Here is a 69,467-nt window from a genome sequence, read left to right as displayed (position 1 = left end):
GGTTGCTTCTCACCCAATAATACTTTTTATGAAAGGGACCCCTGAAGAACCCCAGTGTGGTTTTAGTCAGAAAGTTGTCGACATCTTGAAGAAAGAGAAGGTCAAATTTGGAAGTTTTGATATTCTAACGGACAATGAGGTCCGTGAGGGGTTGAAGAAATTTTCCAATTGGCCAACATATCCTCAACTGTACTGCAAAGGTGAACTTCTTGGTGGTTGTGATATTGTTATAACTATGCATGACAGCGGTGAGCTTACGGAAGTTTTCAAGGATCACGGGGTTGGAATCTCTGATACTCTTGAAGCTAAACCAAATAAAACTGCGGGTCCATCTGGCTTGAGTGCTGCCCTGACTACTCGTCTGGCAGGTCTAATCAATTCTAGCCCAGTTATGCTGTTTATGAAAGGAACAGCTGATGAACCCCGATGTGGATTCAGCAGAAAGGTGGTTGATATTCTTAAACAGGAGAAAGTAGAGTTAGAGACTTTTGACATTCTTACTGATGATGAAGTCCGTCAAGGACTGAAAGTTTACTCCAATTGGTCTAGTTATCCGCAGCTGTACATAAAAGGTGAACTTATCGGTGGATCAGACATAGTACTGGAGATGCAAAAAAGTGGTGAGCTTAAGAAGGTTCTAGCTGAAAAGGGGATACACAGCCTTGAAGACCGTTTAAAGAATCTCCTAAACTCTTCACCTGTAATGCTGTTTATGAAGGGTACACCAGATTCTCCAAGGTGTGGTTTCAGCTCCAAGGTGGTAAATGCCTTGAAGGAGGAAGGGGTTGATTTTGGATCCTTTGACATTCTATCCGACGAAGAAGTTAGGCAGGGATTAAAGACTTTCTCCAACTGGCCGACTTATCCACAGCTGTATTACAAAGGCGAACTCGTAGGAGGATGTGATATCGTGCTGGAATTACATAGTGGGGGTGAACTGAAGTCAACATTGTCTGAATAGAACACGCGGACCAGGTTGCGCGTATTATCAGGCATAACATGTTAGCTGAGGGTCTTACACAGTGTCAACAGGATTTCGTGGTGTCTGAACTGTCAGAACTATGTATGGTCGTTGAACAAGAATTTTGTGTTACAATAACACCTTTAGATGCAGTTATTCTATGTTTGTGAGTCTTGGATTTGATCTTCATTCAGAATGTGTTAGCAAGGCATGAATTATGTGTGATTCTGTGGAGGCCTTACTCTCTTTTCTTTTCTTAATTTGTCTGTGGAGATTGTATCCTAGATCCTTCACTTCAGCCATTTATTGTTGGTAAAATACTACATATGCAGGCCCTTAAACTTGCCAAAATTTTCCCCTCAGGCACCTGAATTAATCAGTGTGCCCACTGAGCACGTAAACTACTAAGGAAGTGTACCAATTTAACACATTTTTTGCAGCAAGTTAAAATGACAGATGCGTGAGATTCAATTGCCATTTACATTGCAATATGACCAGTGATAAAATGACACATTGCAAAGGAAAACTTTTCTCCCCTAACCCCACCTCACTCCTGAAATTTCCACCACCAGGAGCAGAATTAAGAGAAGCGCCCCAGTCAGCACCCTTATTCCCAAAGATGCCATAATTACCACCTACAAAGCCAAAAATGAACCTGGGCTATCAGAACCGGCTGAAGTATTAAGGCTTACCCATAAAATCCTGGTTGGGGAGCTTAGATAAGAATCCCCTCTGTTGCTACTTGTGCTATAGCCAATAGGAGTAGTGTATCTGCTTTAATTTCCACTGAGACATGGGTTTAACATTCCCCCATAACCAAGGTTATTGCTAACTTTGGAAGCTCCTACAAAGGTGGGGCTCAAAGTTGGGAGAGTGTATTACACACATTATGCCATGTCAGCAAAAGTGTTAAATTGGTACAGTTCTTTGGTAATTTAGGTGCTTAATAGGAACAATGATTAATGTAGGTGCCTGAGAGGAAAATTGTGACAAGTTTAAGGCCTCTATATGTATTTAGCCTTTGATTGTTTTTGGTCCAAAAAAATGATCACTTCAGAAGGCGTTATTATTATGTTCTTTTTCTATTCCTCCATTAGACATATATCCATTAAGTGTTTAATGTTGCATTCTAAATTTATTGATGAGTGCAATTACAAATTTTTAGTGAAATACTACCTTGGTTCGCTTTTACTTGTCCATTATTGATCTTACACGTCCTTTAAGAATTACTCTCCGATTTACTTTTACTTATACACTTTTGACTTTGCACACCCTTAAGAATTAATAAATGATGTATTTATTTTACAGTAATATCCATATAATTGGTGTATAGTCTCAATAGAATTGAAAATGAGTAATTAATGTTAAGGTAAAACAAGATTTTTTTTTCTCTTGATATGCTAAAGTGGATAAGTAAAAGTGAACATCAACGAAGGGAGTAACTTATAATCTATTATGGTAAAAATATTCAGCCTAAAATGATTTTTTCAGAACAGGAAAATTCATTAATTGATTGTGCGATTTCTGTTGTATCCGAGTTAAACAGGACTCTGAGTCTGTCGATTAATGAATTTAATGCAAAAGAAACCTGATCGTCCTAGTTAAGTTATATAAAGGGGTTTTCCCCAACAAAGAAAACTACTTCTTTCTCATTAGCTAATTACTCGGGCAGACGAGAAGACATACTTCAGAATAGTGTTTTTTCAAGAGGTAAGCACTATATTTTTATGTTTGTTTAATCATTTATGCCTATCTATATTATCTGCAACTGCAATCCTGATTGCTTTCCATTGTACGTATTTTCGATCAATATGGTATATTTAACACCAAAATAACTGCAGAAATAGTTATTTTCATGATGCTATAAAGTCGAGCCCTTTTTTTTGTTTCTGGGAAACTACAGAAAATCTGTAAATAACTCGCTGATGTCGTGATGATCCTTAATTTGCTAACCTCAAAGATTTTGCTTAGACCTGTATTTATATTAGAAAAATTCATTAAATATACACAAATATTTAATTACCAACCCAATACAGGCCGCGGGTTTATATCAAATCATAATATTTTACTATAGTTAAGTGATAAATTAAGTGAGGGTGTATATAAATTGATTGTAGTTTAATGATAATTTACAGTTAAACCTCTATAACGACATCGTTGGGTCCGAAATTTTTTGGGTGTTATAGCGAATTGTTGTTATACACCTATAACAGTATTGATATTTAAATAATATTTCACTGTTATAGGTAAAAAAAATGCATAAAATTTAATTTTTCATTTTTAATTGCCAAATCCTAACCTTACTCGCTCTTTGTAAATCTTTTAACGATGGAAATATATATTCATATAATATTTTGTCATAAATAGTGTATTAAAATATCAAAATATTTGATCAAAATCTCTACACTTATTATTGTTAATAGTAGATATTCTATTTTTATAAAGATGGTTAATTGTTATATTACCAAAAAAAGAAGATAGTTGTTATAAGATTGGTTATTGCATTTATAGGTAAAATATTGTCATAGAGAAGTAAAATATAACATAAAAAATCGGTTCCGAAAAAATTAACTGTTATAGAGAGATGTTATACAAGGATATTGTTATAAAGAGGTCTGAGTGATGTGAAGACACATGTCATATATTTATTGGATTGATATAAATACTTTTGGTAAAATCTAAATAATGTTCTCCAAGGTCAAAAGAAAAAAAAGGAAGATTCTTACAGGGGTACGCAGGCAATCTAGGATTAAAGATCTGAAAATTTGGTAACTCCATAAAATCAGGAAATAAGCAGTTTAATTTGGAGAAAATCGATACAGTAAGGAGGTATTTTAGGAATATTAAAAGAAGCAAATCAACCACAATGGTCAAATCCCAATATTAGAGGACACTGCAAGCAACGATCAAGTACTATAAAAGGGAGTGGAACCGTGAAGAAGAATACAAACCTTTACCTTGGCAAACTCTCTCTCATTCTTTGCAGACATTGTAATATACACAATACAATGTACTAAAAGAGAAGTGAGGGGAAACAGGGAGGGTTGTGTGGTTGTTCCTTCTGAATGTTTGTGGGTGCTCTGAGTGAAGACCAACCTTAACGTTGGCGTTGAATCAGTATAAAAGCTTATGTCTCATTTACTATAATTTATCTTTAATCTCTTGTTATCTGCTACTGAATATGTAGCTCTCTGTAACCACCATAATCGACCAAGTATTTTAGAAAGCCATACTTCACCCTTCTTGTATTTTTCAATTGGTATCGAAGTCTGTCTCACAAGTTTGTTTTTGCTTAGCAGGAAGTGAGAAAAGACCAATGGCTAGTCATCAAATTGCAGGAGGAATCACTCGGGACGAAGACTCGAGGCCACTATACTTCAACGGAGAACATTATCGCCATTGGAAGGCTAGAATGAGAACCTATGTTCAATCAATTGACTATCAATTATGGTTAGTCATTCAGGACGGACCACTACCGATTCCTGGCGATGACAAGGGAAAGAAACATGAAGGCGAGGCATCCGCTACTACATCAAAAATCAATAAATACACAAAAGAACAAATGGATGTCATGCAAACGAATGCTAGAGCTAAGCACCTACTTTACCATGCTTTGAGCATGGAAGAGTTCGAAAACGTCTCAAGTTGTGAAACTGCAAAGGAAATATGGGACAAGTTGGAGATGCTCCATGAAGGTATAATTACACAGAAAGTAAAGGAAGCCAAGATAAGTCTTCTGTTTCATGAGTACGACCATTTCTTGATGAAAGAAGATGAAACAATTAAAGACATGTTCCGGAGATTTAATAAAATTCTTGGAGACCTCAAGGCTTTAGGAAAATCCTACTCTAATGGTGAACAAGTCAGAAAAATTCTGAGGATTTTGCCTAGAGTGTGGCAAACTTATGTTGATGCAATTCCATATGAAAGTTTTGTTCAAATGTCATATGATGAACTTCGAAACAAGCTGATTGTTTATGAGAAATCTTTTCTTCAGAGGCATGGACAGATGTTGCATTCAAAACCTTTCTTGATGAAATAGAAAATGAAGAAGAGGACAAAGAAAATCAGGAAGACTGGGCAATGATTTTGAAGGGAATGGACAACATCACGAGAAGAAGACAACAAAGCAAGAGATCCCAGTTCGATCAAAACTCCAGAAGGAACAATGGAAGGAGGAACCCCAAAGGACCAGCATAAATTGTTCCGAACGTGGCAAAGACCGAGCACGGAAATATGTTTTTCACACACGTGCCAAAAACTGAACTAAAACAGTTATTTGGAATTAACGTTTAAGTAAATTCATACAGAACATTTAACTGTTTGAATCTCGTTGGGTTGTAATCCAAGTATCAACTTTGTTTCTTCATTTTCATCAATGTTATCAGCTCTCATACTGTTTAGAAGTCTTTCAACTTCTTTACCACCTGCTATATATAATTTTAGTAAGACATGATACATCTCTCTATTTACGGCGACAACAGGCCTCAGTGAATTAAAAAATGATTCAGCGTCATTCACACTGCCATTCTCCTCAAACCAACTGAATATTCTCATGATGCCCTTAGGATCAGGCTTCCAACCTTTCCTATCCTTCTTCAAGGACAAAGCAACTTTCATGCATTTCACAGCCCTCTCAAACTCACCTTTATCTAGGTAACCTGCTGCCAGTCTTCCCCAAATATTTGGTGTTAGTATCTTCCCTTTTGTAGATAAATCTTCAAGCATGGTCTCTGCCTTTTCATATAGCTTTTTATCAATATACCCTATAATGACTATGTATGGCACTCGGATATCATAACAGTTATCGGATGTCTCCCACTCCTTCAGCAACTGTTCCGCTGCTTCAAGTGTATCAAGTCTCACTAGAGCTTCTAACATATTTATGTAATCCCTATTTATGCACCTCTTTAGAGCACTCTTCTCAAGAAACCATAATCTGATTACTTCATCTTTGTTTCCCAGTCTAGAATACACAGAAATGAGGTAATTATACCCGAGCCCTTCTTTATTATCTATTTTCTCCTCCGCTTTATTGAGGAAACTGTTAGCTTTATCATTTAAGCCTGCTTTAACATATATATTTGCCACAGCAGCATAGGTGTTCCAGTCCATGACGATGTAGGATTGGTTCTCCATTTCATTTAAGACCCTCTCCATCCCCTCAATATCTGATTTTGCTCCATACGAATTAATACATATTCTGTAACTTAAATTGTCAGGACGTACCCCAATTTCCTTCATATGCCGCAGCATTTCAGGGATCCGTTCATACTCATCGGTTCTTGTGTACAGTGACATTATATCATTGAAGGCCACAGAAGATAGAGAAACACCTTCCTCCTCCATCCTCCGCAGATGTGTCAGTGCCTTTTCAGTTTGGCACTGCCGAACATAACAGTGTAGAAGAGCACCAAATGTCTTATCATTCTTATCTTCTTTGCTCAAGTTATTGAAGTAGCTTTCTGCAGCAGGAAACCCGTGAACCTTACCTAACAGATCCAGTTGTACTGCATGCTCGGTTGATGAAAAAGTGAAAATACCAGAATTCTTCAACCAGTCGGACGCCTGCTCAACAATTAGCATCAATAAATGAGGCATTCCATTTAATCACTACAAGGAACGTATATAAAAGCGGAAACAGTAGCTGAATGTCGCGGATTGTATCTGATAAATGAGTAGCATTTCCATAAGAAAGAAACATATCTTACCTTCTATGGGCAACAACCTTAATAATCACTTCTTATTTTAAGAAAATAATAAAAAATGTTTTTATAATGCAAATCAAACTGCGCAAAGTCTAAACACCAACATCCTAAATTAACAATGATGTGGGAGGAGAATCAAATCCCAGCGGAGGCTACAAACATCTCATCTGCTTAAGCCTTGGTGGACAAAGTTACCCGGTACCTATACTCGTGGAAGGTAGCAGGTACCCATGGAATAGTCCATATACGTGCAAGTTGATCCAGACGTAAACCATCATAAAAATAAAAAATAAAAGTCCTAAATTATCAACTGAGCAGCTTCACCAACAATGCCACGACACTAATAACAGAAATGATAACTAACCAGAATTTCTAGATTTAAAATTAGCTGCAAATATTTGACAAAAATTACAGAAAAGGAAATCAACACATGAAGGCTATTCATTTTACTTTCAAAAATCACAACTGCAAGAAACCAAATTTACTAATAGGTAAATAACCTGAGATAAATTCCGATAGATTGAGATGTACCTGGAGGGCCTGAGTGAAGCGTTTACGTTTGCGAAGATCAAGAATGATGCGTTGAAGCTCAGCAAATCTGACTTTTTTGCCCTTGCAAACCCATTCATCCAGCTCATTCGTTACGCTACAGTTGGGGTTTCCAAGTGGACTTATTTTAGAATAGAGTGTCGCTTTCTTCCCCTTGTCTGAATGGTAAAATCGACATGCTATTCCGGTTAGGCCTTGGAATATCCGGCGATTCAATTGCATTTTCTGCATGACAATTTGGGCACAAAATCACTGCACTGTGTTTTAGGGTTTTAGGAGTTTCGAGCGATTTCGAGAAAGAAGAAAGGAAGTTCCATAAATAGCATAAAAATATACAGGTGAAGGGTTCGCCAATCCAATACATTGCATTTACACCAACAAATTTTTATCTCAATTTTACAACTAATTTAAAATTCGATCTAATATAAGTATATTACTCCCTCGGTCCCAATTTAACATAACACTTTTTTTCTTTTTAATCGGTCTCAAAAGAATGACATTTTATCTATATTTAGCCGTAAAACTTTAATTTTAAACTTCTCATTTGACTCTTAAAGAGATGATGTATACATCAAATATCTATGTTCTTAAATTTTTTGTCTAGTCAAACTCAAAGTAGTAAATTTAGTCTGCGGTCAAGAAAAAAAAATGAACTAAACAATAAAAGTAATTACATAAGAAATTATCAGGTTGGGAGAAAGAAAACGAGCTTGACAGGAAATTTGTCAAACCTCTGAATCTGGTCAACAGAAATGCAAGAACTTCACAAGGAATAAATTGCCATAGATTAACATATATCAGATGTTAAGCTCATCTATTGAAAATTCTAGAATCAAAGTGTTGAAAAGAATCATCGGTTATGACCAGAACAACTAATTATATTTCCTATGACAAGCTCCCAAAATTTTGGGCAAGACTTGAAAGAGACAACTTCCAATTTTGTTACTAACAATATATTAGGAGATTGAGAGGGGGAGCGGGGTTAATTATATTCTCCCTTTTCCCCTTCTCTTCTTTTTTCTTTTCTCAGAGGGCTGGAGTCAGAGTGGTTATATACGCGCAACTAAAAAATTAAAATACAAAGCTCCTATTGGTGGGGTGGGGGTCAATTAATTATTTTCTCCCTTTCCAGACTTTTCTTTTCTTTATTTTTTTGGATTGTTGGGGTAGGAGATAATTAATAATACATGTCTGACTTAAAAAAAAAAAAAAAAAACAGCTCGACGTACAAAGTTCCCGAGCCTCTAAAACAACTTTCTAGTTTTAGTATGTGGATTTTCCACACATTGAGAAAGGCATTGCAGCAACTTCATTTCCAATGTTTTGAAATGAGCAATTTGCATTTGCAATTCCATCCTTTCCTTTTTCAAGTTTTGGTTCTCTTCCATAAGCATCTGCCTTGTTGTATTCTCTTCATTTCTAGCTAATAATGTTCTCTTTTCACAAGGATTTAAGTATGTAGGGAAGGCACTTGGTTCACATTTCTTCCTTGTTATTTCTGCTATTAAATGCCTGCACCCTTTTTGGAACTTTTCATGCTGAAATTCCCACCGTTTTGATGCTACTTTCTTGAATCCCTATTCATTTAAACAAAAATTCAACATTAATTTAAGGAAATCAAAAAAACTGCAAATATTCAGAGCATGACTTCAACAAGATGGTATTGATAGAATTCGTAGATGAAAAAGATTGCACGACATTGAACGTTGATCAGATTTCATAGTCTATATATATATCGTAGAGCTCTCTATTAATCTTCTCAAACTTGAAGTCAAATAGTGTACTCCAGTTATTGTCAAATAAGTTCGTCAAAACCGTAAGGCGACGATGCGATCAAAATTTGACTATGGACTAGCTAGGTTGTTTTTGTAGATCGGTTTTGACTTTCAACCAATTTGACTACCATTTTAGTCACTAGGAGACGTCAGTACAATAAATATATACCAGAATTTCAACAAAAATGAAATGAAAAAATCTAGAACCATTTTACCACTTTCTGATAGCAATTAGCAAGGTCATCTTTCGGAAACAAACGTTTGCCAATTCGACGGTGGTTAATTATGTGATTTTTCAATAAATCAGTGAAAACAACCAGAAGTTAAAGTAAATGGACTACAATTGCTAATTCATGAATCGACTTTGGGACACTAACGGGGACTATCTTCACAGACTTACTAATCCATATTATATATTGGACGCTAAAAATTTGGCAAGCATCAAATATTTATACCAAACTAATATACACATACTGTATGACAATTTTTCTTTTATTGGTATTTTAGCTAAGGGGAAAAAGGGTGTTGCGAAAAGACAACTTGAGTCGATTTGTGAATAACATCTCTCGGGCCTTGATTGTTCCAATAGCGGCGTAATTATTTTAGTATTTTACCGTATGGCACATTGTATATCTTTCATCCAATTATCTGCCCAAAATTATTATAGTAAAAAAGGGTATAACATTAACACGAAACGGCTTATTTGTTAAATTAAATATCTCCACATATTACTTGAAAGTTGAAACAACCATGCATTTCCCTCTACCGAACCAAGTAGATCAAAGCATACAATACTCTTTTTGTCCACTTATAAATTTCAATACAGAAGTGCAAATGTAATCCACTTCCCTCCAGAAAAAAGTTCCAAATAACAGACCAAACATATGGAAACAATACGTGTATATTCTACCTCCGTTCCACATTACCCGTCTTTTATTAAGATTTTGTCAACACTTTAAGAAAGAAAAAATAATAATCTTATTAATAGAGTTGTTTAAAACATTATATTGTACAATATTGATAACTTTTTCTTATCGCCTTCCAAATTTTCCAAAAGAAATGTAGTGTTGGCCACCGAAAAATCACCAACTCGTGATACTGAAACATCCACCAACTGGTAGTCTGAAAATATCTCAATTAACACGATCGGCTAGTTATAGTGGTAGCTAGGGTAAGGTCTGCGTACATTCGACCTTCTCCACACCTCACTCGTGGAATTACACTGGATTTATTGTTGTGATTGTTATTGTTGTTGTGCATCAAATTTTTTTGAACGAATCCAATTTATCAAATCAACTAATATTTGAGATACAAGAAGCATTTTGCTCATCAAAAAGGATAAATAAATGGCCTATGATGTAAATATGAACATACACATTTGTAAAGAAAGACTTACATAGGTATTAAGTTGTCTGATGAAACTGGAGAAATTGTTGTGCTTGAAATATTTAGGTAACATAAGCTCAGAAAACTCAGCTGGACACCACACAACAAATCCACTTCCCTCAGCATTCCATGAAACAACCTTACTTTGCTCCTTATAATAAGTATTATCTTCTTCTTGCTCCTCTAAAAGATCATAAGTTTTCGACAAGAAGGGGGCCGGGCACTTCGTCCTCGATGACCGTCCGATTTTCCGGCTAATATTCCGGTCATCTGCCGGTGCCGGAATAGCATTTGTGGCCATAGCTACAAATATAAGTTAATGGGATTTTTTTGGCTTTTGTTGAGTAACCAAAAGGTGTTCTAGTGCTTCTTGTTGTACTTATAATGTGTAAATTGTAAGTAATGACCTTCTTGGAAATTACTAGTGTTTTTAGAAGGGGCACGTTTCTTTCTATTTTATCTCTTTTTGTGGGCTTTCTTTGTCAAGTGCATGCAACTTTTAAAGTTCTCTAGACACAAAAGGCGACATATATATATTCAATCAGTGGATATTTTTATTGATTTTTTTGGTGATGGGGATATATGATTATCTTGACTAGAAGATGTGTAGAAGTTTCATGATTCTTGAATATAATAAGCCAAAGATACATGGAGTTTGGACACATTTGCCTCTTAATTGGAATTTCTTTTTAACTAACGTAGACGACCAATACTCATTCTTCAAACATGACCTTTATCATATTGCTGTCCTGCGTTATGTAATGTTTTGAATTAATTTTTGATGGATACTATTTCTGGTTATCTCTTTTGCAAGTGATTTGATAGGGAAGTTTCTTTTTCTTTACATTATTAAAAGGTAAAAGTTAAATTCGTAACAATGAAGGAGTAAGGTTGGTGAAAAAAAGAAGAAGAAAATAGGGTGCAGGTGCCACCGAGAGCTATGGTGAGATTGGTAAGATGAATAAGATCGGATAGCCAAAGATCTTGAATTTGAATTTTAAAAATAAAAAGTTAGCAATAATATTTAAAGCTATTATTTTCATGAGTCTTACTGCACGACAAAAATTTAAATTAGTCGGGGCTCAAAATGACTAAACATAAATGAACGTGGGTGTATTGAAAATGTGTGCACTCACTAGATGAAGTTGCTCCTCCCTTAATTAATAATTTCGGGTTCAAGCCTTGAGTATGAAATTTTTTTTAATAAGGAGTGCTATCCTCATAAATGAACCTTATTCAGTGCGAATCTAAATATAGTCGGAATCCAATGGTACGGGTAAAAAACAATGATAATGTGTGCACTCACAAGTGATTGGAATAAAATAGAAAACGGAAAAGGGCCAAAATTATCCCTGAACTTTGAAAAATAGTTCATCCATACCATTTGTTATACTTTAGGGTCAATTATACCCTTACAGTTATACTATAGGGTCAATTATACCCTTCTGTCTAACTGTTGCCACGTGGCATCATCCCAGCCCTTCAAAATTATTTTACCCTCAAATAATTTTTTACTCACTAAAATAACTCAATCCGACCCGAAATTTTTTTTTTCAGCAAAAATAATACGGATAATTTTTATATTTTTTTCTGGAAAAATTATCCGTATTATTTTTGCTGAAAAAAAAAATTCGGGTCGGATTGAGTTATTTTAGTGAGTAAAAAATTATTTGAGGGTAAAATAATTTTGAAGGGCTGGGATGATGCCACGTGGCAATAGTTAGACAGAAGGGAATAATTGACCCCATAGTATAACTGTAAGGGTATAATTGGCCCTAAAGTATAACGAAGGGTATGAATGAATTATTTTTCAAAGTTCAGGGGTAATTTTGGCCCTTTTCCGAATATAAAATGAAGGGAGATCTAAGCAGAAGAGCCGCGAGTGCTGACTCGGCTTCAGAAGAGTCTGGAAAGGTAATGTCACTTTTCCACTAAGTATTTTTTAGCATCTCAATGAATGGAAATCAAAACTAATTAAACTTCTTCCCACACTAGCATTCCCACGACCGCACGCAATTCATGTATTTCGTCCGTTTTATTTGACATCATGATAAAATACAATACTGTTGAAATATGTTATGCTGTGAGGGTTTTGTAGCTATACTTTCATATTATTAAAGGTAGAATAAATTATTTTTAAGATAGAATATATATTGTTTTTCTAAACGTAGACTTAAAAAAATTCTCACGTAAGATGAAACAAATAAAGCATATGTTACGTAGAACGAACTTCTCCCAGCACTTCCCATATCTTTTCTATAGTTTTCTTTTTTCCTTCCGTTAATATTATGTATTCTCATATGATATTATTAGTCGCAAATTTTCTTGAATTGTTTTGTAATTCCTGTTATATAAAGATGTATGTTTGTTATACTTTTCGAATTTATAGTTATGAAAAACACTCTATAGTCCTAGCTATAACACAAGGTAGTATATGATATCACGTATGTTCAGACAGTAGCGGAATCAGGATTTTCACTAAGGAAGTTCAAGATATAAAAACATAAACATACGAAGAAGTCAAAGGAGGTTCAACATCTACTATGTATACATAAAAAAATAATTTTAACCATATATAAATAGTGTTTATTTTTCCTCTGAAGGGGGTTGAGATGAACCCCGCGGCGCTACGTGGCTCGCCTCTGTGTTCAGACATGCTCAAGTCTTGTTTGATATGTTTATTTTGGATTTTTTTTTTTTTTCTTCTTCTCTATTTTTTGGTAATGAAATAACACGTGATGAACAATTAAGTATTTGGTTATGTTTGACCTTCAACTAATTCAAACTCCTTGTTGCGCTAGACTGCTCATTAATGCCTTCGGATCAGTTCATCGGGACAATTGAAAACCTAATTGGTCAATGAAACTTGATGGGAATTTAATGTTTTCAAATGCCTTATTTATATTTATTTTGTTTCATTTTATCTTTTAAATAGTTTGTTAGCTGACTTCATTTGACTCTGTAATTTAAATCTGTTACTTAGACTTTAGAGTCCAGATTTGCATGTGCAATTTGTTGGAGTTTTTTTTTTTTTTTCACCTCAACGTCTTCATCTAATATTCTTTAAAGTTCTTAAATTTCCGTGATGCCGTGCGATACATAAATTTCTTCAAGTTGTGTCAATAAAATGACAAATGTTCCTATTTAGTAATGCACATGTTTTTGTTCTATTATTTCTTTGGCATAATTTGGCTTGTTCCTCCATTAGTCATCGAAAAATACTTAAAATTAAAATGACCTCCAATTACCATTTTCTTTTATAAGGGGATCAATCAAATTAAACACTCATGTTACACATTTTTTGTTAAAATTCTAAAGATCAGTACTCCTGATACTTTGTTTGAACTCAAGGACAAGGTTAGAACTTCAACTTTATGATTGTCCACTGCAGTTTGAACAAGCATTGCTGTGAAATAGAAGTAGAGATTTTTTCAAAAAGGTCGATTGAAATAATATATTAATTTCACCTATAAAAGTTTCGGACTCCAACATAGTATGTTTGAATTTTGAGCTCCAGCATAGTATGGTAGAGTTTTACTGATAAAAGTTTGGCCTCCAGCACACTATACTGAAGTGTTTTCATGTTTTAGCTAAGCGTGCTTTTGTCGAGAAACTAAATATGAAATAATTTTGAGATTGTGGCTAAAACTTAATTAGTGGTCCCAAAAGTGGCTATTAGCCAATTTCTCCCAAAATAAACTACTCCAGGAAATTGCACGAATTATCCTTCAAATGGGACTGTCTTTAATTTTTGGCCATTAGCAATTGAACTTATGCCTAGTTTTGATATTATGATGAGAAAATATAAATTTATGTCCCGCGAAAAAGTTGTTTGTTATGAGGGCTAAAAATTAAAGACCAGCACAATACATGTCATATGTGCCAATGAACAATTCTTTGGTCCGGTATAATTTGGGGCAATTCGCAGGAATGTCCTTATTTTGGGGTGGTCTTTAATTTTTGTCCATTAAATTGATGGTCTTTAATTTCTTTTCCTTTGTTAGAACCCCTTTGTTTCGGGTTCGAATCCCCGCTTAGTCAATTTTTTTTTAAAAAAACCGCAAGGTAGAGTTTGGATTCGCAACTCTACCTCAGACAGAATTTTGCTACCTTCAGGCAGAGTTTGAAACTCCACCTTAAGGCAGAGTTTGCAATCAAACTCAAACTCTCCCTTAAGGCAAAGTTTTGCATTTAAAATTCTGCCTGAGGTAGAGTATTGCATGCAAAACTCTGTCTTGCGAATCTAAACATCTGCTTTACGAATCCAAACCTCTGCCTTGCGAAATTTTTTCTTTTTTCTACTGAGCTGAAATCGAACCCAGAACCTTGAGATATTAGGCGAAGGTCAAAAATTAAAGACCACCAATTTGAGGAACAAAAATTAAAGACTAGTGCTTTTGAAGGCCAATCCGCACAAAAAAATGTATAATTTGAGGTCAGAATAAGCTGGAATTCACTTTTCTTCTGACGTGGGCTAAATTAAAATGGACCGGGTCAGACATACCTTCTTAAGCCCACCTAAAACCCCCAAATTATTATTTCTTTCTTCCCTTCTCTCAATGAAGCTTTCTCTAATGAAGTTTTCCCTCTCTTCCTTAAGGAACCAAAACCCAGTACATTTTCACAGAACCATAATTATCCGTTTTTATGAAACAACAACATCGACTAAACAACATAAAGATCATAAGCGTGACTGGGTCTTTGCAAGAATAGCACCCTTAGGTAGCCCAGACTTGTCTATGGTTCCAGTACTCGAACAATGGGTTAAAGAAGGAAAACAAGTGGCCAAAACCGAACTTCAGTGGATTATCAAACGATTAAACAGTTACAAAAGATACAAACATGCCCTTGAGGTACATTTTCTTCTTCTTCTTTTGTTTTTTGTTGTTTTAGTGAGTTTTGAGACAGTACATCGTGAAAGAAACTGTTTGTTTTCTTTTATTAAGCAAATGACACACACACACACACACAAAAACTCAAATGAACCTAACACTCTGTTTGGATGGTTGTTACATATTGTATCCTATTATATTGAATTGAGTTGTACTGTATTATTTTGATGTATAACAACATTTGGATAGATTGTATCATTTTCACACATCAACAATTTGAAAGATAAACCCACAAGAAAAGTAGGATACGGGGTAGAGCTACTATAAAAAGGTAGGGTGAAGAATAGAATTATTAGTTAGATAACAAGTAAAGACAAAATAAGGTAACGACGCGATCACACCAAATTGGTCGTTACACAAAATGGGACTTTTCGTCTTTACATGACGATGAATTTAACGATACGATACAATAAAATTTAAGTAACAATCAAAACAAACATTGTATTGAAACTAACAACATAATACGATACAATAGGTGACAACCATCCAAACAGAGTGTAAGCCTTAATCCCAATTAGTCGCTACCGCAAATATGGCTCTAATATAAACTAGCTATTGCTGGAGAAACTTTGATCCCTATGTTGTTGCAATGTTTGTATTTAGGCTTTGTTGCGTTCGTATACAAGAGGTGAATCCGGGATTTAAACATAATGGGTTCAATATTTTAGATTTTTAGCACTAAACTCATTATACCTTTAAAAAAATAAAAAAAAATTGGTGAAGTCACTATACCTTTAAAATTATGGGTTCAGTTCTAATATTTATTGAAATTTTTGTAAGTTTTTATGTACATATCTATGCTCCGTTGTGGAAAACTATGGGCTCAGATGAACCTTTAGCCAAAAGACTACATCTGCCTCTGTACAAGTGCATGTTAGAAGTCACTAATGGGCTAAGGCGTACCACTCAAAAAGGCCTTGACGCTTTAAAGAACAGTGTTTTTGATTACTCGGTTTATGCAAGCTGATCGAACATTGGAAATATTAGTCTACAAATGTTGTGTACATTTATTGCTATGTAGTTGTGGTTAAGTCCGTGGGAAAAAATAATATGCCGATGTGTTATCCTTTGGTTCCTCCCTCAACCCCCCCTCCCCACAAAACAAAGGAAAAAGAAAATGAGCGCTTGATCTTTTGCGCTAATCTAGTAATCCTTAGTTCCATACTTCCATATGGCCGTTGTTCACTCTGTTAATTTAAGCAAAGGTAACAGCTAAAGAGCATAGGAATGAAGAAAATAGCTCCTCACCCTTTGCAAGATACGGCGTAGAGCCGAGATTTGTTGGTGTGAAAAGATCTGAGCTACATACTTATATTACTTCATTGTTGGTCTTCTAAATTTTCACCTTATCTTTTGTAATTTTGTGAACAGGTATCTCATTGGATGACAGACAGAAAATATTTCCCCCTCCAACCTGCTGATGTAAGAACACGAATTAATCTGATGTATAAAGTTAAAGGCCTAGAAGAGGCTGAAAAATACTTCAATAGCATTCCGCAGATATTGAGACGCCCGGAGGTGTATACCGCTCTTCTCAATTGCTATACCAATGAGAAATCTGTAGAGAAAGCTGAGGCCATAATGCAACAACTAAGAGATATGGGGTTTGCTAAGGGTACATTGTGCTACAATTATATGATGAACCTCTATTATAAAACCGGAACATGGGAGAAAATGGATAATCTGATGAATGAAATGGAGCAGAAAGGCATAAATTTTGATGAGTTCACACTCACGATACGGTTAACTGCATATGCTGCTGTTGGAGATTCTGAGGGAATGGATAGAATAGTAGCAATGATGGAATCTGATAAGCATCTCATTTTGCACTGGGATACTTACAGTATTGCAGCAGAGAAGTATTTGAAAGTTGGGCAGGTGGAAAAAGCTTTAGAGTTGCTGAGTAAACTGGACAGCATGATTTTGACTCGTCAGAAAAGTTATGGTGCATATAATTCATTGTTAAAACTATATGCGGAAGCTGGAAAGAAAGAAGAGGTGCACCGAGTGTGGGATTTGTATAAGCAGAACATGAGAATTCTTAATAAAGGTTACATTAGTGTGATGAGCTCATTACTGAAATTTGGTGATACTGAAGGAATTGAGAAGATCTTTGAGGAATGGGAATCGGAAGCTTTGTCCTACGACTTCCGTGTCCCAGATGTTTTGATTCACTGTTATTGTAGAAATGGTCTTCTGGGGAAGGCTAAGGCCCTAATGGACAAAGGAATGTCAAAAGGAGGTGTTCCATGGGTCACCACATGGTGTCACTTAGCAAATGGATACATATATGAAGATCTAGTCCCAGAGGCTGTAGAAGCATTGAAGAAGGCCATCTCAATATGCCCCCCTGATTATAAACCTAGCAGGGAGACCTTAGTTACATGTGTAAAATACTGGGAAAAGCAGGGAAATGTGGATAATGCAGAGGAATTTGTAAGGTCTTTAGAAACGGAGCATATCTTCTCAGCAGTTTTTCGTGACAAGTTGTTGCGCTTTATTAAGGAAGAAAAACTACAAACCTAAGTGACACAGCTTGTGTGGAAACAACAGATTTGAGCGACTCTCGCATGGTTAGGCCTGACCTACCATAGCTGTAAGTATGAACTGAAGCTATTAGGCTGCCTGGATACGGAGCACTTAAAGAGAAGTTTATTGGACGAAGATTCGTGTTCTTTGGGTTTCATAACTGAAAATAGCTGATATTTCTCATTGAGACTCACCTATTTTTTGTCTCAAGTGATATTAGGCTGCATATTCATTGGCGATAAGTAATCTACTGCAAGGTCACTCCTCTAGAGAGACAATATGCTTTGTTCTTAACATACATTGTGTCAATGAGCTTTAATTAAAGGCCAAAATTTAACAGAATGTGGTTGGAGCACCAAAGTTCCTTTCCTGAGCTTGTTTAAATTTGGTTATGAAGACAGTGCAAGAAGGTACATTACTTCGTTTTTCGCCATATGTTGCTATTGTAGTTTATGTATCGTGACAATCTTGTTCTTTAGAGAAGCTGAATTATTTGTCCAAGCCCACGGTGTGCCCCCTCCTAAAATAAAGTAGGGTCCATTACTTAAAACTTCTCTCTAGTTTAGCATATGTAATGGACGTTTCCTCTTGTTTGTGAAATATGTAGGACCTCCTTTCTTCGATGGTGAAAGTGATAGTGTTTACTTTTTGCATATTTTGAACGAAATACCCACCCTTTTGCACTGATTCTCTATGCTAGTTGGCCTAGGAGTTTAACTGCAGCAGCAATCTTGGACCAAGGACTGGGTGAATTCTTTCCTAGGCTCAAGTCTTGGCATGCAGAGTTTTCCGATACTTGTGCTAGCAAGAAATAGTAGGTACTCAATAGAATATTTGTGTTCACGAAAGCTAACACGAACAACACGGTTATTATAAACAAAAAATTGATTTCTATGCTATTTTTTCTAATTCCTTTTCAAGAAAAAGTAAATGAAAATCGGGAACAAAATGCACAGTATAAGCAGTGAGTGGTCTCATTAACTCTTGATTTCTATTACCTTTAGCAAACCACTTTAGAGAATGATAGTAGGGCACTGAGAGAAAACTTATCAATGACAAAAAAGAAGAGGTTTCTGTTGAAGGGTATCTGACGCCCTGAGTCAAATGGAATTGAAAGTCTTTTTTGATATTTCAAGATAGCATCTCACGAAGGTGCCGCTAGTCGGTTTAATCATGGAACGTCCAAAAAGTCTGGTCAAATACGAACATTATTATTAGAAATAGATGCCCTAGAACATGTTATTGAATTGAGTGAGAGGTCCATTTCTTTCCTACTACTGAACACGGAAATTGCGTAGATTGCTATGCTTGGGATTCCTTCCCCCTATTTCTCTCTTGTTTCAATGTTTCTCTATAAGCTGGGTATGTAAGGATCACAAGCTTTTAATATTTAATTTTAGTTAAACCAATAACAAAGTACATATCTTGAAAAATAAGAACAATTGCTTCTTGTTAATGAAAACTAGGTGAGGCAAAAAGCAAAGCTGTTCTTCTTTGAGACCTTACTCTTATCATGTGGCTTTTAAGATCAGAAGAAAGATTGTATTTGAATCAAAGATGGCAAATTCATTACAAGAAGTTAGGATACTCCTTCTGGTTGGCAAAACAGTGACATATCAACCAACCATTTGAGTGCTTTGAAAAATATGGCGTAAGAATTAGTAATCACATGATTAAGTGCAAAGCTTATTAAAATATAATATATCCTATTTTGGGTGGGCGAACTTAAATTATGTTGGATGTGACAAGTCTAATTAAGATGTTAAAAAGATGTTGATCACGCCATGATTTTCTCTATATTTGCCTAGCAGGCCACCGGCCCGTCTTATTTACTTTCTTTGTAATAATGAGCCTGTTTTGATGGGCTTATTTTAAGCGGCTTATAAGCTGTTTTCAGTTTATAAGCGCTTTAGATAAATTAAGTTAAATTGGCTCAATTATTTTTTTAAACTTATTTTAACCACAAAATGACTTTAAGCTGGCCAGTTAAACACTCAAAAAAGCTAAAAACAACTTATCAGCTAATCCAAACGGGCTCAATGTTAGGCATTAGAATTGCAACTAACTGGGCACGGAAGAAATTTATACAATTTGAGCTAAAAAACCTTTGTCCAAGTTAATATAGTTATCTTATTTTTTGTTTTCTTTTAATTCTTCTTTTTCTTTTGTTTTAGTTTTTTTATTACTATTTTTTATGTATTACTATTATTACTCAACTAGGAGTATTATTTTACTTTGCAGGTTACCTTGACGTAAAAGCCCTCGGTCTCAATGATATTTTCCGTAATACCTGTGCAGCCAAAATGTTAGCGCTTCAGCTTTTTTAGCTGTAGACCCCATTTGCTTTTCCTTATCTTCTGCATTTGTTTAGAATGTTTTTAACCTTCTGGAATCTGGACCCCATTCCTATTTGCCTGACAATTCATTTCTCTTTTCAAGCCAGTTAACTTACTCCAGTGGGATTAATTTTGTATATAAAATAATTTCTGTAGCAGACTTACAAATATTTGTATTTTTCCTTCTACAAAACTTTTGTACATCTCAGTAATATTTATTTGTGATACATCCCTATATGATTTTTACTACCTTCATGATAAAAAGGAATAAAGAACATTTGTTTTGTCTTGGGCTATAACAATTTTCAACATTTAATATTCTAAAAAGCCTTATTTTAGTTTTAAAGTTTCACTGAAACTGATGCATTTATTTTTTTAATTGAAAATATCAAATAACTAAAATTTATTAATGAAAATTTATGATAGTGAAATTATAAATTAAGGATAGAATGATTATTTTGTTCTACATCCATCTCACTATATATGGCACAATTACCATAACAAGAATTTCACTATGAAATTTAAATTTATTTTATTAACTCTCAAAGTTATGGATGGAATTTAGAAGTTCGAAATTTAAAATTAAAATTAAATAGCTTGACCCAACAAGAGGCGACAGTACTTTTATAACTTAATGTTGAATTTAATTATTCGTCACACAAATCATCCATCATTTAGTCTTAAACTCATAAATTAATAATAAATATCTAAATATTTTATTATTTTGTAAAAGATTATATAGAGAGATTTTAATCTTTCTAATGGCATCACTTTTGAATTTCATCCTAATTTTACATCCTTTAATTTACATTGAATAATCATGAAACATACTTTTAAAAAGAATTAGTCACCGTGTTGGGAGCACAGGCTTCATCTTTTGAATGCATTGACCCCACTTGAAACTTTTAATTGTCTTTTATAGCCATTTAGCAATTTTCTTCCCAATTTAGTTAATGATGGCAACATTTTGGGCGAGTATGATTAGTTGTTGTGAATGCTATGGTTATTTATGCCAGAACAGTTGTAAGATCTATCGATGGATACTAAAAGTTCATTCTTAATTTTGCACCAAAAAAAAAAAAAACATAAAAAGAAAGTATATATGAAATTTAACAGGGAACACTTAATCCAAGGCTTCAAATCAAGGTTTTAAACAACAATGAACAATATAGTTCTGCTGTAAGCAAGAGCAAAATCATCTTGTAATATAAACTAAAAGCTACTAAAGGAATAAGCTATAAACTAAAAGCTACTAAAGGAATAAGCTGCTTAATTCACATTGCAGATGTTATCTATCTTCAGCAGGATAAAATTTTAGGTTGAAGAAGTATGCACTCTATTTCATTGTAAGCTTAATTTAACTTCTATTTTAATCATTAGATTAATTTCATAAATAACTTACCATTTATATTAATTGGAATTCCAGAAATATGGGACAAAAATATATATTTGCGACTGTCTTAGCACAAAAATTTTAAAATCATGTAACATAGAGGACTATTGGACGATTGCTCACGTATAATAGTTGTTGGGAGCCTGGGCATAACCTCACTAGTACTATTAGTAAGAGGGAATGGGAGCAGCTTGGGGTCAATGTAAATTGATTGTTTTGCCCTTAATATTTAAGTTTATTCCATTGGTTCTTTTTGTGTTATTTGATAAATATTTCAAATTTTGGGGCCTTTAAATACCCTCAAAAGACTATGTTTATCTTTTTTTAATAGGAAACGGTAAAATATATCCCTCTACTTTATTTTATTGGCTAACTTAGTTCTCTGTTAGCCAAAGTAGTCAAATATACCCCGTCGTTAGACAAAATATACACATATACCCCTGAATGGATGGAAATCCCCAAATCAGCCAAAATTACCCATTTAAAATTATCAATGCCCCATAAGTTAGATCCGACCCGACCCAAAGAATAATTTCCCCCCACCCTAAAAAAATATAATTAATGTAGTTCTTTAAAAAAAAAAAAAATGCAAGTGATCGTGTTTTCTTAAATTTAAGCAATATTTCCTATGTTAATTAAGAAGAATAATATTATCGTAATGTTATGTGTTGTTTAATTTTAGCTTTACTTATTTTTCTTAATTTCTAAGCACAAAATTGCAGCGTATATTTTTCTTTTTAAAACTAAAAAAAAAACTATTTATCAGTAAAACTATTTTCTCTGTCGAAGCTAATTTCATCATCACGTTGAATGTTTTTCAGTTGAAAATAATTTATCAATTTTAATCATCGTTTCATTTTTGTAGAATCAATATATATGTAGCTTTTATTGATTTGCAAGTGTGTGTCTGTATTCTAATGTTTTAGTAGAAATTTGCGATGCTGAGAAGAAGAAAATATTATCGAGTAATAGTGCGATTAATTGAGTATGTGGTTATTACTACTGGTGTTATGTGTTTTTTAATTTTAGCTTTACTTGTTTTTCTTAATTTTAAGCATAAATTTGCATAGTATTATGTTAAGAAGAAACTAGAGAAGAAATTAGTTGTCTTATAATAGGAGGTTAATCGAATATCTTTGCAGTTTTACAAGTTAATTTCTGTAGTTTTTTTTTTTTTTGGTATATTAAGGTATGGGAAAATTATATTTTTGGGTCAGGTCGGGTCTAACTTATGGGCATGGGTAATTTTAGTTAAATGGATAATTTTAGCTGATTTGGGGATTTCATCCATTCAAGGGTATATGTGTATACTTTGGTTAATGGAGGGGTATATTTGACTACTTTGACTAATGGAGGGCAAAGTTAGCCAATAAACTAAAGTAAAGAGGTATATTTGACTCTTTTCCCTTTTTTAATATGCTTGTCAAACTGTGAGTTCCATCAAAGTTTCCCACGCCACATGTGCTTCCAGTCAAAGTGAATTTACAAGGAAAAGGGTCAAAAATACCCCTCTACTTTGAAAAAAGGTTAAACATATCCTCCGAACTTATTTTGGGTCAAAAATACTCCTTCCATCCTTAAAATTTTCAAATATACTCCTGTCTTGACGGAAATTTCCTCAAACTTCATACCTACATATTGGGGGAATAAGGGAATCTTATGCGCTATTATTTAGTTGAGTCGGGTTTAAATGATAGAGCGGGTTTAAAAAAGGATTTCAGATTATTTGGGGGGATAATTTCGGTCAAAACAGAGGTATATTTGAAAACTTTAAGGATGAGAGGGGGATTTTTTTACCCAAAATAAGTTCGAAGAATATTTTTAGACCCTTTTCCAAAGTACAGAGGTATTTTCGACCCTTTTCCCTGCAAAATACATAGATGAAGTAACTTTATTGGCTAGCAAAAGGAGTTACTATAGCTACGATTCAAAAAATTTACCTGTGGACTAATTTGCCCCTTGAGATTACAAAACTCTGCCTTGCGAAATTGTCTTTATTTTTTTCTTACTGGCCCGGGGTACGAACCTCAAACCTCATGGTATTAGGCGAAAGGGACAAAAATTAAAGACCACCAATTTGAGGGGTAAAAATTAAAGACCAGTGCAATTGAAGTGCACTCCGCACAAAAAAAAAAAGACTAGTTACTATATATAATAAGTGACAATGTAATGAGTTTTGTAGGCCTTAGTAAGTTCTCAACTTTATTGTTGGGGAGCTTGCTAACTAAATGGTTTGCACTTTCGATTTTGCCCTTGTATTTGATATTTATTGCATATGCCAAAGTATATTTTCAATAAATCAAGACACTTCTAAACCTATTTTGGTAATACATGGTCTCTCAAATTAACTTTTTGCATGTGGATATGTACTTTATCTATCCCATACTTTTACCCCCACTTTATTTCTTTATTACCTAGATTGCCACATTCAAGTGGGTAAATATAACAAGATTGAAATCCTTTAAAATGTTTCAAAAGTTGTCTAAAATGATAATGTCATACCTAACAGAAACAATTGTGACGAAGATAAGAAAATACAATAATTTTAAAGAACTCATTTACTGTTGAAAAAGTACTCTGTAGATGGTATTTTCACTTGGTAAATTTTAAAATTACTATTAAATTTTCCATGATCTAATTCATTAATGATATTTAATTTGTATTTTGAAAATATAAATTTATGTGTTATAATTTAACACAATTTTACAAAACTATTAGCTATGTTGCCACATTGAGACATGATTAAATTATTTAAATTTGGTCGATCCTAACTTATTTGAGATAACTAGCATGAGGTTATTATGACATAAATTTTACAAAATAATATTCCACTAAGACTAAGAAAAACGAAAAGAAATACCGTTTTCTCGTATGCATTTTTTGAAAGGAAAAGAAAGTTTAAATTAAGAAAAACATTTCTTATTTGATATTCTTAATTCATTTTGTTATTTAATTAGAGTTAGCATCTATTAAAATAAGTTAAGAGTTAATTTATTTTTTTAATTTTTAATTTTTAATTTATCTTTGTTTATAGTTAAGTTCCGTAAATCTCTCAATGAAAGAATAAATATAGCGTGTATAAATGTATTTAGACCTAGTCTTTAATCATCATATTTTACTAACATAAGCCGATGAGATTACGAGCGGCTAATCAATATATACAGAACATCTATTTTTATCTTAAATTAAAAATTATATGTGAACAAACTCATAAAATGCTAAAATGTTTTTTCAATTGACAATTATAGTTAGTTTGAAATTGTTTTACATACTTCAAATTTTGTTAGTTTACAAACATTAAGTTATATGTGCCTCTTTAATACTTATTTCCTGCAATACTTGCTTCCTCATAAACAATTCTTTTAGTAAGTTATCTAAGAAGCCGTTTGGACATGATTTGAAATCATGAGATGAAATCATGTTTGGACATGCAATTTGGATTTCTCAAGTTGTATTTTTTCTTATAGACATAAAAACCCCACAAGTTGTGAAAACCATCAATACTTTCTCAATTCTTCTACAATCTTACCAAATGAGCAATTCATAGTTCATAACAAAATCAATACGCTACTAGAAGGTCTTTCTAAAAATTACAACATCAATTGATCATACTTTAGTTCAATAAAAAGGAAAATTTAACATGAATAATAATGTAACTGCTCTTCAATATTATCCTCCCACATGGTACGAACAATCTCTTCATGCCGAGCATGCATTTCCCGATCAGATGACCGAGAAAACAAAAACATTGTTACATTTAAAAATCTTATTGAGTTTTTTTTTTTTTTTTTTTTTACAAAATATAATCTTATGGGTCAAGTTTTACATTTAAAAATTTTGAAATCATGATTTGAAATCCCAGATCACGCCTTTTTGGATGATTTGGGATTTCATTTCATGAGATGAAATCACATGTCCAAACGCATACTAATTATGTGGCCAACTTAAATAATTAACAATACATAATTAAAAAAGCAACCATATTAAATGAGTTGTCCCAGAAAAGAACGCAACACAAATTAGTTTTTTCTAATTAAAACTTTTATGAGTACTCTTTACCTTGATCTTGGGCCCGGGCTCAGCACGAGCTTTCATGGACTAGTATATATATAAGGGAGAATACCCATTTTGTTTAGTCCTCACATGATTTCTTTTGGTCATTTTTAACCCTAATGAAAGATTTTATGACTTTGTAACTCCTCAAACATTTTAGTAAATTATAAGAACTTTAAGGACTTTTACATACCACTAAAAACAATGATCTCATGAAAAAGATGATAATGGACCCCACAAAGCACAATCATACATATTTGAATTAAAACATTGTTCTTGTAATATTATTTCCTATATATTGATGCTATTTACCATTTCATTTAATATATTAAATTTTTATTCCTCGGATTAAAGTAATTTATTTATTTATTTATTATTTTCTCCTATAATTTATATCGTATATGCTGTCAAAAGTAATTAATACAGATTTCACTCACGGTAGGATTAAATTTTAGATTAAAAGAATAAAAAAAATAACTTATATCAACAAAAATAACTTATGTCATTGTTAGATACTTTGAAAAAAATATATAAAATATGTAAACTATAGTCCTTCTGTCTCAATCAAAAAATGAACTTCTAAGAACGGTAGTTAATTAACCTAATTTTACTTGTGCACAATTTTGACATGAAATTTACTTAATATTTTATTATTTAACAGATGAACTATTAAACATTATTTTCATATATCAACTGAAAAATATTTGAAATTTGTTTTAGTTAAACAAAATGTAATTTGATTGCAAAAGAGTAATAATACTAAACAATTGCAAGAAAAAAAACACTTTTTGCAAATATATGGCATAATAAATATTCTATATAACGTAGGATAAATTAATTATTACAACTAAAAGTTCACAAGAAGGTTCAAAATTTAGAAAAAGGGAAAAAAATGTTATTTCTTAACATGTATCTTTTGGAAGGAAAAAGAAAGCTTAAAGTAAGAATAATTTAAACTCATTGACTTTTTAGTATTATTTGTGTGATTTAATTTGAAAGAACATCTACAAGAGTATCTTGCAATACCAAGACTTTTAATTATTTATATTTATTTAGAAGTTAACTTTATTGATTTCAATATTGTAGCATTATATATTTTTGACATTAGTCAAATAGAACATATTTTTTGCCAATATGTGTTCAATTCAGATAAACATATGAAATTAATTTTACATATGATAAAACTCAATTTGAGTCATTGGAGATTATAATCTCAAATAATTTCAATAAAATAGAAATTAGTAGAGCTTTTGTGCATGCATTTGTTTGATTTAATTATTTTGAATAAAAGTCTAAATTAAACTAAAAAATGTTCTCATTTAACTTTGAGATACCTTTTTGTACTCAAATATTTTAGAAGTTTTTAAGTGTCAAACTGACATTACAAAAATAAGAAAGTAAGAACAGATTTTTTGAAAAAAAAAAATTACAAATTTAATTTTTCACTTTAGTTAAGCCCGGTCCAACTGCACTAGTGTGTATATATAATTATATATATATATATATATATATATATATATATATATATATATATATATATATATATAATATTGGGCCCGTGCACAGCGCCTCTAGTGGTACAAAAGAGAAAGACCTCCTTGGTGACATTTGAAATTTATCCCGATTGTTGTTAACATGTACATAAACTTACTACAATATGAGCCCGTTTGGATTGGCTTATAAGTTAGCTTATAAGCTGTTTTCAGCTTTTTTGAGTGTTTGGCTGGCCAGCTTAAAGTCACTTTATGCTTAAAATAAGCTCAAAAAAATAATTGGACCCATTTGACTTAGTTTATCTAAAGCAGCTTATAAGCTGAAAACAGCTTATAAGCCAAAAAAAATAAATTGGATTACCCCAACTTATTTTTTTCAGCTTATAAGCTGCAAACAGCTTTAAGCTGTAAGTCAATCCAAACGGGCTCTATGTCTTGAAAAGAGTCTGCAAATGACTTAAAATTAACATAGTTATATACCAGCCTGCCATTCTTAAAATCGTCATTTCCTATTCATACTATTAAATATGATTATTATAAAATGAAGCACACATATAGGCAAATAAAAGAAGTGTTTTGGCCCGCACCTTTATACATTGGCATCTTTTCCCCAGACTCAAGACAATTATCTCTACAGTATTCTATCATTTTAGGGGGCCCTTACAAATAAATTAGGGGGACAAAGTTCCTAATAATTGTTTCAAATAGATATGATTATGAATAAATAAGCAACATGATAAGCCTTGGACACGATATGTTCGGGACCAGAGGACCAAACAATCAGTATTGTCTGCTTTATAAACATAGATTACTACTAATGGTTATTAATCAAAAGGCTTCTCCTCCAAATTCAACCTTTTAGTTGTCCTTATTGCTTATCTATTTGAGAGGGTGACGTGAAATGTACTATAACTTCTTTTATACGCCTCATTTTCTCCTACTATATATTGCTTTAGTGGCTTAATATTTTTTGTAAAATTTGTCAGTAAATTTTAAATGAACATTTGTTAGCAAATTTTAAGTGAACATTTGTCAGTAAATTTTAACCATTTGTTAGCAAATATTAAGTGAACATTTGTCAGTAAATTTTAAATGAACACATAAATTACGATATATTACAATTGAGCACCCGAACACATGATAATATGTTTCTATTAGACATTTTTTATTTAAATTTTAAAAATAATTTTGCGTGTATTTTCAAATGTCTATTACATAGATAAGTTAACTACTTAAAATATGTCACCTCCTTTAATATATTCATTAGTCTCAATAACTTGTAAATCCTTAGAATCGTTCCAACTATAACTGATGTGTATAATTAAAGAGAATGACATATTTTATGCCTGTATTTCTAAATATTACATAATTTTTAGTTTTCCAAGCAATAATAATATTCACTCCGTCCCAATTTAAGTGTCTTAGTTTGACTGGGCACGAAGTATAAGAAACAAAGGGAGACTTTTAAATATTGTGGTCCTAAATTAAAGATGTGTGCAGTCTTTTAAATCTTGTGGTCTAAAACTTGCTAAAACTTACTAAATATAAAAAGAGACACATTTTTTGGGACAAATAAAAAAGAAAATAAGACACTTAAATTGGGACGGAGGGAGTATCAAACAATTGTAACAAAAGGGAGAAAATCATATTTAAGGTTTTTGAGTATCATTTTTTTCTTTTGTTTGGGGGGGGGGGGGGGGGGGGGGGAGGGGTTTAAAAAAGGATTAGACGGTGTCTGTTTAGCATAGGGACACATGATTAAATTAAGCATGAAGCGTTGAAGCTTTATTTTTGTTTAAAAAATGATTAGAATGTACATTTTATAAAATAATGTGTCACTTATAAACTAACAAAAGGAAGAAATGTCATTTCCTCATCACATAAGTTTTTGGAAAACAAAAGGATTTAATTATATTAAGAAAAGTCAATTACTCTTCATATTTTCATTGTAGTTTGTATATCTTAAATGAAAATAACATCTATTAACAACTCATCGAAAGAATAAATGTAGCATATATAATTGATGTCTCTTGAACCAAATTATTTTTCTTCTTTTTGAAAGAAAATGTTATAGTTCATAATGAATGTTTTTAATCACACAAATGTTATAGCTAAGTTGGATCTCGAAATTTCCAAAGTCTAAATCTAAATTAAATTCAATAAATAAATAATGCTAAAAAGAAGTCTAAAATAAGTCGTTATTCAATTTTTAAATACTTTGGATGCAATTTTAATTTTTGGAGAGCCTTTAGTATTTTGGAATTTGCGTCGAACTAATCTTTCAATAACTTAACATCACTAAGAGTGAGAAAAAAAGTATTTGCAAATTTAATTTTAACATTAGTTAAGCCCGGGCCAAATAACACTAGTTTAACTTATATACACAGATAACATGTCACACCCCAACCTTAGTAAGGCGTGACTGGTACTCGGCACCCTACGGGAACCGATCGAACCAAACTGTAATTCACGTTTTTTGTATCTCGAAAGGCAACATAAGACCAAGGTACTATAAGCCATAGGGGCACAAGCCCAAAAGATAACATACTTACGTCTTCAAACCAATCTCGAGTGCATGTGCCGGTAAGGCTATCCATAATAATGATACAACATAGTATAAGTCAAAATGATTATAAGATATCTAACTGTGCATATCTGTCTACGAGCCTCTACAGGAGTACATGACATAAAGTGGCCGAAACAGGGCCCCACCATACCCATGCAAATGCATATGCAGCCATGCTGACTCACAGGGCAGCTCCGAAGCAAGTGGAGTGCCACGACTCTGCCTGCTGAGCTGGTATCCTTACTGAAAGATCCATCAAGCTGTATCTCAAGACCTGCGGGCATGAAACGCAGCGCCCCCAGTAAAGGGATGTCAGTACGAGCAATGTACTAAGTATGCAAGGCGGAAAGTGCAACAAAATAGTCATATACTAAAGATGAGAAGAATAAGAATGGCATTTCTGAACTACCGATGGAAATCTAGCACACGTATACATACCTCTTCATCTTCTTGTAATCTTTACTAGGTCTGTATACCCTACCATGGCCCCGGTTAACTTATTATCAAACATTATCCGAGCATATGTTGCGGCGTGCAACCCGATCCATATATATATATATATATATATATATATATATATATATGTATACATATCACTCTATACTCTCGCATGCTTAACCATATCTATATACAGTATTGTGCCTTTATCTTACTAATCATCCTATACTAACTGCCCAACTGATCAGTGGTAACTGCCCGACCGGCTGCAGTCTGGTGGTAATAACTGCCTGTCCGATTATCGCCCGACGGTAAAGCGCAACTGCCCGACTGATTAGCGGTAATTGCCCGACCGACCGTAGCACGGTGGTAACTGCCCGACTTGCTACAGTCCAGTGGTAAATATATACATACATACATACATCTGCCCAACCGGCCTTAGCCCGGTGGTAACATCTGCCCGACTGGTCGTAGACCAGTGATAATTATAATCAACATCATAACTAAACATCTACAAGTAATCTCTATGCCCTTCCTGTGGTTATCACTTAACTCGTAGGGTCTCCATAATCACATAAGACTTATAAGCACAGTTCCGGCCATTAGTACCTCTTCCTACTTGACTAGACTATAACCAAATCCTAAGATACAACTTGAATCTCTCTTCGAACATTAAATACCTCATTAGAGATCCTTTGCTAGCACTCTATTCATGTCCTATAAAACATTCCTTAAGAACCTGTTCCTAAGCTCATTGGATTATTATTATGGAACCGTCATCATGAACACGTCTCAGCTTGGAGGAACAAAGTCATAAGATGAGATCAACATCAATGAATAACATCAATAGCCATGAAACAAGCTCAAGGATATCACAAGAACATCGGGAACTGTAAGCGTTGGTACTTTTAGAAACGTGGTTATTGAAGATATCATGTATAGGTTCACAACAAAGGAATCATGCCTTAAGAAAGAAAGGTTTAGCCTTAACATACCTTTTGGTCTTCTTAGTCACCCAACGTTTATTCTCCCAAGCTCGTATGTCAACGCATAAATCATTTATGGTATCATTAGACTCGTTGCCACACACTTGTCTCAAGCATTTAAATGAAACCCCTTTTTGAATCTACTGAAATTCGGGCAGCATCTCCCCTGTTTATATGCCCAGCTCGAAATCATAATCCGGCAACCAACAACAATAACAACATCAACCACAATATTATCAATACCAATATATTCCATAAAATATCCCACACGAAATTTGTCCAATTTTTCCACCAACAAATTCACTATACGATTATTCTACGACTCTACTTCCGTAAATAAACTTATATCCATATTAATAAGGAGAGATTCATACCTTATTCCCGCTATCTCCAATATTGGACTTGAATTCCAACCAAGATTTACCGCAATACGATAGTATAATTGCAACTATGCGCTGTCCAAACTTAAATCCGAAGATTATACTTAATTCGCGTTAAAATCTGGTGGACAAAAGTTAGGAGAATTTTCTAGAAGATTTGGGAAATATTTGGAGAATTCTTGGCTGAAAAATGAGGTTTAGGATCAGATTTGATCCTTAAATAGTGGGTCAAATTTGGGCTGGGGTCACTATAGCAGTACTGTAGCAAGCCAGGTACTGTAGCAACCCGGTTACTGTAGCAGCGTTTCTGCTCTGTCAGCCTAACTTGTAACGTCCATAATTCTCCACTTTGATGCCGTATCGACGAGCGGTTTGTTGCACTGGAAACTAGACACGACGAACTTTATTTTAGGCATTTACTTTGCTTCAAAACTCCTCATCTACTAAAAGATATCCTTTCTCCAAGTTGGGCCAAAATTGCCCTTTATATTTTCTTCCAAGTTCCAACAAATTTAATTTCCTTAATTCACTTGCCCTTCAATCCTTTCATAGCTTACTATATGAACTTAAATCCTTATAACCATAAGTTAAACACATATAAGCTCACATACCTCCTGAAAGGTAGCTCGAATTTCAATATACGAAACTACGGGGTGTAACATAACAAAAGAAGGGCAACTTACACAAATGACTACACTTTGAAGTTTTTTTTAGGCATAGCCACACTTTTGCTAATTATATTTCGTAGCTACAGTAACGTGTTCGAATTCGACTGTATTTCGATGTATTCAATTCGGATGTATTCAATTAAGCAATATTCTTTCCTAACTAATTTTACACTGTATTTAACTTATTATATTTTAAATTCAGTTATATTCAAACAACATAAGTGCAAGAAAATATAGGATTATTCGGCTATATTCAAAATTCGTTGTATCCATTTATATACAAAAAAATCTCCTTTGAAATATAAGCAAAAAATATATATGAAGAAACACTCTATTTTAGACATAAAGAATAACGAATACCTTAAAGAATAACGAATACACTCAAATATGAGATACAAGAAATAAAATCAATCTATTTTACACTAAAAAAATAACGAATACACTCAAATACATTCAAATCTGAGATATAAGAAATAAAATACGCTCAGATCTGAGATACAACAAATAAAATACACTTAGATATGAGAAAATACGCTCAGATCTTAGAAAAATTCAGTGACTGGCCATGGATTCCGGCCATAGAAGACGACGGCGGTGGAGGAGAAAGGAGAGGCCACAGAAATCTCCTTCGAAATACGCTTAGATCTGTGACTATGCCAGCTGTGCATCAAGATGAAGATCTGGGCGGTAGCAGTGGCGGCAACGACGGCGTTGCTTTCTTCCTCTGGCGAATCGAGATGAGAGAAAGTGGAGAAAAGTTGAATTGGAAGTGAGAGATGGGTTTACAGAAATGGAGGTGGGAGAAAATGGAGGTGAGAGATGAATTTATTTTCTTTTTATTATATTTTACCTTAATAGTTAATAAGTGTTATTAAGATACAATTTTTAGCTATGGGAAGTAATTAATTCAAACTATAATTACTAAATATAATTACCTACTCTAGTTTTCCACACCACATAGATTTCCCCAAAAAGAATTTTGCCGCTATCAGATTCCACAATAATAGACGACAACTTGTAGTTATTTTTCAGGTGATTTAATAGGATTATAAGTTTTTTTCACCGTGTCGGTGCATATAAAACTCTATAAACTTTAACTAGTCCTTCCATGAACTCCTTTGGCAAATCTAACTTGGTGGGTGGACAATCCGTCTCTACAGCAATAAAAATATCCATGCCCTATGCATAGCACTGAAGTGGAAAAAGGAGAGTGAGAGAGAATAACAACACAAAGGTGTCTTGAATGTACACAGTTTAAACTCATAATACTCCAGCCAAAATTTTGCTTATTGTCATCTTACATATGTATATGATTTTTAATGACTTGATGCTCATCAACATCAGTTTTGTACAATGTGTACAAGATGAAACGGGGGAGGGGGGAAAGGGACAAAAGAGTGCCTCAATGAAACTAGAATAACAATAGGCAAAGAAGAAAACAGCAGAAGAGGAAAAGGGAAATTCTGTTCAAAGACTTGTCAGCCTGCATTTCCTGTCTTCTTAATCTTGGGCTACTATTTCGCACTAGATGATAGGAGTTAGGATATGTATATAAACTCTCTGAGTTCCCAAATACCCTATCATAAACCATCTCTCCAAACATTCCAACAACTGGATTAAAGACTCCCGCTGCTGTATTGCTTCCAAGATTGAACGAAGAAGGCGATGAACTGTTGAGGTAACTGGCATTAGGATGTGGCAGTTGCTGAGAAGGATTAGAGGAATTTGACAATGATAATGGACCAAATGCAGGTGGTCTGGGAGGTACTTTTAGAGTGAGCTTGTTATCAGGCTCATCAGATTCAGGCAGTGTTTTCCCACGCCCGTACAGAGGGACTAAATCTGTTTGGGAGATTTCAGCCTTGCAAACTGGGCATTGAGGGCGTTCAACCGAAGACTGTGAATCGCTCTGGAAATGAAACCACTTGTAAATGCAAGGCCAACAATAGAGATGGCCACAAAGTGTAACAACCGGATCATGAGCGAAGTCCAAGCATATGTTGCAATCAAAACAAGCAGAAGTCTTCTCTGAGTCTGATGATGCTGGAGTAGGGATCGATTTCCACTCGTTTGCATAATATTGCTCGAAGGCCATGAGATTTGTTTCTTTGCACTTGTTCAAGATAAGGGTCTTTCCAAATCTGAAAGCACAATCAATAGTTAGCAACAGAAGTAATAAATTTTTAATCAAACTATTAGTACTTGCAAATTCATATATTATGCTGGACATTAGCAATAAGAATAATTACAGTGGACATTTAGCAATCTTATGGTGGCCCCAAAGAATTACAAGAAATTAAAATTAATTGGCAATATGAAGGAAAAACAAATTTTAACATGTGACTTAGGTGCTACTGTAAGATTCTCTAATCTCCAATAGTAAAATTTTAGAGCACTAGTAGGCAGGCTACTTTATTAAGAAGAAAAGGTTGGGAAGGAAGCTAGCTTCCACCCACCACGCAACAAAAGATAACAAGAAGACAAAGCATGTGAACAAAAGACACAAATTTTAAAAGATTAGTGAAGTTTCCAAGCAATTCATAGCCACCAAGGGAGATGGATCAGTTAGATCAGAAAATTAACACTTCACTTTGATGTCTCATATAGGAATTTCAGTTAGCTTGTACTTTAATTTTGCCAAAAATATCCAGTAACAGACATACTAAACTGACCACAATCTCATAAGAATTATCAGCAAAGACTTGTCAATGTTACTGACTTCAATTGTAATCTCAGAAAAAGATCAAATAGTCTAGGGGAGTAGAAAAATTTGGTGTCTTTCCAACTTGGAAGTACTTATATAAGGGCTCTATTCATTCCACAGAATCAAATCAGGACCACTTAGAAATAAATTTCCAAAAGATAGTTACTCTAACAAATTGCCTCAGTTTGACAAAATATCTCAATCCTGAATCTATCCTACTTTTGCAAAGTCAAAATTGTAATCCAACCCAAAACTACCCCCTTAAACACTCCTTTATCAGATTATGATATTCCAAGTACAATTGAGGAAACTCTCTTCTACATCATATAGTTAAGGTCAAGAAAATCCTCAAAGTTATTTGCTTATGGATTATGCTAGGTAAGAAAGATAAAGACTTTAACACCAACAAAGATCATTTATACTATAGTACAAAATATGATCATACACAAGAATTGAGTAACAATAGTACCATATAGATCAACAACACACTCCTCCAAGAAAAACCCCATCACAGATCCAATCTTTATACAACAATAATCACTGCCATTTCAACCAAAATACAGAACAAGGAAAAACAGTTCAATATTCAAGAAAGGAGAGGAAGAGTTTGAAATCTTACTTTCAAGCAAAAGGGTCTAGAAACCAATCAGACTTTCAAGCTTCAATGAAATATCCCAGGTAAATATACAGAGGACAAAGGAAAATATGTTTCTTTTAAGAGGTAAACTGGAAGTGGTTGAGCTGAGAGAGGAAATGGTGGCGCAGTTTTATAGGAAGAAATTTGGAACAGGGGACTAGCTCCTTAAAATCAATGCCACGTGGCTGATTGTGACTGGTCTTTCTCTCTCTCTCCCTCTCTCTAATTATTTGTTTCTTCACGGAATTTTCAATTTGCTACCTAATTATTTATATTTTTCTTTCACTACTACCCAATGTACTAGTTAAATCAAGCCAATCTATCTCCTTTTTGGCTGTGATTTAAGATTTTTGCACATTTGTTAAAATTACACTTGCTGTTTGTAAGAGCTATTTTAACTAAATTATTTTTGTCTCTTCCTTAAATCATGACTATAGGTTTTTCGAGGAGCTGTAAGGATGGAATAACACCTGACCAGATTTTCTTTTTATTAAAGTGACAAATAAAAAAGATTGAAGGGAATTTCAAGGCCGAATTTTAGTTAAATCTTGGTACGATTTTACTTCACTTGAGTGTTGTCTCTTGTACTTGGTATTCTTTATTTTTGTAACTTTATTAAGAGTCTTTTATTTTTGATAAATATGTTTTGTGAGAATAACTTCCGCCGTATCAAATAAATACTTTAGATGCAAATTAATGTTTTAAACATCTCAAGAGAATAAAGCAAAAGACTGCCTTTTGTCTTTAGTTTCCTCTTTTTTTTTTCTTTTTTTTTTGGTCATGCATGGATTGGAGCGCAAAAAACAAAGGATTCGAAGTAATTAGTCAATTGTAAGTAGGTGTTTGGTGATATAATATCACGTACATGCATACAACCATTATTGTATCAGCAATGCGATAAAGAAAGAGGCAGTGGACTTTCTGTCAATTTATTTAATTTTGTTGAAATTCTTAGTGACATTTTTATTAAATTATCTTATTAATTAGATTTATTAGGAAAAAACTTATAAACAAGTTTATTTACGATAACAACGTTTTTGTCAAGGCACGTGCAAAATTCGTTAACTGATTCCAACTGGATTGAAATTGACACATAGATTATTGATTGAAATATTAAGGGATAATGTCTTAGTCACGACATAAAAATTAAAGAGGGAGCAACTAGCTCGTGAGGACGTTGAAATCAAGAAGAGATGACTAGTTACAACTTACAACAGAAGGAGAAAACAGAGTTAGATACTAAAATGATTATTCAAAGAAAATGACTGTTAATGAATCAGTCATATTGGGCGCTCGTACTTTTCAAATGAAGTGATTTTTTTATTGTTTCTAGATTCTCCTTTCAGTAACTTATTCTTATTTTTCCCTTCTAGAAGACAGATTTTTTCAATTCCTTAATACTTGGTTAAAATCAATTTTACCCCTTATATTTGAACCAAAAGAATGATTGTTAATGAATCAGTAATATTGGCCGCTCATGGTACTTTTCAAATGAAGTGATTTTTTTGTTGTTTCTAGATTCTCCTTTCAGTAAATTTTCTTGTTTTTCCCTTCTAGACATATTTTCCAATTCTTTAATACACTCATTTTGGTTAAATTCAGTATTACCCCTTAGATTTGAACCAAAAGAATGACTGTTAATGAATCATAATATTGGCCGCTCGTGGTACTTTTCAAATGAAGTGATTTTTTGTTGTTTCTAGATTCTCCTTTCAGTAATTTTTCTTGTTTTTCCCTTCTAGAAGACAAATTTTTCCAATTCTTTAATACACTCATTTTGGTTAAAATCAGTTTTACCCCTTATATTTGAACCAAAGGAATGACTGTTAATGAATCAGTAATATTGGCCGCTCGTGGTACTTTTCAAATGAAGTGATTTTTTGTTGTTTCTAGATTCTCCTTTCAGTAATTTTTCTTGTTTTTCCCTTCTAGAAGACAAATTTTTCCAATTCTTCAATACACTCGTTTTGGTTAAAATCAGTTTTACCCCTTATATTTGAACCAAAAGAATGACTGTTAATGAATCAGTAATATTGGCCGCTCGTGGTACTTTTCAAATGAAGTGATTTTTTGTTGTTTCTAGATTCTCCTTTTAGTAATTTTTCTTGTTTTCCCCTTCTAGAAGACAGATTTTTCCGATTCTTTAACACACTCGTTTTGGTTAAAATCAGTTTTACCCCTTATATTTGAACCAAAAGGTCTCTTCAGATTTTAACATTACCCACATGTTATTCATGTAAACTAAATAAATAAAGCGTCAACCTAAGTACTTCACCAAGTCTAAGGCCTCGTTTATTTTCATTAAGATTAAGACGTCCGAATCTAACTGGACATCTGAATAATTAATATGTTATCTCTAGATCTGAACACTAAATGATTAAGACTGTTTGTTTTTCAACGTCTGAATGTGTATAATGTACTTATTTAAACATAATAAATATACAATTCAAATAAAAAAGTAACTAAATATTATAAAATAAATGCAAATTTAATAAAATAAAAATATTATTTGATAAAAAGAATGAAACATTTATGTTCGTTAGTAATGGCAGAGTTGCTTTTGTAGTGGTGGTGGGTGGGGTAGGTGCGTGGTGGAGGAGGGGAGGGGTTGGTAGGTGGGAGCAGGTGGTGGTGGGAGGGTTATGCCGTGGGTCTAGGGGTAGGGTGGGGCGGGGCGGGGGGTTTGGTGGTGAGGGGGGTGGTTGAAGGTAAGTTATGCGGGTGGTGGGGGCTAGGGTGTAGGTGGTGAATGGTGTGGTGGTTGGGTGGTTGTGGGTTGTGGGGATGGGGTGGATGGGTAGTGGTGGAGATAGTGGTGGGTGGGTGGTAGTGGGGGTGGTGGTGGGTAGGTAAGGGGTAGGGTTGGGGGTGGTTGATATATGTTGGTGGTGGGAGTGGGGGTGGGGTGGAGCTGGTGTTAAAAATTATCCATACAAAGTATCTCTTAATGATATTATACGACTTTATTCAAGATATTAATGATTAAGATTTATTCAAACCAAATAAGTACTTAAATCTTAATGTAAATAAATGTACTTAATGGCCTAAGATCTGAACCATTCAGATTCAGACCTCCATTAAGTGCAAACAAATCAGCATAATTAAGGAAATAAGTATATAGCTTTCAATAGTCCAATAGTAAGAAGAATAGAGACACTTTCTTGCGGTAAAAGTGAATGAAGTAGCTTAAAAGTTTCTTTAGTCTAGTCTAATTTCCTCTATAAAAAAATGTACTTTTAATTTTTCCCAACATGAGGATGGTTATAATATTAAACTACGTTATATCTAGGTTCAGAAAACAAGATTTTCAATCTAGTGATACCCTTGAAGCATGCAGCTAGAAATTATTACGGACCAACAATCTTGAAATTGATAAACTGTATGATTTGTTTAAACAAACAGAAATAAAATGACAATCCCGAATAGGGAACAAAATTTGACTTGTCAAAAAAATATGATCTTACAATTCTTGTCAATATTTTTTTTCAGCACAATTATTGTCAATTGTATTTTATCTTTGTTGCTTCTATTTTGTATTTCTGTTCCATCTTGCTTGTCCTTCTAGAAGGAGGTCATGGAATTAATTTCCTGCACCACAAATTCTACAATACATTAATTCATTAAATCTGCCACATTAGGTCCGGACAATGAAAGGGGCTGAGTGGAAAAGTTGGTCCTACTTGTAGAAAAATTATTAGTTGAAAATGACTCAATCAAGAAAGGGTGTTAAGAACTGAGAAGGACACGTGGTTCATTTTAATTTATAACAAATGCTATAAATCTATTATACCTAATTTTCACAATCCGCATGCCAACTTACAAAAATAATTATCTGCTCTATTGCTCGTGCCAGCAAATTTCAGACATTTTTCTTCTTCTTCTGAACTTCAAATATACATGCAAAAAGTTTGGCTTTTCAAAATTAAGTTTCATACATTTACGCCTAACTACAAAAGCCAAAATTTACTACTTAATTAATGATTATTAAGCATATTATCAAGCCCATTATCTAGGCAAGTTACTACACAACAATAATCAGTTGTCGTATTTTTCAAGTATATATATCATTGAAGTTGAATATCGCATTCAACTAATTCGACAAAAAAACACGAAGTTCAAATAAATTTCAGAAACTGAAGTGAAATGAAGCACAAATGAAGTTAGTACTAGAAAAAAAAAGATCATACATGTGCTCATTACAGCAATATTTGTCTGAAATTTAGTACAACGGACAATATATTAAGGAATTTAAAATTTGAAATTTAACTTGAATAGCAGGGTTGTAATATAGCGACTCCCATAGATTTATAGCATGTTTGGCCAAGTTTATTTTTCCTCAAAAGTATTTATTTTTTCTAATAAGTGTTTATTTTTAAAAAGTGAAGTGTTTGATCAAGCTTTTGGAAAAAAATAAGTGCTTCTAGGGGAGTAGAGCACTTTTTTGAAAAACATTTTTCAAAAAAAAAAATTAACACTTAGAAGCACTTTTTAAAAGTTTGGTCAAACATTAATTGCTGTTCAAAAGTGCTTTTAAAATTAATTGGCCAAACATAAACTGCTTTTCGCCAAAAGTATTTTTTTGGGAAGCACTTTTGAAAAAAAAGTATTTTTCAAAATAAGCTGATTTTAGAAGCTTGGCCAAATGGGCTGTTATACTATTTTTTTCTGGGCAATTCTGCGAATTGCCCTTCTTTTAGGGTGGTCTTTAAATTTTGCTCCTCATATTTGTAATCTTTAAATTTTGCCCTTCGGCTAAAACCCATGGGTTCCAGGTTCGAACCCCCACTCAGTCAAAAATTTAAAAAAAATTCGCAAGGCAGAGTTTGAATTTCGTTATGCCCTCACCGGCAAAATTTTAGTTATGTTTAACCAAAAGTCTGCCCCCATAACCAAAAGTCTACCGATGAGGGCAGACTTTGCCTTGAGGTATATATATATATATATATATATATATATTATTTTTTTTTTACTTTTCAAGGTAAACTTTTAGTTATGCCTTAACTAAAAGTGTGCCCCATAAGACATAACTAAAAGTATGCCCCATAAGGCGGAACTTTTCCTTAAGGAATAACTAAAGTTATGCCGGACCCGGCATAACTATAAGTTCCGCCTTAAGGGCATACTTTTAGTTATACCTTAGCTAAAAGTTCGCCCCATAAGAAATAACTAGGAAAAGACTTTTAGTTAAGGCTTAACTAAAAGTCTGCCTATAGGCTATAAATATGCCAAACCCGGCATACACTTGTTAAGGAATAACCAAAGTTATGCCGGACCCAGCATAGTTAATGCCAAGTCTGCCCATGAGGCATGAGTATACCGGATTCGGCATAACTTTGGTTATTCATTAACAAGTGTATGCCGGGCCCGGCATACACGCGACCCAAACCTTTCCTTGTGATTTTTTTTTAATTTATGCTTGAGCGGGGATTCGAACTCAGAACCTCATGATTTTTGCGCGAAGCTCAGGATTGCAACGCGAAGGGCAAAAATTAAAGACCAGCAATATGGGGGACAAAATTTAAAGACCACAAATATGAGGGGAAAAATTTAAAGACCACCCCAAAAGAAAGCGCACAAAAAAATGTTTTTTTTCTCAGATTTCTATAAAATAAAATAGAATGAAAAGCGGGAATACTTTTTCTTCCATATAAATATCACATCCATCGCTCGAGGAAACAATTTTTTCCCCCTTTTGGGCCTTTAACAAAAAAAGGTTTTATCTTGGGCTTGTTTGACGTCGGTTAAGCCCAAGTTATCCATCCCCGTTTGAAAACACAAAAAGGAAAGAAATTGGTGATTTGTGACCAAATAAATGAAAGAAATTTCGCACATATAAATACCCTAATCTCTTGGGATTTCAAATCGATATTCTCTCGTCATCTCCAGTGGAATCTACACCATTGCACAAGGTTTCTACGTTATGGCATCTGCTTGATAAATTAATTTAATGATCAATTTGTAGGAGGAAAATGTTATTAGCTAGTTGTTTATTTAGTGATAAATTGTGTTTCTTTCCAAATTTAATTTCCGTCTTGGTTCGATGATTTTGGCTTAGTCGGTCTAATTTTTTGATGCAATGAGCCAAATTCTCAACTGCCCCATTTTGGATTTTGTATTCCTAATAATTTATTGAAGAAAAGATAACAAAGGTTAAGTAATGGCTTCAGCGCAGTATAGATAGATACTAGAAAGAAAAGCTAAACTAACACCGTAGATATATTTTTATCTTTAACAAATTCTTTTATTTTATGATCATTTACAGTAGAAGAATGTTTCTGTCCAGTGGATCATATAGGTTGTATTTATAATGCCTTCTTCTTTTTTGGGTGCTGCATTGAGGACTGTATGTTCCTGCTATATAATGAGTTCCCTTTTTACAGAATCATAAAACTAATTGATATTGAGCTAATTTTGTAGACAGTTAAGTGGTGATGATAACCATTACAAGAACTATAGAAGGACATTCTTTATGCATTCAGTTTTATATTTTCTTTTCAATGGTGCTTGCATGATGTTATCTATCTGATAATATGATCTGTTTATGGTGTGTGCTAAGGGTGGTAATGACACTTTTGCAGGTTGAAAAGTGGACGTTAGAATAAATAGAAAATGAACAACTCTTCTGCAGGACCATCCTCAAAAGCTAGAGTTGGAGCATCACAACCTTCAGAAAGTTCACTTAAAAGGAAACGTGGCATGTTTCAGAAAGACTGTAAGTGACTATTTTACATAGATTTGAATGAAGAATAACTAATTACTGCACTTTGTTTTAGTTGTTAACGTTTCTTTTTATTCATTGCGCAGTGCAACACATGATGTATGGTTTTGGAGATGATAGCAATGTAAGATGCCTTTCTGATTCACTATTAATATTTTCATTGTTTTTCATCTGTGTATGTCCATGGTGTTTATACTTGTTAATTCTTTTGCTTATGGTAATCCAGTGAACTATGTCTGCTGCTGTCACCTAGTTCTTTGTCTGTACACGCATTTATAGTGGGAAAATTTGCTGTTTGTGTGGTTTCAGATTGCAGATGGGCATTTTCTTTGCTTGCTGACTTTTAAGAAAGAACAGAATTTCAGGAGTTGGAGTTTTATAACCATATTGTTCTAATTGTCTTTCACAAAGGATATTCTTTTATGCTGGAGTACAATCTTTTTGTTTTACCACATCTTGCTTTCAATGCTCCATAAGAGATTACTGCACGGTCGTAATGCATTATTGACTGCACCATAAACAGAGATGATTTTGCCGGCAGATTTTCTTCTTCATATGTTTCCTTCTGTGGCTTTTTATTTTGTTGTTTTTAGTGTAGATAACTGATACTGGACTTTAAAAGAATTGGGGACGGATGATGATTGATTACCTTATAAATATCAAATTTTATGTTTGAAAGTTACACTGATTCAGATTTTTTATGAGTTACTGGTATTAATTTATCCCTTAATCTTTACTAATCTTCTAGTCCTGTACTGTCAGCCACTTCCGGAAACTGTGGCACTTGTGGAAGACATCGTGGTGGATTATGTTACTGATATGGTGAGTTGAACTTACTTCTATCCAGTGCTATGCTTTTGAAGAAGTTTAGGAGAATACATCTTCCTGCATAAAGCTTGCACTTGCAGAACTTATTTCCTATAACTAGTAAATTTGCCCGCGCATCGCCCGGTAAAAATCACTGATTTCTTTTTTATAAATTTAATCGAGATAAAGACATATAATCTTCATTATACCAAATATATGTATATAAAATAAGGTATACATGCGAAAAATTTAAAATCTGTATATCTGAAAATACTAAAATATAGAAGAAAAGAACAACCTCAATAAAATTAACATTCATTATAAAAAAGTATCTAATATATATCTTCAAACCTTCTCTTTATTGCTTAAATGTTGTTTATAAAATATTTAACCCGCGAGATGATTAAAAGAATCAAAATATGTCTGAATGATTAGTGTCGTATTATTTTTATGAAACAAAATTGATCTTTAATAATCAAGCACCTTTTCATTATTCTACCATATCTTCACGACTCTTCACATTATAAATATAAATTTTTGACAAAAATAATTTGTAAGAAAAGAAATCAACACTTGAAAGGAAATACAAGAAATAAATACTAATGTAAAACAAAGAAAAGAAACATAATGTCCCATTTGGAGGGATATATATCACCCGTTTATTTTCAATTTTTATTGTAAAAACACCTCATTTATTTTTCAAAATTATAAAAGAAAAGAGAAAGAAGGAGAACTAAAGAGAAAGAAGATTAGAAATCAGATGACTTTTTGATATAATCCAATCTAAAGTTTCAGTTTTTCCTCTTTTACTCTTTGCTATCCGTTTCTCTTTGATTTTCTTTGGTGATGATTCTTTTTTTCTTTTTTTTCCTCTCTAACCATATCCGTATCTAATTTTTCCTAGTTCTTCTCAAATCATAAAACAAATCCCTCCTTTTTCTGCTCATACTATACCGTAAGATTTCCAAATATATGTTCTATTTTACAAAGTTCTTTTCCTATCATTTCAACATATAGATTCAAAGAACAAAGTAAGAAAGATTCGCATATACTTACAAAGAGAAATCTGATATGCTAATTCCTCTTGAGTGCTATATGTCAAAAAAGTAAAAAAGAGAGTAGTATTTCAATTTATAAGAAGTTGGTAACTGCTGCCTTCGCCTTCTGCTTCCTGATCTATTTCCATCACTTTCTCATATGTTGTTTCTCCGCACCATTGATGTTGTTCCTCCGCACCATTGATGTTGTTCATTTTTTATTACAAGTAGAATTCAGAAAATATGAAATTTCACTGGAAAAAGAGTTAAAATAGTAGAGCTTTTCTTTGAACCTGTTTCAGATCGTAGCTTCTTCTCTTCTTTGAAAACACTTCTGATAAGCATAATGAGTTTCAATCAGTCTCGTCATATTTTACAAATCTCAGTATTAGAGCCTTCTAATATTGGGTTATTCGTAAACCCAAATAAATTACAATAAATAATACAATAATGAAGAGAAAATGAAAAGTTATACAATGGAAAAGACTTGAAAATGGAAAGTTCATTACCTAGGTAACCTACTTAATGAATATGTGTTTTCAATCAGTTACAGTTTATCATTAGCCGTAAGCCCGTAGGCCGTAACTAAGAGGTGATTATTAAGAAAATTTACTGTGGTAACTCGAGTAACTTTTCTAAAAGAGATGGCTGTTGGATATTTTGATAGAACAGTTTTCAAAGGTGCATAAGAAGAAAAAGGCAAAATTCTATAGTAACTGAAAGAGTTCATATTCTTAAATGTAATTTCCCTTTTAATTCAGCAATAAATGTATACAATTATAGACTTATTGATAGAGATTTTATTTTTCAGCAAATATTTTGAGGGAAATATATGAGAAAAAGGTCAAAAAATCGACAAAAAAGATAAATAGCAATGGTGGCCTAAGAGAGGTGCCACATCACTCTCTTATTGCCTAGCTTTATATTATATATATACATATAGATTTGTTTTTAGAAGAAACATGCATTTGGTCCTATCTTTAAAGCTTTTCAACTTGTATAGGTGCACAAAGCTCAAGATATTGCAACCAAAAGGGGGAAGCTTTTGACGGAGGACTTTCTGTTCTTAATTAGAAAGGTAGGTCTTTTCATACAATGTATATGTGCATGTGTAGCATTATAGTGAACATGTAGTAGGAAAATGCCCATCTCATTTATAATCAATGAGAGGTCCTGTGAGTTCGTTATATTATTTTCAGTTCCGAACAATAAGGATAATACTAGGGCCTGTCAATTAGTGGAACAAACCCATATACAAGTTGTCTGGATAGCGAAGTGTAGTTGGACAGAAGCTGAGATTTCTAGTTTGCTCACCTCAAGCTTAACCATTACTTTAAGGTTTTTTATCACTACTATTTTGGCTTACCTCATGTGTTACTACTGCTCTCAAGCTGATTAATTGGTTTCCTTACGATAGACCATAGATTAGCATGTATCACCATGATAGAATTGAATCTGAAAATGGTTCCATTGGTAACTTTAGGTATATGTGCCTGATTAACCTGAAACTCTTTTGGACTAGTTTGATGCTTTCATGGTAACTAGAAAAGCTTACGTTGATCAAACAGCAAATTATTCCAAATTTGATTGGGGAGAATTGGTATCCTTTGTTTAGTGCCACTTTCCTCATTTTATTGCTGGCTGCTTTCTTTTGCTGTGATTTGAATATATGTCAACACATGTCTGTAGCTGACAAAAATAATATGGATGATTGTTATGACTTATGAAAAATCAGTCCTGCTACTCTTGCACAGGCTCTATGAGCTGGATATGATGCTACTGAATTTTGCTTTATGAGGTTCTGAATTTTGGATGTCCTGTTCTACTGTGCAGGACTTGCCCAAACTTAACCGGTGTTCAGAACTGTTGTCCATGAATGAGGAACTGAAACAAGCTAGGAAGGCTTTCGAGGTCGATGAAGAGAAGTTGGCAACACTTGAGTGAGGGGGGAGTGTGAAGTTATGACCTTACTTTAGAATGTGTAATTGAGTGGCACCATAGGACCAGTATACGGTGTGCTGATTTACCAACACAGGAGTAACTAGCTGCAGTTGTTGCTTTGAAATAGCTCTATTGCGTCTCTTAGCAAAACATTTAACATTTCTGATGAACGATTTTAATTCCAAATGGTATATACTCAAAGTTTTCCTTATACTAATTGCTTTTAACAGAAGGTGGATCTATATCAATATTACAGTACATATTACATAGTAGGACGGAGCTTATCGTGTTTTATACTTTGTATGACAGTCTCTTCGGTTTGACACGTTTTAAAATGATCGACACTTTTGAGAATTCAAACTCATCTAGGTATATCAAGTTTTAAATTTCGATTGATGTTTCTCAAACAATTGATAATTTAAAGTGTTCTACCATCACCTGTAACCACCAATTAAATGTGTTAGTCAAATTAACATCTTAAACTTTGATATACAGTTAAAAAAGGTCGTACCAACTAAAATGGTGAGAGTAACATTTACGTTTATAAGCAAAATACGAATAAGCGCAATGAAAGTATGAAACTCAAAGTACTAATTGTACGTACGCACTTCTTAGTTAGCGTTTAGCCATAGATTTCGGATCATATGTTGAAAATATATATTCAAATATCTGTTTGGCCATGAAATTTGATCCCATTTTGAAAATATATTTTCAAAATATTTTCAAGTTTCAAAAATCACTAGTTCAAAATCTCAAATTTTAAATTTCAAAATTGAACTTCAAAGTCTATGGCCAAAACGGGAGCTTAGAAAAGTTACCTTAGGTGAGGCATTGTTTTAGCAGAAAGAGTAACTCGATGAGTTCTACAAAACTCGAACACCAACTCATAAACTCTCCACTCAGTTACGCGCCAACAGAAATATAAATACCTGTTAGAACCCATTTTTGAATTTCCCAAAAGCTCTCTCTCTCTCTCTCCTCACACACAAAACGCCAATTCTGACAGTTCAAATTTTCTAGAGAAAATGTCAGCCTCAAAATCAAGCGCAAGGAAAAGAGTTTCAGAGCGGCAGATTCCGAAATCAGAGAGCAAAAGACGAGTTAGCGCAGCCGAAGATGAATTCGATGCTGAGATCTCAGAGTACGTTACGCTTTCAGCTTTATTAATTTTTTCAATTTGTTTTCCGGAAGCTGATGAGATCGATCGTGTGAAATGCTAATTGACAGTGATATCAAAGGGATAATGACGGCGTTAAAGCAAATAAGAGAGAAAGCACAACAGGACGGTCTGAAAAAGAAAGAAGAAACTATCTCTAGGTGAAGCATTTCTCTATTCCTGTTTGCGTTCATAATCAATTATATGTGAAGCTGTACAATTTTGTATTAGTGTAGTTTGTGTTAGGGATCTCTGCTTTCTCCATTTACGTACATGTACGTGTTTGTGTCATGTATTTTATTCGAATAATTCGCCTGTGGTGATTGCTAATGTATTCAAGTTTCGTCAATTTCGTCAGCTAGGAGGTACTTTACTTCCCCTGTTCCTATTTATGTGATATTTTTCGCTTCCCGAGATTCAAACAAGATAAACTTTGATGATGTATTTTTTCATCAAATTGATATGAAAAAAGTTGTAACTTATAGTACTTTTCACGTAGTTTTCAAATATATAAATTTAAATCTTAAAATATATTGAGTTAATCTAATCTAATTTAGCTTCAAAGTTGAGTAAAATTAACTCTCGAAAAGTGAAAAGTATCACATAAATTGGGACAGAGAAAGTACTAGATATACTTCTTCGCGCGGAATTGGCTAATTTCTGCAAACGTTGTTCCATATTCTCTGGTTTGCAGTTTCTTCATTTCGCAACACTTGGACTAGCATATAGATCTAAATGCTCTGGTATAGAATTTGTAATCAGCCATAAGATCTTTTACTAAGGCATACTTTTATATTTTTCCTTTCTGTCTGATTTTTACTACTGATTTGTACATTGTTTAGATGAATTTTGTGCATTGACAAGTTTGTAGAATTGTTCAGTGTTTGCTTAAACATGTAAAAATGATTTTAATCTTTCAACTAGGAGCTGTTTGATCAATCTGATGTATTGTGTAGTAACATTTTTTAATGAGTAAGAAATGCATAGAAGAGTCTTAATGATTGTTCTTGAGGGAAATAGATACTAATTGGGACAATCCCTGCATAAATTGACACTAAATGTACAGCAGTTGATAAATAGTTTGTATTAATTCCTAGGTATGGTTATTAACATTACTGCTGATTGTGGTCTGTTGTTAGTGTGACTTCAGAAGTCAAGTCAAAGATTGATGAGCTCAAATTAAAACTTGAGAAAGACAGGTGAGAAATATTTGTTACACAATAGATGCTAAGTGTAAATTTACTTGTTGCATGTGGTAACTTCTTGTTGATCTTAAATATGTTTGATCATTAGGCAAAGTTTTGCAAAGGCACTATCCAAGAGCTCCAAAGAGGTCAGCCTCAATTAGATAAGTTAGCCTTGATAATAGGACGTTTGATACGAAGCTTATTACTGCTCAATGTATATTCTTGCTTCTATGCAGTGTGAGAACTTGCTAAAGAATGAAACTGCGAAGTTTCAATCAATTTATGACAAGTTTAACAAGGAGAAAGCTACACATCTGCAGTCTCTCAAAGGTACTTTTTTCTAATGCGAGGTTTTCACAATAATTGGACCTGTTTGTAGTCCTTACAACATTTGGAAAATTTTGTTTCTAGTTTAATCACCTCTTATTCATTTCATGATATCATTTTAGAAAATTTTGCAATTTTTTACTGGGCTAAAACTGAACACTGTTACAGAATTTCAACTAGACTTAGGCGTTTATACTTACGATATGTGTTGAAGAGTTCTTACAGAGCCTACTTGAAGAAACATTTTAAAGCTAACCATCGTGGTGGTATCCTGGCAGATACTATATCCAAATATGAGGAAGAAAAAGAAAGACTATTCATGCGATATGAGCAACTGAGTGAGTTACAGGAACTATCTGTATTATATTTTCATTGAATGATAAGGATGGCTGTCACAGATTTTTATGACATTAATTCAGGGAAGAAAGAGAAGAGCATGATATCTGAACTTGAACAAGACTCTACGAAACGAATTGCTGAACTAGAGGAGTCGCTGAAGAAAAAGAAGCAGGTTTACTTCTTCAATGCACCATGTAGAGCTCTGTCACATCACAGACATGCATCCTCCAACAGTTAGTAATGTCTCCTTTTGCATGTTTAACAGGATGATAAAGCATTCAGCTTTCTGCGAAAAACTCTAGGTTCATTTCTGGATAATGCCTCAGATGAGGACTTCCCACCTGATGATTGAAAGTCCGCATATATGTATCTGCAGCTGAAATGACAGTGCTTCTATCTCCTGATGTTTGAAAGTCTCACAGATGGTCTGTGGATACCACCACTAGCAATTAATTTGAACATCTTTAGTTGATGTTAAAAAGACGATAAAACTCTTCCAATGTCAAGCTTATACATTTAAATTGTTCCACTGATCAGTAGATTTCTTAGCAGTTGGATTCGATAACTATCATTGCTGCTACATATTCTATTGCTGTTTAAACGTAGGACAGTCTTATGTTGACTCTAAAGGCTGAATTGAGATGTAAATGATATTGATGTTCTAATTCTTCCGCTGCTCAATTCCTGTTTTCTTTCGTTCTTCCTCACTGAATCTTGTAACAGGCAATGATTGTCGTTTTTCCCAAAATGCTTCTATGTTGCACATAGCCGCTAGTACCATTAAGAAAAATGGTTCCCTGTGGTTAAACAGTAATCTTACATGTAAGTGAATATCACTAATATAAAAACCACCAAGTATTAACTTCAAAACAAATACGAAAAATCATTGTGCAATATTAGAAGCAAGAGATGGGGACAACAATGCGAAACTAAAGAGTGCAATAAAGTCCTCAGTCCTCGCACTTATTTTTCTTCATGTATCTCTTGGTCGATGGAGCTAAAATAGTGTATGGAAGGAAAGGTGGACGAGGACTGTGAAAGCTTAATGGACTAGATAAACACTTGAAAATAAATTGCACCCCGGTTAACTATGTTCATGAATAAATATCATTGCTATGCTCATGACATTCATCTGGTAACACAAGAAACTCAATGAGGCTAAACTAAACTTCCAATACTTAAGTCTCACCAACATTCAGAAATTTGACTCTATTCCAAATTGAGTATTTAAATAGAAAAGGATTGATACAGATTTCTGATATGGAAAAAGGAGCAGTACAGATTTTACAAAGCCAAGGGAAATGCCATAGTCATTGAAGCAAGCAGTACCCTGATGTCAGCTAAATAGCCCTCTAGCCCAGAAGTTTCATATAAACAATTGCATCTACATGGTGGATTCCCACAACCAGATCGAGATAAGCAAGCTAATGAACTTGGTAAGACGGATGTCTTCTTCGAGGCTGTTGCATTGACAGAGGAGGTCGTCTGTTGTGTGCCTGGATGTGCAGGAGAAAAGTTCAGACGCATAGAGGTCTCAAAAGTTAAGTTCGAGAAAAAGGAGGGCAGTTTAGGACACTATCAATTTCCAAAACCACAGACAAATATACATATAAATCATGCATGCGTTAAGATTTCTAGCTACAAATGAATCTGAATAAAGCTTACAATATATATTGTTAGTGCTGTATGCAACATGTCGAAGGGCCATAATTCGTAGGACATCTCACATATGTCCAACCTAAACATGTGGTGCATGCTATCAAGTAACATAGGACTTTATTGGCATTTCCTAGACTCCAGGCTTGCAGGAATAATTTTTTGAAAGGGAAAGCAGATACCATAAAGAATGCTCATATGATAATGGGCACAACTGCACAAGCATTTCTGAAGAAATGAAGTCCATACCCCAATTTTTGTCATGTGACGACAAGAGGAACATCTAACTGATGGCGCCCCATATGGGTACATGAGCAGCAATGCACAACCCCCACACTTAACTTGTCCAACATCATGAACTGCAGCAAGAACAATCAGAAACCACATGAGTATCGAGTCAACAGTTCCAATTTGAACGGTTGAATTCTTCACGGTAATTGTAGAGATCCATGAGAACAAGAAAGTGAACAAAATGTGTATTTCCTATTTCTCCATTATCCAATTTTGAGAGGTCTGGTATGCCATTTCACAGTAGATACAAAAGACTTACAGTATCAGAAGGTAAAATCAGGATGAAAGTGCACCACACAGTTAGTTTACATCAGTTGTTATTAAGATATATAAACATATTGATAACTGGCAGGGCTCTGATTTATGAAGTGCTGATTCCTGAAGAAAAAGCATGTAGAAAGCTAACTGCTCATCCTGTCAATTAGAAGTTGCTTTATATGTCATTTTCAACAATTTTGGCACATGATGATTCAACACAGCTTATACAGGGGACAACCTACCAATGATAAATTCAACAACCTCACTAGAATATATCTGATTTTGTGACAAGAAAGAAAATGTCAAGGACTGTAGGAATCCATTTTAGTATAAAGGAGGAAGCAGGAACCTTCAAGGACAAGATTGATGGTCCGGCAGCATGAACACTTCACCAATTTAGCTCCTTGTGGATAAGAAAGTAACTGTCGGCAACTACCACATACCATCTGACCCATTTCTGCATCATAACTTTATTACGTACAAATATTTTGTTCAAAGCATCTCATATATAAACTGACTAAATTGGATGAACAAAAAGTCTTTACTCTCTGTGAAAAGGACTGACCTGCAGAAACTGTTGCAGCATGTGATGAGGATTGAGGCACCATAGGTTTCATCTGTCGTAAATGCGACATAGGTTGCTTTTCAATTTGGGGCCTTACCTCCTCATTCTTTGTGCTTTCTTGTTTGCTATCCGTCTCCATTTCTGATTTGCATATAGTTTAGTCATTATCCCCCCAAAATGTCCACAGAAAAGGTAAAAGTACAACATGAACTAGTAGATCAAGAAACCCAAATGATTATGTCAATCTGATATTGAACCATTTCTAAATTATATACCTAGACATTCACGAACTGTGGAAGGAGTTAAATTAACTGAAAGCAGATTGGATGCAACTCTGACAGGGAGGTTCACTGCTCTACTTAACCCATTATATATACTTATATACTATTTTAAGGCGTCGCGGTAGAGTTTACCAGAAGAAGCAACTGATGACGACGACTGAGGTGGTGGTGCAGATGGTGATGAATGTCCAGCCATAGGAATGGATTCTGATCCCAGGGGATGCCCTTCTTTTTCAACTTCAGAGTCATGTTTGCTCCCCTTTTCAACGTCTACCAAAGCTAATGTTAGCTAGTTATAAAACTTATGGATATCGAATAAATAGAATTTATCGAAGGTTAGCTCCCCAAGGAACCAAATCTCGAATTCTGATACTGCTAATCTGGACTTTGAAAGAGACACAAGCCTTTAAGTTATGAACCCTAACACACTTACTAGAAAATTGTTTAATTAAGGAGAACCCCTCATGTTTTATGCTTATAGATTTTGGCAACAGCAAGAAATACCTTGAATGTCAAACCTCCAACAGCTAGAATTTTTGCCACATATTAGCCCCTAAGTTGTCTTAATAGACAAAAATTGAGTAGTGGAATAAAATTAGACCCTTATAGAGCAGAATGGATATGGCGTACTCGTATAGCCAACCCCACTATGGGATTGAGGCATACTGTTGTCTGTATTATCCCTTGATTTTATTCATGTCTTAAATATAGTTCATCATTCATCTTTTTACGTGTTCCTACGGAATTAATTTCTCAGTTTAGCCCACCTTATTTGAATGACATCCTACCTGCAGTCTCAATCATCACAAAGGCACTGGGGCATGCCATATCTCTTACCATACTGATCAACAAACATGAACATACACTGAAGGTATGTTCCATAAACAAGGCCCAATTGGTATTATGAACTAATCATAAAAATACAAGCTTGCATTTACATATGGCAAGTAATTGAGACTTGGGTATTTTAAGGCCTCATTTGGACATGGTTTGAAACCTGGTTTCAAACCATGTTTGGACATACAATTTGGATATTTTAAATTGTATTTTCTCTTATAGACATAAAAACCCCACAAATTGTGAAAACTATCAAAACATTCTCAATTCTTATACAATCTTACCAAATGAGCAAATCATAGTTTATAACAAAATTATACACTACTAGAAGGCTTTTCTAAAAAATGCAACATCAATTAATCAAACTTTACTTCAATAAAATCGAAAATTTAACATGAATAGTAATGTAACTACTATTTAATATATCTTCCCACATAAATTAAAGGTTGGTAGACATAAATAAAGGTTGGTGGAAGTTAATGAGATTGGTAAATGATTGATGGGGTAATTGTTAAAAATATTTACCAACTTATGGGTCTTGTTTTACAAAATATTAACTTATGGGTTAAATTTTGTATTTTAAAAAGTTGAAACCATGGTTTCAAACCCCAAACCATGCTTTTTGGATGATTTGGATTCAAACCATGGTTTCAAACCATGACTGAAAATTGATGACCAAACGCTGGTTTGAAACCACCATGGTTTGAAAATTGATGGCCAAACACCTACTTAGCATATACCAATTGAACATGTAAACATGGACACTTCGAATCTGACTAAAAAAGGGAGTAATCACCGGAAAGAAGAGCTTGTTGTGGCCCTGATGGTGGTGTAGATATTTGTAGTGGCTGTGGTTGAGCGATCAAATTCCATCCTGGTGGTGGACCGTTATCTTCATCTTCAACGACTTCTTCTTTCTTTTCCATTTCTATATCTGAAAGTCAAAAGGCTAATTCTTAAAGAATATTCATTCATCCCAAAATTCCACATAATCTTACTCAACAACGCGATGAAGCCAACATCTAAGCACATTCACATGAGAGCATCCATTACGTAGAAGATATTAATGCTATCACAAGCCTTGCATATGATTATTTTCAATTGACTAAATTAGTTGTTAGGCAAGAATAATCTTTGTATCATCTCTTGATTATTTTCTTATCTTGAATATAATCCATCACTTGTCATTTTTTACGTGTTCCTATGGAATTAATTTCTTCTCAGTTTGGCCCACCTTACTTCAATCACATCCCACCTGCAGTTTCAATCAACACAAAGACACTGGGGCGTGCCATCTCACTTGCAATACTGATCAACAAACATGAACTTCGATTGAAGGTCTGTTACATAAACGAGGCCCCAGTGGCATTATGGACTAACTCAGAAAATCACAAGCTTGCATCTACATATGACAAGTAATTGAGACTAAGGTATTTTAGCACATACCAATTGAACTCCTAAACAAGGACACTTTGAATCTGAGTAAAGAAGGGAGGACTCACCGGCAAGAGCTGGTTGTGTCCGTGATGGTGGTGTAGATGTTTGTAGTGGCTGTTGAGGGGTCAACTGCCAACCTGGTGGTGGACCATTATCTTCATCTTCAGCAACGTCTTCTTTATTCTCCATTTCTGTATCTGCAGGTCAAAAGGCTAATTTTTATACACCAAAAAAATAAAGAAGACTAATCCATCCCCAAATTCCTCAAAATCTTACTGGACAACTAGATGAAGCCAACATCTAAACACATTCACATGAGAGCATCCATAATGCAGAAAATACTAATGCTATCACAAGCCTTTTTTTGAAACTCGTAATTGTGAATGCTATCAGAAGCCATGCATAGAATTACTTTCAATTGATTAAATTAATTGTTTGGCAAGAATAAACAAGTAAAACTGTCTTTTGACGTGTTCGTATGTAATTAGTTTCTCAGTTTGGCCCACCTTATTTCAATCACATCCCACCTGCAGTTTCAATCAACACAAAGACAATGAGGCATGCCATTTCTCTTATCATACTGATCAAAACAAACATGAACTTATTCTGAAGGTCTGTCACGTAAAAAAGGCCCGATTAGTATTATGGACTACTTCGAAAAAGCACAAGCTTGCATGTACATATGGCAAGTAATTGAGACTAGAGTATTTTAGCACATACCAATTGAAATTGTAAACATGGACAATTCGGATGAGTTTAAAAGGAAGGACTCACCAGCAAGAGGAGCGTCTTGTGTCCCAGATGGTGGTTCAGATGTTTGTAGTGGCGGAAGTTGAGGGGTCAACTGCCATCCTAGCGATGGACCATTATCTTCATTTTCAACGACTTCTTCTTTCTTCTCCGTTTCTGTATCTGAAAGTCAGAAGGCTAATTCTTATTAATCAAACAAATAAAGAAGACTCATCCATCCCCAAACTCCTCATAATCTTACTCAACAACTAGATAAAGCAAACATCTAAGCTCATTTACATGAGAGCATCCATGATGCATAAGATACTAATGCGGATCATAAGCCTTGCATATTAGTACTTTCAATTGATTAAATTAATTGTTTGTCAAGAATAAGCTAGTGAATTGCAAACCTTTAAGAGACATTATCATAAGAACCAAAAAAGAAAAAAAAGCAGATTACAGTAAGCTTAAACTAATCTTCTTTTATTAGTGGAGTTATCCCCTTCTATAATAATGTAGTCCTGTGTTAAAGCACATTAAAAACAAATAATCCAGGAAAAAGAAGCACTGGTACATACTTAACTTAAGTAACATCATAACAAATGTGACAACCAACAAGCACGTAAGTGCAAAAGAAGCTACATAAAAAGGCAGCCAGTACAAATGAAGCTATTAGAGCAAAATAATGGTCCCACATGATTATCTCTTTAAAAGATGCAACAAAAAAGAAAACATAAAAATTGCAAGAAGATGCCACCAACGGTCTTTATGTTGAAACATGGTTCATGTTCATGGCCTTCCAAGGATTACATGTATTGAAGAGTTGAGTTTCAAGACCGATCTAGCAGAGATCTGAAACGGGTATCCATTTACGACGTGGGTGGGATTAGCAGTTTTCTATATTTTCTTCAATGGTAGGAAATACGCATTAGCAGGGGTATATGGGAGGAAACCAGTTTGCCGTAATTCAAATTGATCCTTCGGATCACTAAGTAAAATATTGACTCACACATACCGCGTTGTATTATTGTCCAACCTTTTCAGCTTTCTTTGGTGCCAAAGACCAATGACTAGTTAACCAAGAAGATAACTATTCTTCTGGACAAGAAGAGCGAGTCTCCGTCCGGGGTGAGAGGCCAATAGGAAACTCGCTATGGGGATTGGTGGTGTCGGACGAAGAGGGACATAGTTGAGCATGTATTAATTATTCCATCTTCTACCCCGCATAAAATAATACATAAATTGACTCATAACCAGGGCCGGCCAGAGGGCCAAGCCACTAAATCGGGGCTTTAGGCCCCAAAATTTTGGGGGCCCCATTTTTTTCCATTCGGTGTTCGATACCTGTATTGAATTTTTCGATTAATTTGATTTCGAGACACGCAAGGCCGGTTAAAGAGGGAGGCACTCTCTAGCAAGATTTTTTTGTTCTGAGGCTCGAACCCAAGACCTCAAATTAAGGGAGATGAGGCCTAATTTTTACCTACTATAGATTTATAGGTTAATTTTTCTTTTAAAAAATATTGAGCAGAAAAAATAAGGCCTCCCGTTAAAGTTGACTTTAGGCCCCCGATCTTATTGAGCCGCCCCTTCTCATAACTTGTACATGTTTTATTTATGTGCGATTGTCTCTATCGCTGAATTATAGACTTATATCCCTTCCCGCCCCATTGAGAAATAGAACTGACTAATCCTAAGTCAAAGGGTCGAGAAACTCAACGCCACTATTCTTGAACCACTTGGAGCCGGCCATTTTTTCACACTATTACGGATGTCCAAGGTTCAATATTGAAATAATTTCAGAGGTTTTCCTGACTTTGTCCATGTTAACAAACAATCTGAACTCTTCTGCTATGCTACTCTATTTCAAAAACTTTACACAGTGAGACAGATGTCTTCTGCTATGCTACTCTATTTCAAAAACTTTTGCAGGCTCAGAAGGCATCTGTCTCACTGTGTATCGGATACAATAGGAAGATGCGACCTGGAAAAGCAGGCAAGAAATATGGGCGTTTTGTTTGAGTGCAAGGGGAAAAAGAGAGGGAGAGACAGCAAGAGAGGGGCAGGGAAGAAAGTAATTCGACAGTAAAGTTAACGACTTACCACAAGTAACTGCTGCTGTTGCTGGTGGTGAAGATGGCAAATTTTTCTGTGGGATTATGGTGTTCCACCCAGGTGGCGGACCATCTTCATCGTCTTCTGATTCGTGTTCTTTGCTTTCCATCTCTACATCAGTAGTCTGTTCACAAGTTACTTTTGTGTATCGGAAGCATCAACTAGTTTTTGCATTCACTAAGCAAAGAGCTTCTGCATTAACTCTTTGCTCTTTTGTTTTTCCCCAGTTTCAATGGCTTAATTGTAATTATATATGTTGCTCTAGCCTCTAGAGTTCTAAGAATTTCCAAACCTTGAGAGCAATAAGTTCCATGATGACGAGAGCTGGGTGCTAGTGAAGAGTAGCATAAATATTTCAATGTTCAAGAAAGGACTAGTAATCTATACATTATAGTGATCATGTTCAGTGTAATCTCTTGTATATTAGTCATTCTAGATACCTATTTGTGCAGATAATTTGCAAATGTGACCCAGGACTCTTGTGTAAACAATGAGATCCTCCAACTTTAAGTTACATGCATGCATCAAACAATTACAAGAGGTTCCATTGTAGAGTAAAGTTATAGTTGTTCCATTGAAGAAGAAAAGGTTGACATGTATTTCTCAAACACAAATTCAAAAATGATTTGATGAAAATTTTGTACCTTCAGAGGCACCTTACTAAGTGGTCATTGACATTTACCTTTATTTTCAAAAGAGTTGAAGTTATTTTTCTTTCTGACATTTTCAGGTATCGTTTAATCCTTCTTGATTTTTTTTTCAATAAACTGAAAAATAGTTTGTGAACATAATGTCTCCAACATCAAGGTCCCCGTATTACCTAGTTATTAAGCTAACCTTAAGAAAGATTTACACACTCAAGGAATTAGAAACCAAGGTCTTAGAACCCACGGTAGTCATAGAACAGAGAGTGTGATAATCAAATAGAAAACTAGAAATTATAGGAATGCAGACATGAAAAAGAATAAGAAATACAGAAATAAAAATGAAAAGACAGAAGTAAATAATCAAAAGGCAAAAAACTAAAACAGAAAGAAAAAGGAAAAACTTATATAATGCATGAACAAGCGAAATTTCAACCATGAAAGTGCATAGCAGGAGTTGCAGTTATCCGCCTGATGATTATATGGGGTCTCTTCAAACAAAACAAAAACCCCAATTTCCTCAAAACTATACATCTTATGTCTAGGCACTGCAAACTCTGCTTATATGGGCTTCACCTAGCATATTCCGAACCCATATAGAATAGGATAGTTATGAAAGTTGACAGCTGGGGCAAAACTAATCATAACACGATGAATCCACTAAAAAGATATAATTGGACACCAATTAGTTTGGTATTCCAGTATAGTTGTTATTTATCGACGTTCAGAAAATGCAACATTTTCTTTTCATTATCAACGGTATCAAGACACCACATTTGTTTTTTTTTATCTTTGACAGATGAATGCACTTGTCTACATTGCCTCACTCATAAATTAAGCATAATTGGGGCATTCTTCAAACTGAATTCTTGAGCAATATACAGGTAAACCATGGAAACAAATGAAGATCAAATTCAACTACATGGAGATTCTTCAAGCAAATCAAAGACAAATTACCACACAATTAACCATATAAATTTTAGAAATCTAAATGTTGTTTTCATGATTGACATCAAGACTCAACCTTTCACTATTTTCCCATCTCTTAACAGATATTCCCATACTTGTGTACAAGCATCAATCATACATAAACTTAAAGCGGGCATTCTTGAAACTGAATTTCATCAACACAATACAGGTAATCAAGAAAACAAAGGAAATTTCAAAATAAAATTGACACCCATTATTAGTATTTTATCAATTAATCTAACCTGGAGAAGCTGCTGCTGATTGTGTTGGTGAGGCCAACCTGGAGGTGGGCCTTCATTGGTATGTTGTGAGGGTAGAGTTAAAGAGTCAAAACCAGGTGGTGGACCCTCATCTTCATCATCTACTTGGTGAGTTTCCATGTTTTTGTTTTCTTCCATTCTTTTGCTCTCACACACCCACTGGGTTTAAGGGATTTGCAGCTAATTTAGCTCCGAATAATGGGTTTTTAATGGCATGTTGAAAAGTTCTGTATTTTTTAAGAAGAAAATTAAATAGTTGTTCTGTGAAAAAAAAGATTTTGATGTTTGTGACTTGTGAGCAGGGGTGTACATGGATCGGGTTGGTTCGGATTTTTTAAAGACCAAACCAAACCAATTGCATCGGGTTTTTTAATCTATACACCAAACCAAACCAACAAAAGTCGGGTTTTTCAACCTCGGGTTTTCTCGGTTTTTTCGGGTTGCTCGGGTTTTTCGGGTTTTTTCCGGTAAAGTCTTCATACAAAACATATAATTTGTACTTCAAATATTTCTTTAGTCCTAGTAAGATACGACTATCTAATTAAGATATTTATTAAGAAAATAACACAAAACGTGATGAGAGATGACATTGTACTAAAATATTCAACGAAAAATATTAATGAAATTGCATAAAATAAAATTGTCATAATCTAAAAGTACTAAGTCATGCTACAATAAATACAACTAATTTATAAGGCATGTAGAAAATGATCATAATCTTAAAGTACTAAGTCATGCTAAAAAAAGTACGGCTAATAAGTATTAATTACATGACTAGATATTAAAGAAAAAAATAAAATTAAGTTATGTATTTTCACTTTCTAAACTAATATAAAACTAAAGAATAAATATCAAAATTATTATCATTCTAGTGTTAGATATGAATTTCTTTTGTTAGCATTAGTATTGATTTGATTTTTGTTGAGTTTTATTTGAGTTACTAATATTATTGAGCTATAAAACTTATTAAACCATTCAAAATTCTAATTCCAAGCTTGAAATAATATGTTAAAAGACAAAAAACTATGAAAAGTTAAAGAAACATTTATAAATTACATTATAAATAAATATAACTATGTATAAAATATGTTTGAAATTTTATCAATGTAATGTCGGGTTGGTTTGATTCGGTTTGACTTTTTTTAGCTAAAACCAAACCAAACCAATAGTGTTCGGGTTTTTCTTTTTAAAACCAAACCAAATCAAACCAAACCACTAGTCGGGTTTTTTTCTCGGTTTGATTCGGATTATCGGTTTGGTGCGGTTTGTCGGTTTGTTTTGTACACCCCTACTTGTGAGTGTATTGAAATAAAGACACTCTAATTTCTCCAACTAGTCACATAGTTTCTTTTGTAAAAGTCGTTCTATTTTTAAAAAATAAACAAATTTGGCGATGTGGAGCTATAAAATGGTTTATAATCTTTGTTCTAAAAAGTGGAACTTTTTCTAACATATTTAAAGGGTTATCAATTTAAAATTGTCACACTATAATTTAAATTGTGATCTGTTAAAATTCAAGCTCTTTATATAATTCGGAGAAAATAGAATATATTATTTTTGTAATGAATTAGATCCGTGTTGGTTGTTACATATTTAATATTCTTCTTTTGTTATTGTTAAGTCTTAACTATGAGCCCGTTTGGATTGGCTTATAAGTTGCTTATAAGTTGCTTATAAGCTGTTTTCAGCTTTTTTGAGTGTTTGGCTGGTCAGCTTAAAGTCATTTTGTGCTTAAAATAAGCTCAAAAAAATAATTGGGTCCATTTGACTTAGCTTATCTAAAGCAGCTTATAAGCTGAAAACAGCTTATAAGCCAAAAAAAATAAGTTAGACTACCCCAACTTATTTTTTTTAGCTTATAAGCTGCAAACAGCTTATAGGCATAAGCCCATCCAAACAGGCTCTATGTTGATCTCATCCAAAATTAATGTAGTGAATGATAGATCTTAGTAGCAGCAAATTCAGAATTTATATATTACAAGTCACAACTACTCGCTCTTTGTTTGTTAATAATAGTAGATAATATCCCATTCTTCTAAGTTACGATCGTATATGGCAAACTATTCAATAATAATAATAAAGAGAATGGGGATTTGAGCTTGATGTTACTTGGCAATTTTATTTTTATTTTTACTACATTCCAATTCATTTTAACTTCCCCGATTATGTGCTTGAGGCTTTAAAATATCTAACCGTTCAATATAAATCGTAGTATGATTGTTTCCCATATTCTATGTTCATTCTTAATTGGTTATCATGGATCATAATATGGTTTTATCATGATTTAACTCATCTTCTTCGTTGTGTATAAATGTAAATAATACATTCTTGTGCAGTAGTCGAAACATCTCTGAGACTCTAATTACAGAGTTGCGAGATATAGAGAGAATTAAAAACTGGACTAGAAGCAAAAAGTTGAACTCACTTCTTTGCAAGATAAAATCATTGTTAAAAGCTTCCACTCATTGGCCTCTTACGGGAAAACAAAAAGTTCTTTTCCGAACAGAAATTTCAGATATAAATGTTCTATTTTTACATGCGAGAATTACTTCCAAACCTTATCCTTGAAATCACTGTACGGAGGTTCACATGGGTCCTGTTCTCATTAGATATAGATGACATATGCTAATCTACAACCATTCTAAAACAAAGTAAGTAGATCCTCATATTGTGGATGCAAAACTGACTCCTAAGTAAAGGATCGTAAATCTATAAAACAGGGGCACTTTTTTCTGCCTGGCTAAATCAATCATGCTCCTTTCTTCTTTTGATCTTTGGCTTGTTTGACATCCTTTGTGAGCATTCTTGGAGCTATAGCCATGGCCATAAGCTCCTGGAAAAGCAACTTGCACGCATATGGAATGTGAACCTGCACCAACAGAGCCCATCTTGAGTTCTAAGACCCGCAGAAAAGTGCTACTGCTATTTGACATGTGAGGTGTAAACCATAAAGAGCATCTACCCAGTGCGTTCAGCAGAAACATGTATGCAATGCCAGTATGTCTTTGTATGGGGGTGCAAAAGCAGGGGCGGAAAGAAAATGTTTACCTGGACAATATCGGTCTTGTTCTTGCATCCTCGGCATTCAAAAGAAATCTTCTTGAGGTTTGCAATAGCAATCAGCCCACATCGCTCACAAACATGAACTCTATATGCATCACTTTGGTCAAATAACCGCTCTTTCAGAAAATGAGCGGCACCGTGAGCAATCATACAATCTCGCTCCATCTCTCCAAAACGAAGACCACCATCACGTGACCGACCTTCCGCGGGCTGCCTTGTGAGGATTTGCACCGGACCTCTGCCTCTAGAATGAATCTTGTCATCAACCATATGCTTCAGCCGCTGGTAGTACGTGGGACCAAGGAATATCATAGCACTAAGCCGCCGTCCAGTATGACCATTGTACATGGTCTCAAAACCACGCATCTGGTATCCACATTTATGCAGAGCTTTGCTGATGTTATCCACAGTAACATCTGTAAAGGGAGTGGCATCACCTTCTTTTCCCATATGTGCGGCAACCTTCCCCATAATACATTCAATCAACTGACCAATAGTCATTCGAGAAGGAATAGCATGGGGATTCACAATAATATCAGGAGTAATGCCTTCCACGGTCCATGGCATATCTTCTTGTGTATATGTCATGCCAACTGTTCCCTTCTGACCATGTCTACTGCTGAACTTGTCCCCAATTTGAGGAATACGGACTGATCTAACCCTCACTTTAACAAATCGGAGCCCGTCGGCATTTGTTGTTAATAGAACCTGATCTACCATTCCAGTTTCACTATGGCGGAGACTGGTACTGTGATCTTTCCTCGTATAGCGAGATGCTTGCCCTTGTGCATCATCTTGAGAAATGGGAGTTGTCTTCCCAATGATCACATCCTCACCAGAAACTCTAGTTCCTGGAGGGGCAAGACCATCGTCATCCAACTTATCATAAGAACCATGCCGCATACCCATAGTACTAGCTCTATCAGGACGTCCAAAGTCCTCCTTGACCAATGTCCCCATCTTCTTTTCCTCATCCCTGTATGAACGGAAAAATAGCGATCGGAAGAATCCACGATCAATAGATGACTGATTCATAATGACAGAATCCTCTTGATTGTATCCAGAATAGCAGGAAATGGCAACAATTGCATTGATGCCTGCAGGTAGTTGCCTGAAATGCAAGTGTTCCATGGCTCGTGTTGTGACAAGAGGCTTCTGAGGATAATAAAGCACATAGGCCAATGTGTCCTGCCAGAAGAAAAAATTGTCACCTTGACAGACCGAAAACAAAAACCTCCCAAAAGATTATGGATAAATAAGTAGAGCTACCTACCATCCGAAATTGGTAGTTGGTGACATAAATTCCCATGGCTTGCTTACCCATGGCTGACTGATAAGTATTACGGGGAGACTGATAAAACAACAAATAAGCACAGAAGATTAGAAGATCAGACACAACTTGACAAGAGACTTCACAAGTCACAACCAAACATAACTCACCTGGTTATGATCAGGAAACGGAATAATTGATGCACAAACACCCAATATTAGTGATGGGTGAATTTCGCAGTGAGTATAGGTATCAGAATAAGCATCCCCGGGATTAAGGCGTGCTTGCACAAGATCCTAGAAACATTAACATATATCATTTAGCATCTCAGCATAAATCAGAAACTGTTAAAATAGGAAGACCACTGTGACTACTCACATTTATAGTCATGCTAATCATCGTTGTTTCTTCCTCTTCAGTGTCAATGTACTCGATGTATCCCTTAGCCACCAGATCATGCCAGCCACCCTCTTCAGGTGATTCCTGAAAAAGAGTACTGAATATGTAACTGAAGCAGAGAGAAGTTCAAACTTCCAAGAAACCAAGAGTGTGATCAAAGCAACAAAAGATGGCAACAAAGGGAGCAAGGGAGCCATTAGCATACCCGTTGTTGCAATGTTTGAATATCCTTCTTCTTGATCAGCAGCCTTTGCTTTTCCACAATAAACAATGGACGACTGCACCTGCCATAGTCTGTATAAATACGAAGTTCTTTCAAACGGATATCACGAACCACCCCGACCTCAGTATTGACATCAACCTGCATAAAACAAAAACAAAGGCACTTATGCAAAACAAACAACGCAAATGTAGAATCTCCCATTCAAGTGATAATATTTCCAAGACCAACAGTGTTCTAAGATAGGGGATGAGACCAGAGAACTCAGTAGAGGCAATCAGACAATATCAGTTTGTAAGGTAGAATAAAGGTGCAGTAATATATTTCCAAGATCTCTAAAATATTGAAATACATACTTCCAACTCGACGTCCATATGTTTACAATGATTGGATGTGAGGACTGCTATAATATAAAACAAATCAAAGTGTGTAGAACTGACATCGTATGGCTGTTTTTCCAGATTACTATGTAATTATATGGCTTTTATCATCCTTCACTATATGCTTCATACTGTATAACTGTACAAGACTACAAGTAATGTCATCCACTCAAAATTAGTGTAGATTGTTTCTTACCCTTCTCCTAAGTCGTCTCAATGTTCTCACCAACATGTCAGGATCGCGATGAATTCCCACCCAGGTACCATTGACAAAGATCTTTGTAGCCTGTGGAATAACGGCAGGAGAAATTTCCTAGATTTACAGGAAAAGCAATGGTGAGCCAAGGAAGACCATATCATCATCACTCTTAATATAGGAAAGAAATACAACATAATTAAGCTGAACCACAAACATCCCAACACACTGAGATCATGCTCACCTCAAAGTTCTCAGTACCCCACTCTTCCAGAAACTCCAAAATTGGATATGCTGCTGAACCAACTGTTATATAAACCATTAAAGCTAGATTCTTCACCAGCCCACATGCCTAATCAGATCACAAGGATGAATCAGTTTGCATGTACAGGTTTTTATTTGGGGGGTGGGAGAAGAGGAGGGGCTGATCTAGCCACATCCTGGCATAACAGAAGCTCCACAGGGGAGCAGTCACTTACTTGACCCTCTGGTGTTTCTGCAGGACACATCATTCCCCATTGTGAATTATGCAATTGCCTTGGTTTGGCCAGTTTCCCTGGTAAACAAACACAGAAAACCTAAATAACAAGGAAAAAAAATAAAAAAGAAAAATAACCGGTACTAACTAACTATAAATATAATTGACAGAAATAAGATTCCATGTTTCATGAATATAGAGGGGTGGTAGGGTGGCCCTGGGTTCTCTGTTTACCACGAACCCGCAGGTCAACACTTATTCTTCCCAAATAAACCCAACAATGGTCCCAAGCTCCATACACCATTATTGTAGTTTTTCCATTTGCTTTGGTGTGTTGATCAAGTGAGACGTGATTTAGACAAACACCAACTAGTATGATATTAGGGCCCAAATGATTGATTAAGTCGGAAGCGAATGACATCAAATACTATCTGAAAAGTAGAACCACATAAATCATAAGCAAAATGGTGGTATGGAGGAAAACTCAATTACCTTCTCGTCCTATGGGGGAATTCAACCTTCGCAAGTGAGACAAAGTAGATGCATAAGTCAGACGATTCAACACCTGGAATATATCAATAAACAAAATTATTTATCCGTGGAGAAGATCGATCAAATTTCAAATACCTGTTGTCAACCGACAAAATAGCTAGCTGACCTGTGAAACACCAGCTCTCGTACCCGCTGCATTAGCTTGCCCCCAGTTTCCAGTAGCAAGAGAGTATTTCAGCCCACTGGTAATGGTTTTAGCTTTGATTGCAAATTGAAGATTTACATCTTTTCCATTGTCAACACACTGAAGGACCCACAAACAATAAGAACAGTCCGCAGAAACGAAATATTCAGCCAATGGCGCCATAAAGAAAAGGTCTATGCATTTACCTTTTGCACATAGCCTCTAACATCCCTTGTCAACTTTCTAAAGAGCTGCATTGAAAGACGGAACCCAAGAAAAAAAGATATAATAAATGATGTCCATAACGGTGTAAAAAATGATAAAAAAGAACAAACCTACCATTCGAAACAGGCCACCAAGCAAAGGACCAGCAAGATCCAGTCTCTTATTTCCATAATGATCCCTATCATCCTCAGCCCTTCGGCCAAGTGCACATAACAGAAGCCGGTGGATGATATACCTGAAATGAGTAGCTTCAAGATCCTGATAAACATGTCCATTACTAACTAAAATAAAGAGGATAAAAGATTTAATGAATCATTTCGTTAAAAACATGTTTACACAGAAAAAGGAAGCCCTACCCAAAGTAATAAGCTTTCTTTGTTTCACAATACTCTCCAACTCCAACATGAGGAAGCATTTCTTTCTGAAGAATCTCTTTGGCATACCTGCAAAATATTGATTGAGAACATTTATTCAAATGCTTCAGAAAGTCACAAGACCAATGTTTAGGCAACTTCAATACACATACTTTATCCTCTTTTCCCTTGTAACACCAACTGTAGCCCCTCTCTTCCCGATGTAGTCAAGAGCAACCTAAAAGAATCACTTCTATTTTAGCAACGTTATCAAAGCAAAGAAAGAGCTTGGGCAGGTGAAATAAAAGAACCACAAGCACCAACAGAAGTACCTGTTGATTTTGTATAACAAAAGCTTCTTCCAGCGATGGACGTAACAACTCCATCATTTGAGTATCATTGAAATCATAACAAATATGTTCCAATATATCCTTATCAGCCACAAAACCTAGCGCTCGAAACACAATAATAATAGGAATCTCTGTTCGGATATATGGAAGTGTCGCCCGAATGTATTGGCCTGAGGAACCCTGCAGTATAGAAAGCGATGGAGACAATTAAATATATAAGTTTCATGAATTGCAACAAACAGCAACAAAAAAAAAAATGAAATTGGTTGTCTCAGCACATTACCCCTTTCGCACTAGTCCTTGAGAGCATCCGCACAAACATAGTACTCGGTGGGCGGTTTTGAGATTCTGCCATTGACCTGACTTCTCCAACGAACGCATACTTGTTAGGTTGCCTCTTCTTAAACACATACACATGGTTGGTGCTCATCTTCTCCTGAGCAATTAGGACCTTTTCACTTCCATTTATAATAAAATATCCACCTTGATCTAATGGACATTCTCCAAGCTCTGTTAGATCCTTCTCTGAATTTTGATATAATGTACAGTAACTTGAGCGAAGCATAATGGGAACCTGTAAGTGAAGATGGAACAAGTTTGACTATCAATAACAATTTCAAGAAACCTCTTATCATATATATGGCTCCAAAGCTTACAGTATATTCACCTTTCCAATAAAGACTTTTGTGAAGTCCTGAGTTTCAGTAACTTCTTCACCATCATGCCCTTTCTTAATGACTCTCTTTGTAACATCCACATACAATGGTGCAGAATATGTCAGATTCCTCAACCTCGCAGCCTTTGGAAACAAGGTAGCAGTTTCACCATCTGACTCTGTCATCATCGGCTTACTCAAATAAATCTGACCAAAATTGATTTTGTAGATAGTCTGTACAAAAACAATGATGAATAAAGTCAAACTGTAGTATTATTTGGAGAGACTTATTTGTTAACTAGCAGAGGATACATTGCATTTAGGAAATGCCTACGAAGTGTATGGAGAAGCCTCAAAACTATATGCTTCCCCAAGAATTATCATTCACAGATCACAAGTTTCACCACCATTGTTTGCAATTAGCTACTACAGGCTGTACCTTATCTTAACCAGGGAAACGTTCAATCGGTATCAACAAGTCAGAGTTAAAATGAACCACATCCGACCAAGTACAATAAGCCTCTGCAGATAACGTTTAATGATTTTGTGGTAGAATAGAATTTAAACCTGCGTAAAATGGACTATTTATCCCACTAAAACATTACATAACAGATTTCTTGGGACAAATTGCCATGTCAACTTTTCGGTACGTATCCATTAACTCAACTTGAAACTCTAACAGTTGTTATTAGATTCCTCATCTCCACTGCGCCAATAGCGCACATGCTAATTCTGAAACTACCTCATAAGAGACCAAGAAAAAGTTCTAGCATAACCAAAAGAACTGCCCTCCGTTAACTCAGTAACATAATCCCACCTATCATTAATGTGTGCCAACCCTCCCCGTCACAACACGACATGATGTAGAAAAACAAATGCAAGTAACAGTGCAAATGCTCCACATTATATACAGCTAAACTGCACTTTACTAGCTTTGTCAGAAAAAATGCTAACAGTTCATACCACAAAATACAGCTGCAACTAGCCTTATCAACATAAATCACACAGTTCAAATTTAATGCCAAATTCAACCTTGATAACAACTTCAAATTTCCAAAAAAATAAGCCCTGCCCTAGTTTTAACTTGTTTCAACAAACCCCCAACTGTTTTTCATGTTCTTTCATATATTGAATAGTCCTTTATGTTGGTATATCTTTCGCAATTTCGACCATTTATCAGTTCATAAGATACTTCCTACAACAAAACCCTAAAAAAACCCTAATGCCTAAATTGATCTGAACCAACATTCAATTGCAGCAAAACATAAACCACCAATCCAAATTAAAACTGCTCATAGACTAGTTCCACTCCATTTATTACTCTATAAACCCCTTTAGTCAGTTCAAAATTGTTCAAAAGCAAATCTATGACTTCAAATTCCAAGTTGTTAACAACGGACCTCAGCAAAGTCAGGTTGATGACCCGGGTTATGCTGGGACTCGGGTCGGATCTCAATATCAGCAGATTCATCAACAATTTCTTGCATAGTGTTCTGAATAAACTCATCAAAGGAATCAAGTTGTTGACGAACGAGTCCTTTCTCTTCAAAATAAGCACTAATAACAGCCCAAGCATCCTCTTGTGTTATTTCATCTTCATCCTCACCATTGTAATCCTGCTCATACTCTTCCTCCATATCCATTCTTGATTCAACAACTAAACAAATCTTCCTATTTTATTTTTACAGTTTAAATGGAACCCAGATCTTAGTTTGTTTAGTGTTAAGTAGATAAATGGTTTAATGACTGATTTTCTTTGTTGAGTCCAAAGGAAAGAGAGGAGAAAGGCGAAAGAATGAGAGGAAGGAGGGGTTTTATATTTACTTTTTGGAGGCGAAATAGGTCAAAACCGTCATAAGGGAGGCGGTTTTTTTATTTCTTATTTTTATTTATCTTGTTCTTGTAATATTTAGTTTTTGTAAACCAAAATAAGATGATGGAATTATAATTTGGGAAAGGAAGGAACAACACCAATTTCACAACTAATAATTAGGAAGAAGAAGATGCTTTTGAAGATATACAAACGTATTGGATACTTGTATTTTCTTCTTTTTTTTTTTTTTGGAACTTCTATTTAGTTTATGGAATGAGGGATTAAGAAGCTTCTATATATGATGAACGAAAGCAATACTTGGATGTTAAACATATAATTAATGCCGGTTAAAAGGTCATGACGCGATGCAATGTTGAA

The 69,467-nt window shown here is 34.5% G+C and overlaps 10 protein-coding genes across 15 annotated transcripts in view; 5 read left to right on the top strand and 5 right to left on the bottom strand.

The window, feature by feature from the left end:
• Positions 1-1,186, top strand: part of LOC132621496 (monothiol glutaredoxin-S17) — a 5,757-nt gene extending 4,571 nt beyond the window's left edge. The window contains exon 3 of the mRNA XM_060335787.1: positions 1-1,186. This exon is cut by the window's left edge and continues 236 nt beyond it. Within this exon, the coding sequence (XP_060191770.1) occupies positions 1-961 (961 nt within the window). The 3' untranslated portion in view covers positions 962-1,186.
• A 1,358-nt stretch (positions 1,187-2,544) lies between these two features.
• Positions 2,545-5,003, top strand: LOC132621334 (uncharacterized). Its single transcript, XM_060335558.1, has 2 exons — positions 2,545-2,671; positions 4,261-5,003. Exon 2 carries the CDS (start codon positions 4,278-4,280, stop codon positions 5,001-5,003), a length of 726 nt encoding a protein of 241 aa, XP_060191541.1. The 5' UTR covers positions 2,545-2,671; positions 4,261-4,277.
• A 220-nt stretch (positions 5,004-5,223) lies between these two features.
• LOC132621333 (pentatricopeptide repeat-containing protein At4g21705, mitochondrial) lies at positions 5,224-8,088 on the bottom strand. Of its 2 annotated transcripts, XM_060335557.1 has the most exons (3): positions 7,950-8,088; positions 7,201-7,443; positions 5,224-6,529 (listed from the first exon to the last, which is right to left on the bottom strand). In XM_060335557.1, exons 2-3 carry the CDS (start codon positions 7,438-7,440, stop codon positions 5,264-5,266), a joined length of 1,506 nt encoding a protein of 501 aa, XP_060191540.1. In that variant the 5' UTR covers positions 7,441-7,443; positions 7,950-8,088; the 3' UTR covers positions 5,224-5,263. The 2 variants fall into 2 exon arrangements, with proteins under 2 accessions (XP_060191540.1, XP_060191539.1); XM_060335556.1 differs by lacking the exon at positions 7,950-8,088 and having other exon boundaries at positions 7,201-7,887.
• LOC132621335 (heat stress transcription factor B-2a-like) lies at positions 7,981-10,873 on the bottom strand. The gene is made up of 2 exons (XM_060335559.1): positions 10,390-10,873; positions 7,981-8,795 (listed from the first exon to the last, which is right to left on the bottom strand). The coding sequence occupies exons 1-2, from the start codon at positions 10,678-10,680 to the stop codon at positions 8,463-8,465; spliced, it is 624 nt and encodes a 207-aa protein (XP_060191542.1). The 5' UTR covers positions 10,681-10,873; the 3' UTR covers positions 7,981-8,462.
• Positions 10,874-14,900: 4,027 nt separating this feature from the next.
• Positions 14,901-18,453, top strand: LOC132622290 (pentatricopeptide repeat-containing protein At2g20710, mitochondrial-like). Its single transcript, XM_060336875.1, has 2 exons — positions 14,901-15,232; positions 16,643-18,453. The coding sequence occupies exons 1-2, from the start codon at positions 14,939-14,941 to the stop codon at positions 17,795-17,797; spliced, it is 1,449 nt and encodes a 482-aa protein (XP_060192858.1). The 5' UTR covers positions 14,901-14,938; the 3' UTR covers positions 17,798-18,453.
• A 14,897-nt stretch (positions 18,454-33,350) lies between these two features.
• On the bottom strand, positions 33,351-35,592 carry LOC132622985 (E3 ubiquitin-protein ligase RMA1H1-like). 2 transcript variants are annotated; one of them, XM_060337678.1, is made up of 2 exons: positions 35,437-35,592; positions 33,351-34,254 (listed from the first exon to the last, which is right to left on the bottom strand). In XM_060337678.1, exon 2 carries the CDS (start codon positions 34,206-34,208, stop codon positions 33,525-33,527), a length of 684 nt encoding a protein of 227 aa, XP_060193661.1. In that variant the 5' UTR covers positions 34,209-34,254; positions 35,437-35,592; the 3' UTR covers positions 33,351-33,524. The 2 variants fall into 2 exon arrangements, with proteins under 2 accessions (XP_060193661.1, XP_060193662.1); XM_060337679.1 differs by lacking the exon at positions 35,437-35,592 and adding an exon at positions 35,287-35,407.
• Positions 35,593-41,208: 5,616 nt separating this feature from the next.
• LOC132621206 (transcription initiation factor TFIID subunit 13) lies at positions 41,209-46,168 on the top strand. Its single transcript, XM_060335381.1, has 6 exons — positions 41,209-41,363; positions 42,033-42,166; positions 42,259-42,296; positions 42,935-42,994; positions 45,020-45,094; positions 45,850-46,168. Exons 2-6 carry the CDS (start codon positions 42,064-42,066, stop codon positions 45,958-45,960), a joined length of 387 nt encoding a protein of 128 aa, XP_060191364.1. The 5' UTR covers positions 41,209-41,363; positions 42,033-42,063; the 3' UTR covers positions 45,961-46,168.
• A 539-nt stretch (positions 46,169-46,707) lies between these two features.
• LOC132621204 (uncharacterized) lies at positions 46,708-49,633 on the top strand. 2 transcript variants are annotated; one of them, XM_060335379.1, is made up of 8 exons: positions 46,716-47,098; positions 47,185-47,274; positions 48,253-48,312; positions 48,407-48,446; positions 48,537-48,630; positions 48,906-48,965; positions 49,047-49,138; positions 49,232-49,633. In XM_060335379.1, the coding sequence occupies exons 1-8, from the start codon at positions 46,983-46,985 to the stop codon at positions 49,316-49,318; spliced, it is 639 nt and encodes a 212-aa protein (XP_060191362.1). In that variant the 5' UTR covers positions 46,716-46,982; the 3' UTR covers positions 49,319-49,633. The 2 variants fall into 2 exon arrangements, with proteins under 2 accessions (XP_060191363.1, XP_060191362.1); XM_060335380.1 differs by lacking the exon at positions 48,253-48,312 and having other exon boundaries at positions 46,708-47,098.
• Positions 48,981-59,241, bottom strand: LOC132621203 (uncharacterized). Of its 3 annotated transcripts, XR_009575452.1 has the most exons (11): positions 58,994-59,239; positions 57,127-57,262; positions 55,066-55,203; positions 54,357-54,488; positions 53,651-53,788; positions 52,150-52,287; positions 51,737-51,877; positions 51,521-51,628; positions 50,872-50,981; positions 50,296-50,462; positions 48,981-49,763 (listed from the first exon to the last, which is right to left on the bottom strand). XR_009575452.1 is itself a non-coding variant. In XM_060335377.1 (10 exons), exons 1-10 carry the CDS (start codon positions 59,147-59,149, stop codon positions 50,391-50,393), a joined length of 1,269 nt encoding a protein of 422 aa, XP_060191360.1. In that variant the 5' UTR covers positions 59,150-59,239; the 3' UTR covers positions 50,051-50,390. The 3 variants fall into 3 exon arrangements, 2 of the variants coding, with proteins under 2 accessions (XP_060191360.1, XP_060191361.1); XM_060335377.1 differs by lacking the exon at positions 48,981-49,763 and having other exon boundaries at positions 50,051-50,462; XM_060335378.1 differs by lacking the exons at positions 48,981-49,763; positions 52,150-52,287 and having other exon boundaries at positions 50,051-50,462; positions 58,994-59,241.
• A 2,172-nt stretch (positions 59,242-61,413) lies between these two features.
• LOC132624986 (DNA-directed RNA polymerase II subunit RPB2) lies at positions 61,414-69,075 on the bottom strand. The gene is made up of 19 exons (XM_060339754.1): positions 68,677-69,075; positions 67,289-67,510; positions 66,905-67,195; positions 66,604-66,801; positions 66,445-66,509; positions 66,275-66,361; positions 66,033-66,153; positions 65,900-65,944; positions 65,676-65,813; positions 65,510-65,582; positions 65,019-65,095; positions 64,784-64,891; positions 64,540-64,656; positions 63,949-64,104; positions 63,723-63,827; positions 63,515-63,640; positions 63,348-63,425; positions 62,060-63,262; positions 61,414-61,880 (listed from the first exon to the last, which is right to left on the bottom strand). The coding sequence occupies exons 1-19, from the start codon at positions 68,917-68,919 to the stop codon at positions 61,761-61,763; spliced, it is 3,573 nt and encodes a 1,190-aa protein (XP_060195737.1). The 5' UTR covers positions 68,920-69,075; the 3' UTR covers positions 61,414-61,760.
• Positions 69,076-69,467: the final 392 nt, after the last annotated feature.

This window comes from Lycium barbarum, chromosome 12 (genome assembly GCF_019175385.1).
Source record: "Lycium barbarum isolate Lr01 chromosome 12, ASM1917538v2, whole genome shotgun sequence".
NCBI classification, from domain to species: Eukaryota; Viridiplantae; Streptophyta; class Magnoliopsida; order Solanales; family Solanaceae; genus Lycium; species Lycium barbarum.
The sequence above is the reverse complement of the archived record's forward strand: the minus strand, read 5'-3'. Positions and strand labels throughout refer to the sequence as shown.

Bases quoted from the DNA above. Each gene is read 5' to 3' on its own strand.
- LOC132621334 (XM_060335558.1), top strand. From the start codon at position 4,278: ATGGCTAGTCATCAAATTGCAGGAGGAATCACTCGGGACGAAGACTCG.
- LOC132621333 (XM_060335556.1), bottom strand. From the start codon at position 7,449: ATGCAGAAAATGCAATTGAATCGCCGGATATTCCAAGGCCTAACCGGA. The intron at 6,530-7,200 runs GTACATCTCAAT...ATTGTTGAGCAG, and splicing joins GCTTCACTCAGGCCCTCCAG to GCGTCCGACTGGTTGAAGAA.
- LOC132621335 (XM_060335559.1), bottom strand. From the start codon at position 10,680: ATGGCCACAAATGCTATTCCGGCACCGGCAGATGACCGGAATATTAGC. The intron at 8,796-10,389 runs GTAAGTCTTTCT...TTAAATGAATAG, and splicing joins TCAGACAACTTAATACCTAT to GGATTCAAGAAAGTAGCATC.
- LOC132622290 (XM_060336875.1), top strand. From the start codon at position 14,939: ATGAAGCTTTCTCTAATGAAGTTTTCCCTCTCTTCCTTAAGGAACCAA. The intron at 15,233-16,642 runs GTACATTTTCTT...TTTTGTGAACAG, and splicing joins GATACAAACATGCCCTTGAG to GTATCTCATTGGATGACAGA.
- LOC132622985 (XM_060337678.1), bottom strand. From the start codon at position 34,208: ATGGCCTTCGAGCAATATTATGCAAACGAGTGGAAATCGATCCCTACT.
- LOC132621206 (XM_060335381.1), top strand. From the start codon at position 42,064: ATGAACAACTCTTCTGCAGGACCATCCTCAAAAGCTAGAGTTGGAGCA. The intron at 42,167-42,258 runs GTAAGTGACTAT...TTCATTGCGCAG, and splicing joins TGGCATGTTTCAGAAAGACT to TGCAACACATGATGTATGGT. The intron at 42,297-42,934 runs GTAAGATGCCTT...CTGTACTGTCAG, and splicing joins GTTTTGGAGATGATAGCAAT to CCACTTCCGGAAACTGTGGC.
- LOC132621204 (XM_060335379.1), top strand. From the start codon at position 46,983: ATGTCAGCCTCAAAATCAAGCGCAAGGAAAAGAGTTTCAGAGCGGCAG. The intron at 47,099-47,184 runs GTACGTTACGCT...GCTAATTGACAG, and splicing joins TTCGATGCTGAGATCTCAGA to TGATATCAAAGGGATAATGA. The intron at 49,139-49,231 runs GTTTACTTCTTC...CATGTTTAACAG, and splicing joins CGCTGAAGAAAAAGAAGCAG to GATGATAAAGCATTCAGCTT.
- LOC132621203 (XM_060335377.1), bottom strand. From the start codon at position 59,149: ATGGAAGAAAACAAAAACATGGAAACTCACCAAGTAGATGATGAAGAT. The intron at 53,789-54,356 runs GTGAGTCCTCCC...TTTGACTTTCAG, and splicing joins GACACAACCAGCTCTTGCCG to ATATAGAAATGGAAAAGAAA. The intron at 51,629-51,736 runs GTCAGTCCTTTT...GTTATGATGCAG, and splicing joins TGCTGCAACAGTTTCTGCAG to AAATGGGTCAGATGGTATGT.
- LOC132624986 (XM_060339754.1), bottom strand. From the start codon at position 68,919: ATGGATATGGAGGAAGAGTATGAGCAGGATTACAATGGTGAGGATGAA. The intron at 64,105-64,539 runs GTAAGAAACAAT...TGTTTTATGCAG, and splicing joins TGAGACGACTTAGGAGAAGG to GTTGATGTCAATACTGAGGT. The intron at 63,828-63,948 runs GTATGCTAATGG...ACTCTTTTTCAG, and splicing joins TTCAAACATTGCAACAACGG to GAATCACCTGAAGAGGGTGG.